The sequence below is a fragment of the Carcharhinus amblyrhynchos genome, chromosome 5, assembly GCF_965287045.1.
Source record: "Carcharhinus amblyrhynchos chromosome 5, sCarAmb.v2.hapA, whole genome shotgun sequence".
NCBI lineage: Eukaryota > Metazoa > Chordata > Chondrichthyes > Carcharhiniformes > Carcharhinidae > Carcharhinus > Carcharhinus amblyrhynchos.
Genome location: NC_137328.1, coordinates 59,869,655 through 59,941,743, shown reverse-complemented (window position 1 = coordinate 59,941,743; position 72,089 = coordinate 59,869,655).

Below are 72,089 nucleotides of genomic sequence, written 5' to 3'. Positions count from 1 at the left end.
CGATGATGAAGAAATTGTGATATATCTCTTCAATGAAGATTTTTTAATATGTGGGCAATAATTAGTGGAAACTCCTTTACCAAAATTACATATGTATGTTTGTATTTATTCATATGCAATTTATACATATTTGAATGCGCACAATGCAGACTTGATAGCACAGAAGGATTTGATTCTCAGTTTGATGTGTAATATCACTGGACTTTGCAACATTCAATATCTATTGTTCTACACCTACATAAAATGCATTATGTATGTCTGTGCTTTTATATAATGATTTATTTACTTTTTAATTCATATGTCTACTATTACATATGTAAAAGTCTTGCAGTTATTTAAGTTGACACTGGAGGGAGACAAAGACTGAACAATAAAACTATAACTGTCAGAATCTTATGCTCCCCTCCCCTGGTGGGTCCTTAAGTGGGGGCATGCATGAAATTGCATGGAGGGGATTCCCTCTGAGACCCCAATCACGCCAACCTGGTACCAATTTTACGGTGGGGAAGGAAGAGAATTGTAAGGGAATCCTACCCTTGCCCCAGTTAAGGTCCTTTAAGTTGCCACCCATGAGAATCCATAATTGAGCAGAGTTGTATCTCAGGTGGGAAGACCCCTTCTGACTGAGGGCAACCTCTCCCAGAGAAGGAGAAAATAATAAAACAGGGAAATATGAATACTGGTCTGAACTGGCCTTGTATATTTTAAAATGGAACACCAGTAAAATGGAAAATGAGAATACTGGTCCAAACTGTTTTTTCCCTTCTGGACCTTAAAGCCCCGTGACCTCTGGACCTCCCTCCCCCACACCAGCCTGTATGCTGAGACACTGATTGCCCCCTTCATAATCCCCCAGGTGTTCCCTACCCTAGGCACCTTTGATCTTTGTAACTTACCTGTCATCTGGTTCTTGGCACTTAGTTCCCACCAACCTCTTGCAATGCCTCTTCCGGCCACTGCAGCACTGTGCCGGAGGGACTAGTGAGCTGCCTGCCAATCTGATTGTCTTGTAACTTTCCAAAGCAGGACTTTGATCCCAAAAGTGAGGTTGAAAGTCCTGCCTTATGCCGATTAATGCTTGTTAGAGCATGAAGTTGCACTGAGGATATGAGATGTGTTGCCCACAGATTCTTTGGATGGTGGGGGACTGAGTCTTGAGAATTCAGGTTCATGTTAATTTCCTATGCCTGAAATGTTTGTTAGAATATTCCTTGTATTTTTGACATGATGCGTGCCATCTTGGTTTTAAAATGGCATTTGTCCAGTATGCCCCTTATGAAAGATGGTCCAGGTGCCAGCTTGGGTAGGAAGCCATTAAAGTGAGTGCAGGGAATGTGTACTGATGGCATCCAGAGCAGATCAGGATGTCAATCAGTCTATAACATCAGTGCTGCCACTGTGGAGCGAAACGAATGTCCTTTCCTAACTTTGTACAGCTGAAGAAGTATTCAACTGCAAGAAAGATCCCCAGCAGTGCCAGTTAAAGAGACCATCAATTATTTTCAAGTTTGTTGTTGATTGAATTCTGCTGGCTATTATTGAGTTTGCAAAGTGTTTGACAACTTGGACAGTTATTTGAAGCTGTTGAAGTTTATAAGGTGGTTTTGCCACATGTGTTGAATGTCTGGGCCTTGACTTCAAGAATTTTGCTCTGACCACGTACTTGTGTGCTGTAGTTTGTGTCTTCCTTGGTTTACAACTGAGGGGCACAGAGAATGAGAAGAGGTGAAACAAAGGTGGGCAAGGTATTCAAACAGAAAAGAAGACAAAGGAATTAAGGTTCTCAAAAGAAAAGGTATCCGTCCAGGGTTTTCAGAGAGCAGTTCCCACCTGCCAAGGAGTGTATCAGAGATCTCTGCTTCACAAAGGAGGTGTTTGTAGAAATCTATCACCTTTTGCAGTCACAACTACAGTTTCAGTGCAGGATGAGGACAGGATTGGAGGTGGATATAGCCAGTATATCTTATATGTTGGGCTTCTTCAGGCTGGATTAGGCAATATCTACAGCCCCCACCTGTTAGCTATTCAGTGTTGCCTAAGGAATTCACTGGGGCTTCATATGCAAAGATACTGAATTCATTTCATTCTCTCTTGTCAGAGAGAAAATGGCAGAATGGGCATTGCAGGCTTGCCCATGGTGGAGGGTGCCAGTGGCTGCACACATGTTGCTCTGTAGGTTCTGCACATTGATTCTGAGATGTATTGCGATTGGAAAGGATTCCACTCCCTCAGTGAGTGTATGACAGTACTCACCCCTGGTGTCCAGATAGCAAACATGGTGCCTTCATTCTTTGGCAGTTCATGTGCCATCTATATTTGAACCAGCCCAGCAAACTAGAGTGGTGACTGGGCTATCTGTTGATCACCTGACTCTGGAATGCACCACCCAACCCTTTCCCCTGACAAATAGATGTGAGAACCATGCCTACTCATGCAATGCGATTGACAGATCATTGGTGTGCATAAACCATACTTCTGATGCCTGGATTACTCTGCTGGCGCCCTGTCATACTCAGCAGCTCAGGTCAAAATTTGTGATGTCTCTGCACAAATCAGATATCATTACCAGGGGTACAGTGAGCAACTGCGAAGGAGGAGGAGAAAGAGGAGGGGGAGGTGGAACAGCCAACACAGCCCCTCCTCTGGCCAGGATATCTGTTGCCATGTCTTCTAACTGTGATACCAATGAAGTCAATCCCAGTTCCCCATTCACCAACACCTTCCCTTCCCTCGCTTGCTGACCATGATAGCATCCACTTGGCTACAATGCTAAAATAAAGGCTGCATCAAATCAGCCTGGTGTACTCCCTTTGTAGCTGTTTTGCATGTGTCTCAGCCTGTCTTAATGTTCCTGCACAATACCTCACCAGTAACTGCAGCATAGATGGTGGAAGGCTGCTGACATTTAATGGGGAAGACTGCAGAAGACCTTGCAGAATGACATTGAAAAGTTCTGGGTCTTGAAGGACCTGTGTTAGACTGCTCCACCTTGGCATATCCCAAGCATTAGGATTTTCTCTTCAGCAGTGATGGACCCTGTTATATAATCCTAAATTTATCACATGAAATTACAGCCTAGCGACAGTTTAGGGACATTTATTCAATCCTCTATAGCTCAAAGAGGCGGACTTTCAGGAGTTCTTTGGGGTACTGAATCTCTCCATGGTGGACAGAGGAGAGGCTATGGCACTGGAAAAGTTAACCAACGTTGAAGAAGTTGTTAGGGTGACCAGAACTATGCCGAGTGGGAAATGTCTGGGACTAGACAGTATCCCATTGAATTCGACAAAACATTTATGGATAGGTTGGCTCCCCTGCTACTGCACATGATCAATGAATCATATGAGAACTGCTCTGTCCCACACACTTTAAGGCAAGCAACAATTTTGTTAATCTTTAAAAAGAATAAGGACCACAAATATGCAGCTCTTATAGACTGATCTCATTGTTGAATGTGGATCTCAAACTGATCTCTAAGATTCTGGCTATTTGCTTGGAGGACATTCTGCCGTTTATCACCTTGCCTGACCAAACTGGGTTCATTAAAAATAAACATATGTACTTGAATATTCGGCAGTTGTTTAACATAACGTACGTGCCTGCCACCTCCAAGCTACCAGAGATTTAATCTCACTGGACGCTGAAAAAGCATTTGATCAGGTGGAATGGGATTATTTATTTTATGCTTTTGGGAGGTTTGGATTCGGCCCAAATTTCATCTCCTGGATCAAAATATAGTACTCCACCTCTCCAGCTTCGGTCCGGACAATTGATGTGTATTCAGCTTTTTCCTCTTTGTCCTGGGGCATGAGGCAAGGATGATTTCCAAACCCCCCCCCCCCCCCCCGTTATTTGCCTTTGATATTGACCCTCTTGCTGCAGCTTTTCACAACAGCACATGAGTGGTAGGGACTGCTCGGCAGGGAATCGAGCGGAGAGTATTGCTGTATGCAGACGACCTACTATTGTATGCCAGCAACCCATCCAACCTGCTTTCTGAAGCCTTATCTATACTAGAAAGGTTTGGTCATATTTTGGGGTACAAGCTTAACTTAAATAAGAATGAGCTCACTCCTTTGAATGCAGTGGCTTGTAGCCTCCAGCTCCACACCCTGCCTTTCAAGATTGTCACTAGACCGTTTACTTCCCTGGTAGTGCAAGTGACTCACAAATTTAGTGGGCTCTTTGGAGCTGACTTTGCTACACTCATAGGGCGGATGGAACAGGGCCTCAAACAATGGTCCATCCTCTGTTATTGCTGGCGGGCCATATCAATTTGGTGAAGAGGAACATACTGCCTAAGTTTTTATATCTCTTTCAGTGCATCCCAGTGTTCATCCCCAAATTCTTTTTTCACAGACTTGATTGGCTCATTTCAAGCTTTGTCTGGAATAGGAAAAATCCAAGAATACAGAGGGCAGTCTTGCAAAGCCCTAAACAGGAAGGGGGCATGGGATTGCCCAATTTTCTATATTGTTGGGCAGCCAATGAGTGCGGTAGTGGGTTGGGTGCAGAGAGAGAGGCAACAGGAGGTTACTCATTGGTTGCAGTTAGAATCCTCCTCCTCTGCTCCATCTTCTGTGGCTGCCTTGATATATTCCCTGGTAAATTTTCCCTCCTCTCAGTATACTAAGAGTGCACTTGTCAAGTCAAGTCTTGGAATTTGGACACAATTTAGCCGCCACTTTGGGTTTCAGGCCAAATGCTGGTCTCCCCAGTATTGGCTAACCATTTTATTCCTCCGTCTGTTTTGGATGGTGCCTTCAACAAATGGATCAAGTGTGGGGTCAGAACATTCTGGAACTTGTATGTGGATGTCATGTTTGCGTCATTTCAGCAGGTGGTGGATAAGTTTGCTTTATATGCAATGCACGTTTTCAGATATTTCCAAATTCGAGACTTTGTGCATAGGGCCAATCCACAATTTCTGACACTCCCACCTTGTGCCTCCAATGACATCTTCTTAGTGCCTTCTATCACTATGCATGGTATTATTCCTATTCTTTATCCTCAAATTCTGTCCCAACAAAACCTTCCATCAGTCATTAAATCTTTATGGGAACAAGATCTGAGGAAGGAGTTCTCAGAGGAGGATTGGGACATAGTGCTGCATCGAGTACACTCCTCCTCAATATGTGCCAAGCTGGGTGTGATACGATACAAACTGCTTCACAGAGCATATCTAACTTGGGTTAGACTCTGTAGAATGTACCCAGGCACAAGCCCCATTTGTGAATGGTGCTGGCAAGCTCCCTCTTGCATATGTTCTGGGTTTGCCCATCACTATATAACTACTGACATTAATATTTGAGACAATTGCGGCAAAGCTAGATCAGGACATAAGTGTATCCTTCCAGGCTGCCCTGTTTGGGGTCGTGCCTTTAAATCTGCTGCTGCCAAAAGTCTAAGTGGATTTTGTAGCCTCCACTACACTCTTGGCAAGACGACTAATCCTGTTTAGGTAGAAATCAGTTGCACCCCTGATGCACTCACTGTGGGTGAAGGAGGTGATAGATACCATTAAGCTGGAGAAGATGAGGTGCACACTACATGGGTCCACTGCTAGGTTCTATAAGAGCTGACAACCATTTACAGTGCATGTTGGGATGCTGTAGTTGGAGCTGCGTGAATAGATACCCAATGGTCCCAGGACCATGGTTACTCCCACAGAACTCCCCCTTCCCCAAGTGGTGGACGTGCCCTGGCCTTTTCCTGAATACACCTGCCCACTCTCCCGAGGTGTAGGGAGCAACACTAGAACTTTTGTCTTTTCCTCCTCACTCTCTTACTTCTCTCTCCTTCGCTGTCTCTCTTTCTTTTCTCTGCTCGCTAGTTTATAGCCTGGGCTGTTTAGGCGCTCAGTTGGTTCTCCAGCAGCATTCCTCTGCCTGTTTGCTTTTATATTATTACCGTCATTACCGGTGCAATTGGACAGGATTTGGGCGGGGTGAGTGCCAGGAATACCAGGGACTTGTCCCCTGATATCCCTGTGCCCAGTCACATTGGAATGTACATGTGAGCGCTGTGTGGACCTGTATCTGTGTTTGTTTGCTATGTAAAATATAAGAAAATTTTCAATAAACATATCAAAAAAAAATTACAACACAGTGGAAGACCATTCAGTCCAATATGCCTGTCCAGGCTCCTGAAAGAGCTACCCAATAGTCCCACTTCCCTATAATTTTCCTTAGTTATGTGTGTCTTTCCTTTTCCGTATTTTAAATATTCCTTTTGAAATGGAATATGAATGTTTACTGGGTAGTTGACAAATTCTCAAAATGTTATGCTATCATTACACAAAAAAGGTTAGAACATGTAATGATAATAGCAAATTACTGCAGACGCTAGAATCTGAAACCAAAAGAGAAAATGCTGGAAAATCTCAGCAGGTCTGGCAGCATCTGTAGGGAGAGAGAACTTTTCTCTCCTTACAGATGCTGCTAGAATGGTTAGTGTCCTGTTGATTATTCCATGCAATATTTATTATTTCACATGTCAAGATATATGTGAGGTTGTTGGTTGCAGGAGTACCGTCAGGAACACTCCTTGTATACTAAATGACTCCCAACCAAGGAAAATTCTTTGAGATCATGGTCAAAGAGTTGGTCAATAGTCCAGGTTTGCTGCTGTGACTCTAGCAGGAGGCGGAGCTAGCTCTATGATTTTGCTTCCTAAAATTTGACCAATCTGTTATTGCGTCGTTCATTTGTTAGAACATTCACTAGTGTAGTGGGCGTTGAAGTGCTTAAGACTTCTATTCCTGCAAAAGATGCTTTGAAGCCACCAATGTAAGTTTATAATTTACTAAGTAATTAGAAGGTTTGATTTTTATAGTTAGTTTGTGTGTCTTTGTGTGTTGGTGTAAAATTGCTTTGCCTAGTTAATAGCTGTAAAAAGCTTATTTCAATATTTTGGATAATTGCATGTCAGTTTCAGTTCAGATTTGCAAATTGAAACTCAATAAAACTTTGATCATGATTTGGTTCACATACCTTACTGATAGTAAATTAGTGATACAATGATAAAAATGTACATCTTTTGGATTGTCAATATTTTTCTGTCAATTTTCACCATCCTGTCCTTCATATGGTCACCAGCTTGCTGGCCATACTTTCATAATCACGAGGCATTATTTGATATTTTGCTAAGCTAGTCATTATTAAACACAATTGAGCCTGACCCTGTCCTCAGTTAATGTTCACATAAGTATTCCCAGCAGTAGTCGTTGGTTGGTGCCCAAGACCAGGAACTCTGTTCAATTTTTGTGTTCTTAACTGTTGCTCAGTGGAGATCAAGTTGGAGATCACTTAGTTCTGTACAGATCTTGGACTTCACTGAACAATAACCAATTGACAGAGCTGGTGTCATCTCTGTTTCTATTATTCTCCATGTTTCCCTTTTCTTATCAGCTGAGATGTTATTGTCCATCTGGATTAAGGGTTTTGCAAGGCTGGAACCAGTGCCACACTAATATTGAGGGGAGTTGGGAGATGTAACTTAGGACTTCTATCTGTCATCTTCTATTTTTGAACAAACATTTCATGTAATCATTTGATTTGGTTTGATTCATTATTGACACATGTATTAACATACAGAGAAAAGTATTGTTTCTTGCATTGGATTTCTATTCTATTGGATTTCTATGAGGATGTGACTAGTGCGGTAGACAGAGGAGAACTGGTGGATGTGGTGTTTTTATATTTCCAAAAGGCGTTTGATAAGGTGCTTCATAAAAGGTTGCTACAGAAGGTGAGGGTGCACAGAGTTGGGGGTAAGGTGTTAGCATGGATAGAGGACTGGTTGTCTAATAGGAAGCAGAGAGTTGGTATCAATGGGTGCTATTCTGGTTGGCGGTTGGTGACTAGTGGAGTGCCGCAGGGCTCGGTGCTGGGGCCTCAACTGTTTACTATTTATATAGATGATCTGGAGGAAGGGGCTGAATGTAGGGTGACGAAATTTGCTGATGACACGAAGATGAGTGGAAAAGCAAATTGCGTGGAGGGTGTGGAAAGTCTGCAGAGAGATCTGGATAGGCTGAGCTAGTGGGCGAGGACCTGGCAGATGGAGTATAACATTAGCAAGTGTCAGGTTATCTACTTTGGCAGAAATAATAGTAGGAGGGATTATTATTTAAAGGGCAAAAAGCTGCAGCATGCTACGGTGCAGAGGGACCTGGGGGTCCTTGTGCATGAGTCGCAAAAACCCAGTCTGCAGGTGCAGCAGGTGATCAAGAAGGCAAATGGAATGTTGGCCTTTATAGTGAGGGGGATAGAATATAAAAGTAGCGAGGTCTTGCTGCAACTGTACAGGGTACTGGTGAGGCCGCAGCTGGAGTACTGTGTGCAGTTTTGGTCACCGCTCTTGCAGAAGGATATATTGGCCTTGGAGGGAGTGCAGAGGAGGCTCATTAGGCTGACATCAGAGATGAGGGGGTTGGACTATGAAGAGAGACTAAATAGGCTAGTTCTATACTCGTTGGAGTTTAGAAGGATGAGAGGGGATCTTATAGAGAAGTATAAGATAATGAAGGGGATGGATAGGGTAGAGGTAGAGAGATTCTTCCCGCTTAGAAAGGATAGCAGGACTAGAGGACACAGCCTCAAGAAAAGGGGGGTGCAGTTTAGATCGGAGTTGAGGAGGAACTTCTTCACTCAAAGGGTGGTGAATCTCTGGAACTTTCTGCCCGTTGAAGTGGTGGAGGCTACCTCACTGAATATATTTAAGTCGTGGGTAGATAGGTTTTTGATAGACAGGGGAATTAAGGGTTATGGGGAGAAAGCGGGAAAGTGGATCTTATTGAATGGTGGGGCAGGCTCGAAGGGATAGATGGCCTAGTCCTGCTCCTATTTCTTATGTTCTTATGTTGCATGCCATACAGACAAAACTTACTGTCCATAAGAAGGAAACGAGAGAGTGCAGAATGTAGTAAGAACATAAGAACATAAGAACATAAGAAATAGGAGCAGAAGTAGGCCATCTGGCCCTTCGAGCCTGCCCCGCCATTCAATAAGATCATGGCTGATCTGTCGTGGCTCAGTTCCACTTTCCCGCCCTCTCCCCATAACCCTTAATCCCTTCTCTTATCAAAAACCCATCAACCCGCTTCTTAAAAATATTTAGCGAGGCAGCCTCCACCACTTCAACGGGCAGAGAATTCCAGAGATTCACCACCCTTTGAGTGAAGAAGTTCCTCCTCAACTCCGTTCTGAACCGCCCCCCCTTTATCTTGAGGCTGTGCCCCCTAGTCCTACTGTCTTTTTTGAGCGGGAAGAGTCTTTCCACCTCTATCCTATCCATCCCATTCATCATCTTATACGTCTCAATGAGATCTCCCCTCATTCTTCTAAACTCTAACGAGTACAAGCCTAGTTTATTCAGCCTCTCCTCATAGCTCAACCCCCTCAACTCCGGTATCAGCCTAGTAAACCTCCTCTGCACTCCCTCCAAGGCCAAAATATCCTTGCGCAGGTGCGGCGCCCAAAACTGCACACAGTACTCCAGCTGCGGCCTCACCAATGCCCTATACAGCTGCAGCAAGACCTCCCTACTTTTATATTCAATCCCCCTCGCTATGAAGGCCAGCATCCCATTCGCCTTCCTGACCACCTGCTGCACCTGCAGGCTGGGTTTTTGCGACTCATGCACAAGGACCCCGAGGTCCCTCTGCACCGTCGCCTGCTGCAGTTTTTCGCCACGTAAGTAATAGTCCTTCCTACCATTCTTCCTACCAAAGTGGACCACCTCACACTTGCCAACATTAAATTCCATTTGCCATTTCCTGGCCCATTCGCCCAGCCTATCTAGATCCTTCTGCAGACTCTCCACACCCTCCGCACAATTTGCCTTTCCCCCAATCTTGGTGTCATCAGCAAATTTCGACACCCTACACTCGGTTCCCTCCTCCAGATCATCTATATAAATGGTAAATAGCTGAGGCCCCAGTGTTACAGTCATAGCTAGGGTGCAGAGAAAAATTAACTTAATGAAAGGTAAGTCCATTCAAAAGTCTGACAACAGCAGGGAAGAAGCTGTTTTTGAGTTGGTTGGTATGTGACCTCAGACTTTTATATCTATTTCCCGAAGGAAGAAGGTGGAAGAGAGAATGTCCAGGGTGCATGGGATCCTTAATTATGCTGGCTGCTTTGCCGAAGCAGTGGGAAGTGTAGAAAGAGTCAATAGATGGGAGGCTGGTTTGCATGATGGATTGAGCTACATTCACAACCTTTTTAGTTCCTTGTGGTTTTCGACAGAGCAGGAGCCATACCAAGTTGTGAACAACCAGAAGAAATGCTTTCTATGGTGCATCTGTAAAAGTTAGTAAGAGTCATAGTTGACATGCCAAATTTCCTTAGTCTTCTGAGAAAGTAGAGGCGTTGGTATGCTTTCTTAACTATAGTATTGGCACGGGGGGATCAGGAGAGGTTGTTGGTGATCCGGTCACCAAAAAACTTGAAGCTCTCGACCCTTTCTACTTCATCCCAGTTGATGTAGACAGGGGTGTGTTCTCCTTTACGCTCCCTGAAGTCGATGACAATCTCCTTCGTTTTGTTGACATTGAGGGAGAGATTATTGTTGCCGCACCAGTTCACCAGATTTTCTACCTCATTCCTGTGCTGTGTCTCATCATTTATTGTGATCTGATCCCCTACAGTGATGTTATCAGCAAACTTGAAAATCAAGTTGGAGGGGAATTCGGCCACATAATCATAGGTGTATAAGGAGTATAGTGGGGGGCTGAGAACACAGCCTTGTGGGCACCAGTGTTGAGGATGATCGTGGAGGAGGTGTTAGAACATAGAACATAGAACATAGAACACTACAGCACAAACAGGCCCTTCGGCCCACGAGTTGCGCCGATCACATCAACACCTACCAATCTATAGACCTATCTATAACCCCCAAACCCATTAAACCCCATATACTCATCCAGAAGTCTTTTAAAAGACCCCAGCGAGTTCGCCTCCACCACCACTGACGGCAGCCGATTCCATTCACTCACCACCCTCTGAGTGAAAAACTTACCCCTAACATCACTTCTGTACTTTCCTCCCCACACCTTAAATCTGTGTCCTCTCGTAGCAACCATTTCAACCCGGGGAAATAGCCTCTGAGAATCCACCCTATCTATTCCTCTCAACATTTTATAAACTTCTATCAGGTCGCCTCTCAACCTTCGTCTCTCCAGGGAAAAGAGTCCCAGCTCCCTCAACCTAACTTCATAAGGCATGCCTCTCAGTCCAGGCAACATCCTTGTAAATCTCCTCTGTACCCTTTCAATAGCTTCTACGTCTTTCCTATAGTGAGGCGACCAGAACTGCGCACAGTACTCCAAATGAGGCCTGACAAGGGTCTTATAAAGTTGCAGCATTACCTCCCGACTCCTAAACTCAATCCCTTGATTAATGAAGGCCAGTACACCATACGCCTTCTTGACCACCTCCTCCACCTGCGAGGCCGATTTAAGAGTCCTGTGGACCCGGACCCCAGGATCCTTTTGCTCTTCAACACTACTAAGACTCCTGCCCTTGATAGTGTACTCGTTCATCCCGTTGGTTCTGCCAAAATGGACGACTACGCATTTATCCGCGTTGAAGTCCATCTGCCACTTCTCCGCCCAGTCCTGCATCCTATTTATGTCCTGCTGCAACTTTTGACACCCTTCCAGGCAATCCACAACACCACCGACCTTCGTGTCATCAGCAAACTTACTTACCCATCCCTCCACTTCCTCACCCAGGTCATTTATGAAAATGACAAACAGCAAGGGTCCTAGAACAGATCCCTGGGGCACTCCACTGGTGACTGACCTCCATTCAGAAAAAGACCCATCCACAACCACTCTCTGCCTTCTGCAGACAAGCCAGTTCTGGATCCACAAGGCCAAAGGCCCTTGGATCCCATGCCCTCTCACCTTGTCAAGAAGTCTTGCATGGGGGACCTTATCAAACGCCTTGCTGAAGTCCATGTACACCACGTCCACGGCACTTCCTTCGTCAATGTGTTCTGTCACATTATCGAAGAACTCAACTAGGCTCGTAAGGCACGACCTGCCCTTGACAAATCCATGTTGACTATTCCTGATCATGTCAAACCTCTCCAAATGCTCATAAATCTTGTCCCTTGTGTTGTTGCCTATCCTTACTGATTGTGGTCTGTGAATTAGGAAGTTCAGGATCCAGTCGCAGAGGGAGGAGTCAAGGCCCAGGACACGTAGTTTGGAGATGAGGTTGGTGAGAATAATAGTGTTAAAGTTATAGTGTCAATAAATAGGAGTCTGACATTGGTGCCCTTGTTATCTAGGTGTTCCAGGGTTGAGTGCTGGGCCAGGGAAATGGTGTCTGCCGTGGACCTATTTTGGTGGTAGGCAAACTGTTGTGGATCCAGGTAGTCCGGGAGGCTGGAATTGATATTTGCCATGACTAACCTTTTGAAGTACTTCATAATAATGGATGTCAGAGCCACCAGCTGATAGGAGTGGAAGATGTATAACTTAAAAATAAAATGTCCTTCCCCATTTTTGCATCATTTGACTGAAGGGTAAAATAGTCTGTCCTATTCGCTGGGTTTAAAGTGTTTCCTTTATGTTATGAAAGGCTTCCTAATTGGCTTTTCCTTCTCTGGATGGTGCTGTCTGTAACCCCTCTGTGAAGCAACTTGGAAAAGAGAAAATAAAAAAATTCTCATTTGAGAGGGACATAGGTGAAGCTGAGAGTCCTTCTCCTGGTAAAAGTTTATTTATTAGTCACAAGTAAGGCTTACATTAACACTGCAATGAAGTTACTGTGAGATTCCCCTAGTCACCACCTTCCGGCGCCTGTTCAGGTCAATGCACCTAACAAGCACGTCCTTCAGACTGTGGGAAGAAACTGGAGCACCTGGAGAAAATCTACACAGACATGGGGAGAACATGCAAACTCCACACAGACAGTGACCCAAGCTGGGAATTGAACGCGGGCTCCTGGTGCTGTGAGGCAGCAGTGCTAACCACTGTGCCACTGAACTGCCCAGAGACCTATAATAATAGAATCTGAAAATGCTGGAGTCTGGCAGCATTTGTGGAGAGAGAAACAGAGTTAACATTTCTGGTCAATGGCCTTTCATCAGACCACCAGATTCACTGGTGATCCACTATTTAGCTATCAGCCTTCCAGTTAAAAACACCTCCAATATAATAGTACATCAATATTTTCTTTTGCATGAATATGTAACAAAAGTTCAACAGGGGTGTGTAGATAAAAATGAAATCACTTTTGAAATTGGCAGTAAAGAGGTTAGTAGAAATTGAATGCAACAGCCTTTGTGGGTGTTGCATTGTGATATTTCAGAGTGCACAGCAAAACAAGTGGGTAATTAACACTTGGTGGTAGCTGAGCCTTGAGATCGACCGATAATGAGTAAAATTGAAGAAGAGAACAACATTTGGATAGTTTATAATAAAACTTATTTGTAAACATTGGATATGTAGAGCAACAAAGATTGCAACAATTAATTGTAGCCTGATTCAATTAAAATTAAAAAGGGAAAATGTTAAAAATAATAAGCCAAACTAATGGAAGTAAAAACTGAAATTACCTGGCATATCATGCATGCTGGAGTCTAACTTAACATGAATGAGGAGTTCTCTCTATAGTTGCTTATCACTGCATTAACTGAGATCTAATTGTGGCTGTTCTTTAGGTTGGCAGATGTGGCTACTACAGAACAGCTCAGAGAGAGAATTCCTTGATTAATGCCTCCAGCTGTCCTATGTCCCATTATCTGCACATTTGCATAACTTAATGGCTTAGGACACGGCAGAGTGGATGCTTAATTTAATGTTTAGCAGAGTCTTGATAGCCGAATAATTCAAAACTGTCGTGGGAGGTCAGTAATACAATAATATGGGAAGACAGTTATGATTTCTGAATATCATTAAAGTTCTAATACAGAATAAATAAAGAAAAGACAGACTGATACTTAAACTTTAATGCTTCATAAATATATAGGGTTGATCAGAATTATTTTATGCTCAAAATAGTGGATTCAATAAATCTCCAAATGATGCTGCAATGCACTCAGGTGAACTAACACCTAAAAGAAAAGGGTTGGTTATTATTTTAGGTGGGGACTTTCAAAAGCAATCCATTGAACTACAGTTTCATTATACTCACAACGATGTTTCCATTGTTTCTGCTTGTTTCCATTTCAGGTTTTCATAATTTATATGTTACTTCTCCTGAGAGTGTATCCACTCCCTCTCCTTTCCTGAAGGGAACCATTTCTTGTTGACATACAACAATTTAAGTACTGGGGCTTCCTATGAGGTCTCATTCCTGTGGAAATTATTCATGTGTGAATCTTGACAGTGAATATTAGCAGGTTAATCAACTCCAGGGGCCATGGTAGTTGAACACAATCCTCAGCATTCATGTATGCATGGGTACTTCCAGTTGTGGGCGAGCAGGGTCACTGAATGGTGATGAGGAATGGATTATTCTCTCTCTAACCCAGGCATGCTCAGGTTAGTTACAGAAACCCCAGTTGAAATTAACTTAATTAACACAGATTAGGACTCCAATGTGTGACCTTCCTAATCACTGGTTGGACACATTAAGCAAATGGGGGTTATTTATTTAAAATTGTCATTGAACCCACTGCTGTCCTCAATACAATATTTTTTAGCTTTTGTGTAAACTCTTCAATGGATCTTGTCTCTTATCCTGCTCTTTTTACATTCATCATTACAGTATTATTTGTTTGCAAGCTAATTAAAATTGTTTCTTACGCTGCACTTCTGTGTACATTAAACACAATGAACTGTATAACTACGATAACCACAATTGCCCAAAAAAGGCCTCTAAACATTGAAGTGGAATAAAAAAATTTCAAAATAATGTATTCACTAATAAATATTATTGGGGAAAGTTTGGTCTGCTGGCCTCACTTTTCAAGCTTTTTAAAATACTTCCCATCCAAAACCATTTCCCTGGAGGAATTGCAAAAACAAAACATGCTGAGACTGCAACAATTCCAGTCCCCATTGCGATAGATAAAATCTCTTGTAAAGCAACTGGGGGCAGGGTTTTTGCTCTGCCACCAACAAAATATTGGTGTGCTCACTAAACTGGTGCTTGATGGGGTCTTCATTACTGTAATTGCCGACCCATCTTAGTTCATTGAGCAAGTGAGTAATATAACACTTTTGGGTAGCAAGCTCCACTCTCAACTTCCTCGGCATTCTGCACAGCATTGTCTCAGGGTAAGATACCCTGCAGATCCATTCATTCCTCCCTCCAGGCACCTCCTTGCATCATCACCTGATCTGGCATTACTCAACTCACCCTCATTCTATTGCCTTCTCGACCACATTCCTCACAGTCACCTTCCATGAATGTTGTCCTCCTCCTATTCATACAAATTCTTAGAGCCACTCATAACTCTGCTTTCTCACCTTGCAGGAGGAGCAAGCACATAACCTTGTGAGATTGGATGTGGCATCAAGAAGGTGGATCTCCAGTAACAGAAACCTTGTTGACCATTATGAATGCATGCCCACCTGGCCCACAGGAAAGGATATCTTGTTCCAGGACACTGCATATGTCAATGATGTCCTGCTGTAAAAATCAGAACCAGGCACTGATGTTCAGATATGTTGAGTGAGTTGTTTGTAGACCCTGTATTGGGTTCTCATCTTCTTGAAACTTGAGTTCCACATCCATCCCTTCTACCCTGTAGAGTGGCAAGTGACTGAGGAGAAGGCTCAGGTGCTGTGGGTGTTGCTGCTCCTCCTGCTCTCCATCAGAGGTGCAAGGTTCCTGGGCTGTTCCCATGCCATTGTGAAAGTTGACACCTTAAGGGAGTGTAAGACAGGTTAAGTATAAGACAAGTACCAACTACCCCTTAATGATCTCATCCTCTCCACCAGAGTAATTCTCTCTCAGTTTTCTTCAATATCAAACTGTCAGCGTGGCATCATGTTCTGAAGTGGCTATTCTCTTTATGGATCTCACACATTCAGTTGACGGGGACACATATCAGCACTTTTTCTCTCAACAAGATTTTCATAACACCATCATCCCATCTGTCTTGTTGTTGACATTCCAACCTCTATGGCTTCTGTGTAGGGTACACCACATGCAGGGGACATGCATTTCACCAATCTCTGCTGCATCCTCTCAGATCATGTCTCCTGTTTCCATGCAGGCCAAACTCGTGCACAACAAGCACAAGCGAGCCCAGGCAAGGGGAGGGATGACAGAGAACATCAGCTATTCTTCCTTGCTGGACTTTAGTTTGACAGAGTGAATACATTACCAGGACACCAATGACCACAGTTAAGATCTGACCTGAGTGAGTCATGAGTAATTGAGGCCCAAATATGAATGTAGGGCCCGTCCTCTTGGAAAAGATTCAGCTATTCCCTCAGAAGTCACAAAATGGTTAGGAAGCCCAGAGGAGATGTTTCCTAATGACCAGACAAGGGGTAGAATCTTTCCAAAATATGACAAAGTGTCAGAGTCTATTTCTCCAGAGAAATATGTTGGCCTTTTCACCAGATCTTACGGCACTTTGTCAGAAAAAAAGTGGGGGGCATATTTCATGCTGTCATTTGGGTGCGGGGCCTTAAAATCCAGCTGTCTATACTGGCTTGTTAATAGATTTTAATGAGATTTCTTTCTTAATGACTGCGCTGAACAGACCAAGAAATAACTTCCCCCCACCCCACCATGGAGTTCTCAAGGGTGTTCACAATCTCCCACATCAATGCCAGCATCTCTCCCCCTTGTGCAGCACAGGTTGGCAAAGGCAAATTGGCACTGCCAAGTTGGCATGGTGCCAGCCTGGCCACACATTGTCAGATAGCAATGCCAAGTGGACATTACCAGGGCACTGTCTGGACATGTTCCTCTCCCCCACGCTAAACTCACCTTTGCGGCCCTGGGGATATCCCCACAACAGGGACACACCTGGGTGAACCTGTTGTAAACTGACTGATGTGACATTGCATTGGCGATGTTTGAAGATGTGATGAAGGGGAAAAATCTGGTGCAGGGATGTTAATGATATTCAAATTTACTAAAATATATTAAAATCCAGTTCACACCCACCGTGGATATGAAGCTGTTGCAGGGCAGTGAAAATCAGAAATTGCAATCTCACTAGATCTTGAGCCCCGTCACTGACCTCGCAGACAGTGCAGACTGAAGAATGTCCCCTCAGTTTTATGATTCTTAGAACGTTTAGTCTATGCGGTTATCATGGACACGCCTCCCATATCTCCTTCTTCCATGTTATCAGTGCTCTCATGTTGTCCCTCAGCAACTCATGGGCTTCCTGCACCTCTTCATCTTCATCTTCCAAGAAGGGCTCCTCCTCTTCCAGTATATCCTCTGCAGGGCCTCACTTCTCTGCATAGCCAGATTGTGAAAGGGACAGCTGTTGATTTGATTTGATTTATTATTGTCACATGTATTAACATACAGTGAAAAGTATTGTTTCTTGCGCACTTTACAGACAAAACATACTGCTCATAGAGAAAGAAATGAATGGGTGAAGAATGTAGCATTACAGTCATAGGCTAGAAAAATCAACTTAATGCAAGGTAAGTCCATTCAAAAGTCTGACAGCAGCAGGGAAGAAACTGTTCTTGGGTCGGTTGGTCTGTGACCTCAGACTTTTTATATCTTTTCCCCGAAGGAAGAAGATGGAAGAGAGAATGTCCGGGTGCGTAGGGTCTTTAATTATGCTGGCTGCTTTGCCGAGGCAGCAGGAAGTATAGACAGAATCAATGGATGGGAAGTTGGTTTGCGCGATGGATTGGGTGACACTCACGACCTTTTGTAGTTCGTTGTAGTCTTGCAATAATACAATAATGCATTAATAATTACATTATTGCTATTGCAATGTCACATTATTGTAATAATGTGACAAACCCTCTCTGCTGTGTATTACAGAAGGCCTCCTGAGTGGTTCAGGCATCTGAATCGCATCTTCAACAACACATGTGGGAGCATGCGGTGGTGTGAGCAGCATTGTACCTTTCCTCAACTGGAGTCTGAGGGCAACACACTGGAGTCACAAGTCCGTGTTTAAATGGGTAGCCATAATTGCCCAGCAACCATCCCTTCAGACGTTTTGGCCCTTGAAGATGCCAGGCATCTGGAAGTAACTAAAGATGTAGGAGTCATGGAAACTCCCAAGGAGCTGTGCACAAATGTGCAAGATGTGCTTCCCATGTTGCACACCAACTGCACATTGACAGAATGGAAGTCCTTACATCTAGTACTTCTGCCAGGTAACCCATGTAGCCACATGACTGCCGTGTATAGCTCCCTATATCTTGGAAAATCAGTGATAGCTGCAAAGCCCATGAATCTCTGAGGCTGGCTATGTTCAACTAGAGCAAAGTTCACATAATGATGTGCTGTCCTGTAGGGGCAGTGATCACCTCCTAAATGCACCAATGTGTTGCTGAAATGCTGCACAGGCCCGCAGTTGCTCCCTGGAAAGACTTAGAGGCAAAGATGTTGGGGTATGTGTAACTTCTGGTCCGAAATGCTGGGGTACGTTGAATAAACACCAGTCAAGGTTCAGAAAGCTGCTGATCCTGAAGCACTAAGCTGCAATTGTGCCAAAACCTCCAGCACTTGCACTGTTGTCAGGTGAGTTTTTGCTCTTATTTATTTGCACTTTTACTTTTTGGACCACTTGCAGCGTGTAGAGGCAGCAGACATTCTTTGGGTTGTACGTGTATTAAAAAGTTATTTAACATATAAGTAAAGCATGGAAAGTGAAATAGATGATTTAATTTTTGTTTACAACTTTGTCATGACAACTAATTGCATTAAAAATGTTCATTTATAACAAAGTGGATGTTCATATCTGGAATAAATTTCAGCATTTGGATTTTGCGATATATTTTAAGCCGTTTTTAACCTTATTTTAAGAGTTTCCCTATGTAAAGTTGATCCTTGTGTAACTTGGCTAGTTCAAGTGCTTCAGGAAAGTGTATCCCTTAAGATGACATATGCAAGTCTCCTGTCACATTTATCCCAATTTTAAGAGCCTTCTTCATGTAACGTTGCTCCGTGTGTAACTTGGCTAGTTCAAAAGCTTTAGGAAAGCATATCAATTAAGATGACAAGTCTCCTGTATGCTGATGTGAACTTGGTATTATAGAATCCAGTGTGGCTTGTAAGTTTGGAGTCATGTTCTTCTATCACTGGAACATCGCACTTTTTCACTTGATTCTTAACTGAAGCTCTTTTTGAGACTTTGATGTCGGCATGGAAGGGTCACACTAATGTAAAATCCAAAACCTTCCCTTTTCTTCCTCTCACTCTCCCTCCTTGCCCCATCCTTTTCCCCTCCTCTCCTTTCCCCTCTCCTCCTTTCCCCTCCCACCCATCCCTTACCTCCTTGTTCAGTGCCAACAGAATTGTTGTGTTAACACATAGATAGTTTATTGATTGTTGTTAGAGATATATATTTTGTAAGAACCTTGAAAAGACGATGCAATAAAACATGTCAGGACAGCTGCTGAAGTGAAATATTAACATGGTATCAAAGTTTTGTATTTATAACATTATTTTTGTTAATGAAATATTTTCTATTAAACCACAAAATTCTACTAATGCTTTGTTGAAACAAAACAAGCAATTAAATATGAAATTATATAAATGCTTCATTTAAACATACAGAACAGTTAAATATGAGAATTATAAATTAAGTAAGCAAGGCAGAGGAATATTAATGATAAACACATCCAAGTTTTCCATAGCCCAAACCAGGACTCTCCTTTGACCAATCTCATGCAGGCATCCAAATCATAGTTCAAGAAGTTCCGACCATGTTTTAAATTAAAATACTCAAACACTTATAAGCATATTAAAAGTTACAACATAATACAAAGCAAATTTAGAGTACATGGTGGCACAGTGGATAGCACTCCTGTCTCACAGATCCAGGGACCCAGTTTCCATTCTGGCCTTGGATACCTGCATGGAGTTTGTACATTCTCCCCATGTCGATGTGGGTTTCCTCTGGGTGCTAGGTTTTCGCCTACAGTCCAAAGATGTGCATGTTAGGTTGATTGGCCATGCTAAACTGGGCCTTAGCGTCAGGGGTATTAGCAATTCAGGGAGTTATGGGGATAGGGCCTGGGTAGAACTATTGTCAGTGCAGGCTCAATGGGCTGAATGGCTGCCTTCAGCACTATAGGGTTTCTATGGGCGGGATTTTTGAAAATTGGAAAATCCTGCCGAGGTTAACAGACCTTCCCATCGTCTGCTCCTCACCTGCTATGATTCCCACTCAGGCGGAACAGGAAAATTCACCCCTATGATTCTATGACTTTAAATAGTATCTCCACAAATTTGAAACAAATAAAACATTTATTTATACATATTAAATAATACTCATTTTCAATAACTAAAATAAATCAAAATAAATCAGTTTCAGTGAGCCAATAACAGTAGTATTAACTATTAAAAGGAATAGCAAAATAAAAAGAAATACAAATACATACTGTCATAAGATCAATGGACCCTGTTTCCAATGCACAACTGCCTTTTGGAACCTAGACCTCAATGGGTGTACCCAGGCTTACCATGTCATAAGGGGGTGTGGTTAGCAATCTGTTTCAATGTGCTGGGACCTGGTGAGATGGTTTGCTGACTGTCTGAAGCTGCTGCACCCATCGGTAGTTTTGGTGGAGCAGTTCTGGAAACACATGTATGCAATTTCTTTTCTACTTTTGGTGGACCAACATTTCTGTCGGCGATTGGAATTTACAGGCCATTGTGTGCTGTCATGGCCACTGACAGGGGAAAGCCTCTAAACCCATATGGAGTCAGGACTTCTTGCAACATGTGGCATATGTGGCAGATCAGATCGCTGGATAATTACAGCCTTGCCTTGCACTGCCTTTCACTTACTTGTAGAAAGGAGGCTCGCGGACAATATACCTGTCATCTCCACTGTCTGGGCCTCTGCTTCTCAGCATCCTGTTGATGTTCATGTTCCCCTGGCCTTGTCCCCCATGCAGTGCCTCCTGCTGGAACTGTGGAAGTTAATGTCTTTCCCTTCTTTGCCTCTTGTCTCAAATGAGGATTTGTATAAAAGTTCCCTGGACCACTTGATCCACTCTCACTTTTTCCTCCTCTCTAAAAAATGATATTGAAGACCAGAATGGTTAAAGTGTGCAGAGTACAAAGGTGTGAGCAAGAAATCTATAGGAAAAGTTGGGCAGCTAAACTTTGGCACCTCGCACATAGTGGTACACAAGACACACTGCCATCTGATTCCATAGCAAGTTTTACATGGAGCAAGTTGCTAGCCTGTCACCAGAGGCTTATAGCTCGGGAGCACCAGTCCAAACCAAGTATGGCTGACCAGGAGTCTCTCCCATTCTTACCATCTGCCTTTGGCATGTATTGGAGGGATTTTGCAGGTTGATACTCAATAGGTCGACCATTTTGTGAATGTACTTTTTTGCTTATCACGTCTTGCGGTAGGAGTGAAACCCAGAGCCTCTGGCTCAGAGGTAAGGGTGTTATCCACTGCTCCACATAATAAGCTATAATAGGAGACAAATATGGAGATTGTCCTCACAGTAGCCAGATTGTTATATTCATTCAAACACATTCATAATCAAATCATAGCAGTGTTTAATACTGTATTTCTATATCTATTATAAACTCTATAATGGATCTCATCTACTTTGTCCATTCTTTTTATATTTATCTGTTTCCTAATTTGTTTAAAATTGTTGCTTATGCTCCATCTTTGTGTACTTCACTTGCAATATCCATCTTCTGCAATCCTTTGCCTGAAGGTAGGTCTTCGGTGAGTATTTGAAAATCACTGTAATTTTATTTTACTATGGATAGAGCAAGGTGGCAAGTCCCAAGTCTGCCTCAGCTGGAGTAAGAATTAAACCAACTTGCTAGCTGTCTAGCCAGCTGAGCTAACTGGACCCCCAGGCTAGCCGTAAGAGGCCTTTAATCACTGAAGTGGAATCAAGAAATTCAAAGCACTGTTGTGACATTGTTCAGTGGCCTTCATCAAGCTCACTTCCCCTTCAAATGAACTTGGAATTCTCCCAGCAACCTATTTGACATCAACATTCAAAAGAGATATGATTTAGCTTCAGTTCTAAACTGCTAGAACAGGTAGCCTGTGGCAGTAATGCAAGTTTGTAGATGGTTCATTGACTGGTCAGCTTGAAGATATAGCAGAACTATATTGTTAAATGCTTTTCAAAAACATTACTCTGTGTGTATGATGGTTGTCAACACAACTGAGAGACCTACACCTTAAAATGTACACCAACACAAAATCTTTCTGACAAGAAATTTCATTCAAATATAACCTGCAAAAATAAAAGTTCATGAGAAGGACAATCTGTTTCATTTGAATTTATTCAGTACTCAGTTCTCTTTGCTAATTTTCTGCATTTGTATAATTTGGAAATTAGGTTGATAAAAATTCCTTGTGCATTTACAAAAGCAATACAGAATTATTTTGTTATTGTTTTTCAGGTACATTTACAGTTTTGACTTTATGAACTTGTCTAGTGTAAATTAGGTAGTTAGTACAGTTCAAACTTGATTCTAGTGAAAGAAGACTCTCTTATCTAGTGGGCCTTGTTCCCCTTTGTTCTACATTCCACAAACAAAGAGTACCAATTAAGTTGATTTTTGTTGAATAAACAATATTGGTAAAGATATCTCACTACTCCTTTTCAAATAGACTTTTTATAGAATTGTGGAATGGTTATAGCTCAGACAGTGACTATTTGACGCGCCATCTTCATGCTGGCTGTCTGCAAGAGCATCTCAGTACCATCGCCCTCCACCTAGTACCACTCCCCTCCTTTTCCCCAAAGCCCTGTATTTTTTTCTCTTCAAGTTCTTACCCTATTCTCTTTTGAAAATCATGATTGGATCTGCCTGTTCATACTCTTATGGTGATGCATTTTCGATCCTAACATAAAAATGTTTTTCCTCGTGTTGCCATTGCTTCTTTTGGCAGTTACCTTAAATGGGTGTTCTCTGGTTCTTGACCCTGCAACCAATAGAAGGTTTTTCTCTATCTACCCTGTCCAAACCCCTCATAATTTTGAACACTTCAATTAAGTTTCTCTTTTCCATGGAGAACAGCCCCAGCTTCTCCAATCTATCAATGTAACTGAAGTCCTTTTCCCCTGGAAGTATTTGTATGAATCCTTACTGCTCTCTCCCTAATGCCTTCATAGTCTTCCTAAAGTGTGAACAGAATGCAATACTCAACATGAACCCAAACTAACTATTTTTTTATACAGATTTATCATAATATCCTTGCTTTTGCACTTTAAGCCCCTGTTTATAAAGCACAAGATCCCAAATGCTTTATTAACCACTCTCTTGACATGCCCTGCTACCTTCAATGATTTGTACACATATACCTCAATGTCCCTCTGCTCCTGCACCTCATTTAGAATGTCTTCTTTAGTTCATATTATCTCTCCTTGTGTTTCCTACTAAAATGAATCACCTCTTACCTCTCTGCTGTGTGTTTGCCCATTAAACCCAGTCTGTCTATGTCCTATTGAAGCCTATCACTATTTTCCTCACAATTCACAGTGTTTTCAAATTTTGTATCACCCACAAGTCTTGTACCTATGCGCGTTTCACCCAAAACAAGTCATTAATGTAGATCAGGATAAGTAGTTCTAATACTGAACCCTTGAAAACTTGAGCATAAACTTTCTTTCAGTTAGGTGAACAACTATTCACCACTCATCTCTGTTTCCTCTTGCTCAGACAATTTTATATCTATGCTGTTACTGATCCTTTTATTCCATGGGCACCTGGACAGGGATTGTCGCTCTTGATTTAATGTTTCAAGTGAAGTACTGTGTTAGAATAGGACATGTGATGGATATATGCCACACTCTCTCAGAGTGTCAGCTTACATTGTGAAATCACTGCAAAGGAAAAATGAGTGGAGTATGAAATGGGCAGCTGATTTGTTGTAGCCCACTTTGAGCAGTTATTAAGGTTGAACTTTACCCATTATATGCGTAGTTCTTCAAAAGATGTTTGAATCAAAAATCTTCTGCTGCATAGATGAAACGCAAGCAATGGAACTGAGATGATACATGAATATTCACTAATATTCCCATGTATAATGTTGACCCAAATTATATCACAATCATGCAAAAATTCAATATTGAAAGATTGGGTTGTCATGACATAACCTGGTTAAAACAATGCATGGAATGATAAATTACATCAAGTACCAATCTAAATTATCCACTGCAGAATAAATTAATGTTAAATATTGCTGAAAAGGGACGCATGTTTCCAAAGCTTTTCATTTTACACTCATCAGGACAAATGTAAGAATGCAAAATTTCAAACAATCACAATGATTTCTACTGCAGAAGAAACTGGTGTTGATTGGTTGGCAAATCAAATTTGATTGGTGGAGGCATTGCCATGGAGACATTAGTGAGAAATTATAGACTCCCCATGCTTCTGGGTAATTCAAAAAAATGCACAAGGCTTGAACATGCTCCTTTGCTATGTGGAGAATAGGTCTCTGAGTATGAATGTATGTTTCTTCTAAGAGCCCAAATGAGGCATGTTTTAAGCCCAAGTGATTGTCTTAATAGCTATTAGCACACTCAGAATTGTTCAGCAACTGTTGCCAAAATACTGAATCACATCCAATGATAGATATTTTGTTTTAGGTTTTGAAAACATGGGCTAGTTATGTAGGGTCCGTACTCTGCCTTTAATAAACAACCAGAGGAACATGCTGTTGAATAATAAGCTAAACTTTACTAACTTAACATTTTGCTCACCAGAAATATACTTTAACTTCAATTATTATATATAGTTTATGATATCTGAGAAATGCTTCCATTTCTTTCCATGCATTAGTCACTATGTCGATGCATTACCTGTGAGCAAGATTGGGTGTCATCTTTATGGCTGTGTGGACTGTGGTGGTGTTCACAACTATCTGAGAGGCATCATGACTCATACTTCCTAATCAGCAAGTGGCTACCAATGCATAGGATCTTAAGGTGTTTAAAATGAAAACATCATGGGAAATCTGAACCTGCTTTGTATAATCTTGTGCTGATGACCACAAGTGTGTTGTACACTATAAATGATAGCCATTGTATTTCATGGTTGCATAAAAATTGTGTGCAGGAACCTGTAAGGGTGCCATCTGTAGCTCTGTCCTTGTGCTTTCTATATGTAACACAAATGAGCTACGTGGGTTCCGTTTACTTGAGGATCTCGATAGGGTTTTTTTATAACTATATCTGTACAAGCAGTAGAGCAATTTCTCGACACATCCTGTTGTCTGGGGTACTACAGTGTAGAGATAGACAGCAGCTCCTACTCACACAATGACACCCAGGTGCCTTACTCAACAGCATTTTGAACTTCTTAAAGGCACATTACTCTTAAAGTGATATTACAACATGTCCTTTTTCCAAAGATAAATCTTGTGTGTTACAAATGAGACATTTAGACATGAGTAATAGCAAACTTAGCTACATGGATATAGGAATTGTATGACTGATGAGTACGGAAGTATGATTGCAACATTCAGGAGTCTGGGAGTCTAGTTGTTGATATAATTCTTCCAGATCTTGTTACAATGTAACCTTCTGGAGATCTGGGTTTCACCCTTGGCTGTTCTTGTTGTTGCTGTGCTGGTGTTTGATCACATTCACATTGTCTGGGTATGTTCTTCGGTGTTGGCTTTGTACAGTTGTGTGTTCTGCATTCCGCTGAGCTTTCTTCTGGTCCTCCTCAATGATGTTCCACTGGATGTTGTGACTATAAGACCTGGGGTCACTGCACACTTTGGATATCTCTGCAGGTAACCATATTCCCACTGTGGGGTATGTGATCATGACCTTTCGTCCTATGGGGTTAGCTTATGAAGAGGATTGAGTAGACTGGGCCTGTATTCATTGGCGTTTAGAAGGTTAAGGGGAGACCCTATAGAGACATTTAAGATAATGAAGGGGCTAGACAGGGTAGAAACAGCAAGATTATTTCCACTTAGAATGAAAACAAGAACTAGAGGGCACAGCCTCAAAATAAGGGGGAGTCAATTTAGAACAGACTTGAGGAGGAACTTCTTCTCCCAGAGGGTAGTGAATCTTTGGAATTGTCTGCCCATTGAAGCAGTGGAGGCTACCTCGCTAAATGTGTTTAAGTCACAGGTAGATAGATTTTTGACCAATAAGGGAATTAAGGGTTATGGGGAGCAGGCGGGTAAGTGGAACTGAACCATTATCAGATCAGCCATGATCTTATTGAATGGTGGGGCAGGCTCGAGGGGCTGGATGGCCTACTCCTGTTCCTATTTCTTATGTTCTTATGTTCTTATGTCCTATGTGTAGCTGACGTAGTTCCACATCAACATACCAGTCTTGCATCATCTTCATCCTCCATTAGTTTTTAAGAGGTGTGTCCTTCATTTTGGAAAAGATGCAACATCTGTCCTTTTACCTCCTCCGTTCCCAGGGCCACAAACATTCCTTCTAAGGCATCAACCATTTTTTTATATTACTTTCAATTTAGTCTATTGTGTTGGCTGCTTATAGTATTATCTCCTACATATGGGGGATACCATGTACAGACTAGGTGATCACACGGCAGAACACTATCATTCAGTTCGCATGTTTACCTTTAGCTTCCAGTTCCCTGCCATTTTAATTCTCCACCTCATTCCCAATTTGACCTTGGCCTCTAATAAAATCCAATTCATATAAGCTCGAGGCACAGCGCCTCATCTTTCAATTAGGCAATTTACACCCTTCTGGACTCCATAATAAGTCCACTTCTAAGTTTATAAATCTCAAAGTATGATCCCTGCACCTATTTTTTTTGAATGAGGGCTGTTGATGATGATTTGTTCTTTTCCCCTCTTTCCTATTGTCTCTGCACTTTTAAAACCTGGTACATCTTTAACTTTTCCCATTTGTCAGAAAAAGTCACTAGACTGAAACATTGGCTGGATTTTTTGAACAATGGCTGAGGTCCTGTCATTGATGGTGGAAGTGTGAGGAGGCTCTGCTTTGCCTAGTAGTGGGGATGCGGGGAGGCATGTTCCTGGTGGTGAACAATTATGGCTGATGCCAAGCTACCATCCCAATTAAAAATGATGGCCCGATCAGAAGGCTTGCAGCTCAGCAATCTCAGCAGCACCACCATTGTTGGTGGCTATTGCTGAGGCTGCAACTACATGGAATTACATTGCAATGCCCAAGAGCCTTGAAGAGGAGTAAATGGGGTTGGGTGTTACTGGGGCAAGGCAAGATCTAGTGATATGGGATTGAAGGATATGTTGTGAGACAGAGAAGAAGGGCCATTGCCATTGGGGAAGGAGTCGGGGGGCGGGGGCACAGTGGCCCATGGAGTGCCCAAAAAAGAGAGTTCCCCAAAGCATGCTGGAAAGTGGCCATGTTCCATTGGGTGGTCTCCCCATGGTGTGGATGGCCTGCCCAATGTGGGCCACAGAAGTGGTTTGTGATACTTAATTGGCTACTTATGGGATTCAACTGGGCTCCATGCAGATGGCAAGCCTGTTAACTTTTCCATTATTGGCTAAATGACATGGTGGTGAGAAGACTTTGAGCAACTCCTGACGCCTTACACCATTTTATCAGCCTTCCTCACTCCAGGTCCATCACGCAAGGTCTGGTAAAATTTCAGTTATTGTTTCTGTCTTTACTGATGTTGCCTGATCTCTTGAATATTACTAGCTTTGCTTTTTTATTTCAGGTTTCAGCATCTGAAGCATTTACCTTTTGTAAACCCTTTCAAAGTATTGCTCCTACTTATCCTGCCTCTTTTTAAATTATGAATGTTTTTAAGTCTGAATCTAGTGATATTGTGCAGTCAGGAACCTCTTGTACCTGTCTGGAAAGGCATAAACAATAACAGCTTGCATTTATGTAGCATGGTTAAAGTAGTAAATCATCCCAAAGCATTTCACAGAAAGATCATCAGAGAATAATTGACAACAAGTCACATAAGAAACATCTTAAAAGGAGATAGAGAGGTGAAGAGAGAAAAGTATGTGGAGGGAATTCCAAATTTTAGGGACTAGCCTGTTAATGACACTATGAAATAAATTATAATCCTAGTCCCTTTTTGACAATGTCCCAGATCATACATATGCTCTGATCATTACTCTCACTTAATGTTGAGACAGACCAGACGAACATTTAAATGGATCTGACAAATTGATCTAATTCTTCCTGAAGGAAAGAAGCAACAAGACAATATTACCCTCCTTCAGATAGCCTCTTTAACAAGTTTTAATTAGATTATAACTATCTGGATATTTTAAGGGTCTGGGCATCTCTCTTCAACAATATACCTCTATAATGAAGAAAGTACGAAGATGGGTTTTCGAGTTTGGACATAGAAAAAATATATTTTCTAAATTATATGAGTTTCTTAAAGAACCGATCATGCAATTCACTTTTGATGGTAATTCAATCGCAATATTGACAGTTCTAGGAAAGGTAAACATAATCTTGTTTCTAATAGAGAATCCATGTCTTATTAATATTACAGAGAAATATTTAAATATTGATTAATATTCAAAGTGTCTTTACCTTAAATCCCTAAATAGAAAGCTACTGATTCTAGCAAGAATACCTCCACCCCAATTTAGGGGATAACTAACATTACTATATTACAGCAGCAAACCTTTACTGAGAGATGCTGGGATGAATCCAACAAATCTCAAAATCGTACAGTGTAGTTCCAATATTTATACTATAAAATAATTAAACCCACAGAAAGCATGTTGAGCACTCATGTTAGACAAAATCCTTTGTTTCTTGTCAACTCTAATCAAACAGGATACTAAGAGGTGCAGATGGTGGTCACTCACTTTCCAGGATTCAGTTCCACATGTTATTTAGGATCATCATTAGGGTTATCTATTGATAACTGTAGTATCAATAGATATCAATGCCTGGGTGAGGTGATATGAAGGCCAGTTTTTTAACATAACTGCCTTGTGTTAGAAGATATGCCACAGGATATTGCTGTGCAATTAGACCCAGCATGTTTATAAACCTTTTGAATCTTTGTCCTGCAGATGAACTCTGCTTTTACATTTTCATCCCTACTTCACATCTGGCATTTCTAATTGAAATTGTCTATTTACTGTTTAGTTTTAACAACTTCTGAACTGCTCAGGATCATCAGCATAAATATTTTATTGATGAGACTGAAAAATAAACAAGTGCAATAATGACTATCCAACAGGCGGAACCTTATTGAAGGCAATGGGGGTCTTGGCCATTGGCTGGAGAGATGGTGATATCCCAGCATGCCTCTTTTTGAGAATGCCTGTTGCATCTTATGTTGCATCAGCTAGAAATCCGGCTATCAGAGACACATGGAGGCTGTGCAGTGAGCCCAGGAAACGGCCTTGGTTAGAGTGTCCCAGCTGGGAGTGCAGTGCAGAGGCATGGGAGAATCGCTCTCTATTTTCTTGATGTGACTATTTAACTTGCAATGCTGAATTGCTGGGTGTGTGCCATTATTATTACGAGAGGGCTGACACTTCATTACCAAGCCTTGACTTTAGCTGGAATCACATATTCAGACTCTAGTCTTTTTGTTATCTTTATGGCTCAAGTGTCCACTTGTAAAATGGTGGCTCAGATAGGCTAGCTGGAGTACTACTCCAATTCTAATTGGCGTGAGATTAGCATTTATATTACACATATACCATTGGTTTTCAGTCTGTTAATGCTACAAATTACAATACTTACAGTGATGCCATCAGGTACTCTAATTGTCGGTATATCACTCCTTTAAATAATATCACTCCTAAATAATATCAATCCTTTAAACAGGCCAGCAATCTAATGCTCACTTCACATTGATAAAATCTTACTTTGAATAATGTGGCAAATTGAGAACTATAATGTAGATAATTGGCATGGTTTCAAAACAGGAGCTTCAGCAAAAACAATTAGATAATACATATTTAAAATTTAAGCAAAAACATTTGGGCAGGGAGGTGAGTAAATAGGTGATATTGATAATGCAATTACCTTACAGAAAGTGAAACAAGTTTCTGACTTAATTATGATAAAGAATATATTTGTATTTATTTTCATAAATATAAAGCAAATCTATTATTGAAGCTGTATCAAGTGCGGGATGAAGATGATTTGAATCAGTTCTTGTGTAATAAACACAGAAAAATAAAAGGGAAAAAGTTATTCATACAAAAGAGACCAGGTGAAATTGGGCTCAGCGCTTTTTGTCAGCACTATGAGGTCCTTATGTTTCCAAAACTGGCTTTGTTGGTGAGTACACAGACATCTGATGCAAAATGTAGCCAATTAATATTGGTAAGGAGGTTGGTGTGTGCTCTTACTATAGTCCACTGGAAATGCCCTCACTTAACTTTGCACATTGAACATAATGTTAAACAGCATGGAGGATCTTCCAGCAACACTATTTGTTGTTTAGTTGCTGGCCTATTTTCTCAGGCTGTTTTTATAATTCACCACATTTGTGGGGCTTTGCATCAATGTTTCAAGGTCCAAATGTTTACAATGGGCAGTGTGGAAAATGCTGAAGTTTTTTTTTGACTTCAACACTTCTGTGCAAATTGGTTGCCCCCAAACATGGCTGCAGTAGTAGGTGTTGATCATGACTAGGAGAATGAAGAGAGACCAGACAGGGTAGGACTAGCTGCTACAGGAGGAGGAGGAGGGTGAGAAGGGCTGTTAGCAGGAGACCATATCCAGCCAGAGTGTTCAGAAAGCAATCTTTTTCACAAACCTCAGCAACAAGCAATATTTAAGATATCTGTGCTTTATTAAACAGGTAATCACAGAAATCTGCCAACTGCTGCAACCACAGCTGCAAACACCAAGCATGGCAAAGATTATGTTGCTACTGGCTGTGAAAGTGACTATCACTATGAGCTTATAGAATCCCTATAATGTGGAAGGAGGCCATTTGGCCCTTTGAACCTGCACAGACAACAGTCCCACTCAGACCCTATCCCCGTAACCCCTCATATTTACTCCACTAATCCCCATGACACTAATGGGCAATTTAGCATGTACAATCCAACTAACCTGCTCATTTTTGGCCTGCTGGTGGGTTTTCAAGGAGGGAGGACCGTGAAATTGAAGGAATGGACTCCCTCCAGGTTTCCACCCATCCCGACTGGGTAGTGATTTTACGCTGCGGTAATAGGTGTTGATCATGAAAACTGCCTATGCTCTCAAGTGGTCAATTATTGAGCACTTAAAGGCCATTTTTTTGCCCAGCCTCAATCTTTAGGCAGGTGGGAGGATTTACCTGGAATTGGTAAGCCTGAAAAGGAACAGGTTTAGATCGTGGGCAAGAACTTGGGCAGGAATTTGGACTGTGGACACCCCATTTAAGGTCTAGTAGCCACTGCAACACCCACCCTCCCTCCCTGTTTCTGTCCTATTCCCTGACACGCCAATTGTTCCCTTTGAGTCCAGCAGACCTCCTTACCCTCTCTGTCTTGGAAGCCCTTAAACATACCTTGTCCTCCAGTCCTGGCCCCTAGGCTCAGGTATGTTGGTGCACTTCCCTGAAGCCTTGTCACAGCTGGAATTGGAGAGCTGCTGGCCAATGCAATTGTCTGGCAGTCTTTAAGTTGGGATTTCCTCGTGAGTGAGGGGCAGAAGTTCCACCTGCTGCCACTTAATGCTCATTCCAGTGTGAAATAGCTGTGGAGAACCTGCCATCCAAAAAAATTAGGCTTTTATTCCCAATGACGTCAATGATTCTCTTTAGGCAGTACAGCTTTAAGCAGTGCTAGATAGTAATGATATATGGCCCTCTGCTGACATGTGCAATCTCTGAATAGTTTGTCCCGGTGCATGCAGGAATTATTATAATGAACATGTCTGCTGCCAGTACAACTATAGAATTCGTACACTGTGCAGAAAGAGGCCATTCAGCCCATCTAGTATGAACCGTTCTTCTGAAAGAGCATTCTACCCAGGCCCTATTCGCCACCCTATCCCCATAAACCATTTATCATGGCTAATCCATCTAATTTACATGTCATTGGACACTAAGGGGCAATTCAGCCCGGCCAATCACCTAACCTGTGCATCTTTGGACTGTGGGACAAAACTGGAGCACCTGGAGGAGACCCACACAATAACAGGGAGAACATACAAAATCCACACAGACAGTCATCCAGGGCCAGAATCAAACCTGAGTCCCTGACACTGTGAGGTAATATGCCACACAGAAAACAATACCCAAATGGGGATTTGAACACAGGACTCTCAGTTTAAAAGTCTGATGCTGTATCAACTGGGCTATCGAGACCCACTTTACACTAAACTGGCAGGCGTTAATTGCGTATTGCAAACACAGGCCCTGTTTTTGGAAACATTCCAATTTAATCCACAAAGCCTCATTGTGACCATAAAATTTCATGGTGTTTGTTAAAGTGATATAATTTGTAAGAGAAATGCAGGATTAGTTTTACACATGTATCTTCCAATACTGTGAAACGTAAACTAGATTGTTAAACCCTGCTTAAGTCTTATCGAATCTAAGGAAGAATGGAACTATGTTCAGCCATTTTGATGCTTTCAAAACCGAATATTTTTATCCTGACCCAGCTGACAGAAACCAGGCAGTTGGGTTGGGTAAAATTGGCAGATCACTTACCCATCTGTAGCTGGTGGGAAATAAAAGCTCCACAATTTTAATGTGCTCTCCTGAGTAGATGAGAAGGAGACCCTCACAGCATATATTTTCACACATGAATATTAGCACCTGACAACATAATCAGAATCAAACTGCAGTTTTCATGAAGCAAAGTGATTATGAAGTGGCAATTAGTTTCTCACCAGGAAAACTCAGCAATGAAGCAGATTAGAGCCTAATGAGGACCAAAAGGTACATTGTTTTTGCTAACTTTCCTTGGGGTAGGAGGAGTATTAGAGCACTTGCAAACCTCACAAGGTAAGCCGAGGTTTTCATTGTCATGTTTCACTTCATTTGCCTCTCATTCCAGTCACAAGGGCCATTCTGGGGATGGCTCTGCAACAACAATCATCATTTATATGATATTGGTAGGTGGTCTCTTAGATGCCTGAACTTACCACCTGGAACAAGTCCGGAGTTGGCTCCTGGTATTTAAAATAGAGCCAGGAACTTAAAAGCCCAGTGCCTTTTTTTGAACTGATGCCAGATCACCGTTAAAAACTGCCCTGCAGTTAAATTCAGGACCAAATTGTTTCCAAACTGTTATTTTCACTTCCTGTGCAGGATTTGAGAATTGTGCCAAACCAAGGAAGCAAGATTGTATTTGGTGGGATTAAGCATTGTCAGCAGATTTTTCCCAACTGCTGCTCAAAGCATCATGGGTTTGGAGCTTTTTGTAAATCCAGTCAACCCACTGCATTCTGAGTAAAAGAGGATGCTACAAGATTAGCCCAATTTTCTGCAAGATAAATTGCAAAAGGGCTCCTTGCCCTGAAGATTATAAATTAGAAACTTAATTATACTACATAAGCTCATGTGTTTAACTTAGCTTATGCTCTTAAGTTTTTAATTATGTTGTGATTCTCAATTTGGTACATTACAGAATGTCATGTGAATTTTCTTTGCATATTAAAAATATATTCAAAAGAAGGCCAAATAACATCTCCTTCTACTCATTTATCAGAAAATATACAAACCTGTAAACCTTGTGCTTTCAAGTGAGATGTGTTATGAGTGAACGAATTATATTTTAAAATATAAAATTAAAAAATTAAATCACTTGCGTGCAATCTATTGAAATATATAATATAACATTTATTTGACACTTATTATGGCCTTTCAGTTGGTAAAGATGAGAATATTTATTTTCCATCCTACACTTTGAATGTATAGAACAATTAGCGGAAAAAAAGATGCATATTAGTCTCTGCTGAGCTGCCTCTTCAACATGTTAGTCTACATTGACCCAAACCTGCTCAACTAATTATTTTGAAGTTTATGGCTTTAAATAATCCCTCTTCAGTAAAGGTCTAGCTACTCTAAATCCCCTTTCATAATATACTTTGTAGTTTTTTTAAGCCAGGACTTCTTTAAACAACCATAATCCCTCCAGTGTTGGAAACTTGAAAGACCTTGAACAAATCAAGGTTTTCCATGGAGAATTTTGCTAATCCTGTGCTTAGCTTCGAACAAGGAAATCCACTTCTTCACCAAGCACCCATTACTACAACTAATTTCTGTCTTGAATTATGAGCAAATTACTCCGCATTAATTGCAACACACTCTATCTCAAGCACAGCTGCTGTAGAAGGTGACAGATTCCTTTCATTTTGAAATGCTGCCCTTCTTATGCAGAAAAGCACTCCAGGTCAAAGGGTCAGCTTGATTATGCTACATGCAGTGGTGTTGGCCAAAAGTGTTCATTGTGGGTGCCATGTAAAACAGAGTGCACTTATTCATTAGGAGTGCTAAATAGTGCGTTGTGCACAAAGTAACACTGCTTTAGTAATTACTCACTCCATCAGCATTGAACCTTAGGAAACTTGATAATTTTTGAAAAGTCTACAGGTGTAATACAGTACCAACATGTAAAAAAATCTTAAATTGAAAATATATATCTGAACAGAATGCTTCTACATTGTTGATAGTTAATTCCAGAATCCAACCAGTTGATTGAAAAATATTTTAAAAATAGTGACAAATAAATGGACACTTCAATAGCTTTTGACATTTCCAGGATCATGGACATATGCAGGTTTGAGTCCTATTGCCCACTTAATTCATGGCCTGCACCTTGTCAAGAAAGGAGATGCTGATCAAACACTACTGGACTGTGCAGCTGAGACAGGGCAGGATGAGTTAACAGGAGACTTGGAAGGGAGAGAAATACCCTTTATTGCTTCCTGCAGCCTGAAATAAGCTCTACACCTGCTCCTCAGTTGTCAGGCATTGGACCAGGCAGAAAAACTAAAGTGGAAGTGCTAAAATCAAAGACCCTGAATTTGTGATCAGTGAGGAAGGAAGAGTACTTGCTGTCACAAAGCTGCCCACAAAGTAACCCTGGGTTTTAGAGTGGAGACCTGCTGTAATCCAGTATCTGACCCAGTGCAGCACCACCTACAGGGGATCTGTGGCATCAATGAGCAGGACAAGAAACAGGGTGGGTCTTCATTCAATCAAACTGAAGAATCCTCAATGAAGTGTGCAGGATTAAAACTGACTTGCACCATTATTTGGGTATAAGTGGTGGCGATTTGTTTGTTGTCTACATTGGTTCAGTAGGAGGTAAGCAACCTGCAAATTTGGTGCTGCCATGTCATTTACTGATACTAGCATTGGATCAAACATCTTCCAGATGCCACAGTATTATGTGTCACTGATACATAGTCCAGGTCTCACAGGTGGAAAGGATAACTGCTCTGTACATTAGGACTTTTACTTGGTTTGTGGAGGTTTTTGTTGTCAAACACCTGCTGCCACAATTTGTCAAAGGCTGTGCTGGTGCAGCTAATCTGTTGTTGGATCTTCTCATCAAAGGTGGCCGCTGAGAGAGGTATCAGAAATGCTGAGCTTATTCCAGAGTTTCTCCTTCAACATATATGGGAGGTTAACTTTAGCTGATCAGGTGTGGATTGAAATACAAGTTTTGTTTTGGCAGCATTCAAAACAGACAGTTTCTTTAATGCAGACTTGAAGAGATTGAATGTGGTTTTCTGATCAGGTAGAATGGGCAATGACACTGGGTGGGATTCTCCTATCTTGTCTATACCTGTCCTGCTGCAAGCAAGAGTGGAGTATTTGACATTTCAGCCTAAACTCCACTCACTTTCAGCAGCACGGGAGAATCTCAGCTGTGAATAAGGATGGAGGTTTTTGTCCGCTATCATCTGCCAACTGTAGATCCTATAAATCTATGACAGTCAGTTTAGTTTTGGCATGTAGATAACTGAGGTCAAGGAATTTTCCATCAAGACAACACTTAATGTTGACAATGAGGGAAACTGATGTTTGATTAGGTGAATAGTCACCATCAGTTAGATTAAAAATAGAATAGGGACTCTCACATCAGCATCCTTGATCCCGGTTTGGATTTGAAGGCACCTGTTTTAAATCTCCCCCACTCAAGATATTTGCTCTTATAACAGCATGAAGCAATTGCAGAATTGTTTCTTGGACATCTGAATGTTTAGATCCTTAGATCCTCATGATTTACAGAGCTAGTTTGGTGAAGACAATGGTGTTGTTATCTATATTTTTCTTGGATTTTTCTAGCAACAGAGACCATATCAAAAGCTCCTCTGGAAGGTCTAAAGCCAAACCATGTCTCTGAGAGAATTTCCTCAGCCAATAGAAGTAGACAATTTAGGAGAATGTGTGAGTGGATTTTCCCTGCTACGGACAAGAGAAAAATGTCTCTGTAACTTCCACAGATGGATTGATCTGCCTTCTGGTTACAATTGTTGCATTCCTAGGAGTGTTTTTCCCTCTCAAATTCCTAAAATTTTGATGCAAGCGTAAGCTCTCCAGCTTTGAAAATCTCTGCTGGAAAACAATGAGGACCATAGACTTTGTTGTTTTCCATTTGTTTAATTGTCTGTTCCAGCTCTCCCATTGATGGTGATTTGTCTATGGATTCTACCATAAGCTACTGGAGGATAGCTGGAGAACATTAGCTGCCACTTTGGATTAACGGCTGAGGAGTTGTTCTAAATGATCTTTCCAATGTTGATGGATGGCCGTGTCATCCTTAAGAAGAGAAAGCCCATCCTATGGCCAAAGAGGATTTTGTCCAATTGATCGTGGTCTATGGCCTTGTCCTGGTGGCTTTGCGCCTCATGATGGTCAGCATATTGTTGGAATTCTTGAGGTTTCTTTTCCCATCACATGTTGTTTATCTTTCAGGTTTATCTTTGGCATTAGCCTGAGTGGTTGAAATGCTACCTTCTTGGACATGCAACCTTGGGCTGTTCTGCCAGGTAGTGAAGACTGCTCATTTTTATTCTAGGGTGTCACATAATTCAATAGCATTTTTGTCAAAGCAGTCCTGGTAATGACGATGCTCAAAAATCATACTAAGTCTAATCTAGCTGACTTTATTTAATCCCAATTGCCTGGAATTGATTTGGATGTGTGAAATTTTCCAGACTGGATGTGAGTTGGAATTCCTCTTTTCAGTCAGGTTGCTTTAGGGCTGAGATATTTATCTTCTTCCTCACGGACCTTTGGGCCTTGAAATGTCCTGGTGCCGAGTGGATGACTATCATTGATTGAACGAGTCAATAGTCTGTCCTACAGACATCAGTCCCTCACTTGGATTGAATGATACAGTTATCACTAAGATTGTTGACCTGAGCAGTAACATAATCCAGGAGGTGCCAACCCAGGATGCCTACACATGATTTTTTAATTGTCTGTCTGGAGAAGAGGGTGTTTTTTAATTAGGTCATACTGAACACATTTTGTCAGCAGAAGGACGCGATTTGCAATGACTTTTCCCATCCTGTTTTTTCCCAGTTCTTCAATTCCAGAAATCAGAATCATGGCCAACCCTGACGTTAAAGTCCCACAGAAGGATGTTCCTTTCTTCTTTTGTGATGGCAGTGAAGATTTCATCAACGTTAGAATAGAACTTTTCCGTAACACCTTTATCAGAGGCAAGGGTCTGATTGTGTTGTATTGGTAATGGTTCCCTAATTCAATTGGGGAGTTCTGGCAGTGCATCCAAGATCCTATTGCAAATAGCAAAACCATATCCATGGACATTAGAGTTACTGTCAGCCTTTGGTGTATCCCCCTGTTTGTTCCTTCAGCTGCCCCTCCCGAGGAAGGCAGGGTAGACATGATGAACTTGAGCTCGTTGTGCATGTTGTAAATGAAGAAAACTGGAGGGGAGGGGGAAAAGTTGAATGCATTAAAAAGCAGTGGGCAATTCTCCTATTCCACTGTGTTAATTTTTTAGCACAGCAGGCCGGGAGATTCAAGCAGTGCGTGATCTATGCGATCCATACTGGGATCCAGCCCCGATAGTATCTCCCAGCACTGTATTTCTGGCAGAGTCACATTCATGCCGGAAATGGGTGGGGACCCGCATAAATTATTTAAATAAGTATTACCATGCAATTTAAATGGAATTAGCGGGCCCGGGAACGAAGTCTCTGGGCCCTCTAACCTCGCCCCTGCTCCTGCCAGCAGTATTCCACTCCAGTAGTTCCCCACTCTTGGGGAGATGATGGCCCGACCCCACAGGAATGAAGGGGGGGCAATCGGGATCCCCCCAGAGGATCGGGTGCTGGGGTTGCCCTCTGACAGGATCAGCCTGTGACCATTGGCACTACCTAAGGCGCAAAGTGCCAATGCTCAGGGAGCACCTTGGAACTGCCTATTGGACATAGGGCAGTGCCAAGGGGGTGGCCCCTAATGGGGTTTGGCCTGACGGAGAGGCGGGGTCACTTGGGGAGATCTGTGGTTGTGGGGAGTCCCACTGCCACTTTGCACTCGGACTGAGTGACAGAGGGAGCGAGGCCAGCCATCGGGGTTGACCATCAGAGTGGGGGTGGGGGACAGCCTGTGGAGGGTCAGAACTGTGGTACTGTGGTGGGGGGGGGGGGTGCGATTCTACACTGTTGGGGAGTGTGGGAGATCGGGACTGCCGGTGGTGGGGGATATTGAGGAAGGGGGGTGGAGATTGGTGCTGAAAGGGTGGGGTCGAGACAGGGCCCAAGCATGCATGGGGGCCAGTGATCGGGCCATGGGGTGGGTGGCTATGCAGGGCCAGCGATGCAGGGGTTGCTGTGCTGGCCAGCGATTGAGCGCTTACAATATCTCCAAATATTACTGTGGACAAGTGATCGTAAATGATGGAGGCGCCACTCCTTTAGAACCAGAATCTTCATCGCCACCAGTACGGAGGAACCTTATCGCACATTCCCTTGCCAAGGATCAAACCGAGTTTGTAAGTATAAAACCAAGAAAGCAGTGTTTAAGATTAGTGATGTCTCATTACTTACAATTTACACTCAGGTTAAATACAAGTGAGCAGTGCAGGAAAAAGTCAGCGAGGGATAACAAAATAGTAACACATAAAGTTGTTTATTGTAATCATGTGAAAGAAAAACTGACTGGACAGCCTAACGCAATCCCAGATGCACAGCACTGCTGCAGAGACAATGGTTTCACCTGGCATGGCGATGCAAGGTCAGATTCTGATATTAAAATGTTGCTCCCGGCACACAGTGTGTAACACACTGAACATGTGTCAAGGTTACAGGAGTTTCAGACACCAACCAGCATGTTAACAGTGTCTAAAACCAGAAGGAAAACAAATGTGCATTTATATAGCACCATTCATAACCTGAAGACATCTTACAGTCAATTAAGTATTTTTTAAAAGTCTTGTCACTGATAATAAACCGGGTAATTTTCATGCAGTGACCAATGAACAGCAGTAAGGTAAATAAAATTACCTTAAAGGTAATTTAGTAAGGAAGATGAAGGCAAATATTGGTCAGTCACTGGCGAGAACCACCCCTCCCCCACCCACCCATTGCTTTTCGTTGGATAGTGCCGTAGGTTTTTTTACATTAAGAGGCAGATTGGGCCTTATTTCAGCATTTTACCTGAAAGAGGAAAGGTTCTCTGCTGAGGAATGGGTCTAAGCAAAATGCCCCAGAATAATCAGGAGTCGTATGATAAAAGAGCAGGTAAGCTATGTTAATTAATGTTCAGTGACCAGTGCATTGCTGCAGGCACATTGTGGAACTTAAACCCCAGTTCCCCCTGAGGATACAGGACACATCAGGACCATTGTAGGGTTCAATTCACTGGTCCCAACCAATAGGGGAACCTGGCATCTGAGGACTTCCAATTCATGGACATGACCATCTCATCATTAGCCTCTAACTGCTGCAGTTTTATGATGCCCTTTGAAAAGTTACTTTTCTGTAAACCTCTTTACATTTTAGAATATTTCAGGCATTTTAAAGTACCTTTTTTTTAGGATTTAGAATTAGGGCTAGCATTTATTATCCCTAATCGTCCTTGAATTGAATGGCTTGCTAGGCCATTGCAGAGGACATTTAAAAGCCAATCACATTGCTGTGGGTCTGGAGTCGCATGTAGGCAGACCAGAAAAGAACGGCAGATTTCCTTCTCTACAGGTCATTAGTGAACCAGATGGGGTTTTTTTAAAACGACAATCAACAATGGTTTCATGATCATCATTTAACTTTTAATTCCAGGTTTTAATTGAATTCAAATTTCATTATTTGCCATGGTGGCATTTAAACTCAGGTCCCCAGAGCATTAACCTGGGTCTCTGGATTATTAAACCATTGACAGAACCATTACACCACCACCTCCTCTAAGGTAGTAACATGAGGAAATAATAAATATAAACACTGCATTTGTGTGGCCTCCTTCACAACCTCAAATCCCAAAGTATGAAGCTAGCAGCATTTGTACAGCATTAATAGTTGGCTGTTTCTCAGAAGTCAGATCATTGGAATAATTCCAATAGTTAATTAAGAAATAATGGAATCCAACAGTGTGCAAATAATTGGCTGGTACTCTATCCCATGATTAGTTATAGTGAAAGACTAAATCAGCCGCAAATTGCCTTTAAACGTTATCATTCAATATGGTTAAAAATATGTCTGTGGTGATCAAATTTTCTCAGGTTTTCCTTTGGACTCCTACCATAATTGTGGCAGGAATTTGTGTGGAAAAATTGGAAAACTGCAAGGATCTTAGACTTCCCTGTCAGCCGTGTACGTGGTGGAACCTCTGTTCATTCTTATTAAAACTAATGATATCCATATATGGTAAGTGGCGGGGACCATTGAGGATCATTTCTTTTTAAAAGAACAAATCCAATGAAAAAGATAATTAACTTGTTGGTGGGGGTGGTGGGGCAGGGAGGGGGCGTGGCGGAAGTGCGGATTTGCTGATGAGATTGATGTATCACTCAAGGCTTGGTCATAAAGGTAAGTTTTAGTTAATACCTGAAAGCAGAAGTTAGGCAGAGTGTATTAAGAAGAGAACTACACAGCTTAGGCCCCAGCAGCAGAAGGCATGGCCAACAACATGAGGCAAAGCGAGAGGTGCGAGCACGGGAGAAAAATTAGAGAAAAGCAGAGTAGTAAGTTTGGAGAAGGCTAAAGACACAGAGAGGGGCGAGGTCATAGAAGTTTAATCTATACCTGATAATTTTTAAATTGTTGGTAGATCAGACTTCAATAGATGTTTGTGGGCACAGGAGTGTTTGGAGAACAGGACTTGGTGCTGATCAGGATGTGGGCAGCAGAGTTCTGGATGTGCTCAGGCTTTTGGAGGGTGGGTCAGGGTTTTTTTTGATTTGATTTGATTTATTATTGTCACATGTATTAGTATACAGTGAAAAGTATTGTTTTTTGTGTGCTATACAGACAAAACATACCATACATAGAGAAGGAAAGGAGACGGTGTAGAATGTTGTGTTACAATCATAGCTAGGGTGTAGAAAAAGACCAACTTGATATGAGGTAGGTCCATTCGAAAGTCTGATGGCAGCAGGGAAGATGCCTGGGAAAGAGAGGCCAGGGAAGCAGGGAAGAAGAGGCCAGACATGAGAACAGTGAAGGTAATGATGTGACGGATGATAGTTTCTACAGCAGACGGACTGAGGCAGGGCAGAGAGTTGTTGGTTGAAAAGATTTTTTTTGATGGGGTTGATGTAGGATCAGAAACTCAGCTCAGTTTCAAATAGGAAATTGCAAAGAGTCTGGTTCAAGCTGTCAGGGAGGACTTAAAATTGGTAGAAAGAGAATTTGTCATGATAACCCAAGCATGATAGACTGTTCTTCGCAAAGTTTAAGTGGAGAAAATTGCATCTCATCTGTAGTGTAAGGGTCTGGCATATATCCAGTTAATGTGGGACTAAGTACAGCACTGCTCACACAGTGAGGTAAAGGACATGACCCTACCCAGGGTCAGTTTGCTGCTGAGCAGGGACGTGTGTACGCCTATGCATGGATACAGCTCTATTCTTTATTGTACATGTGTAAATAGTTGTAGCAGTTGTTAAAGACTTATAGTTAATCTACAGGGGACTATGGAGACTTCTTTAATACATATTGATCTGCGATCAACATCCTACAACATCAACCAGGACTGAATGGAAGTCAGTCAGTCTGGGATTTCGGAAGGGTAGATGAATCGAGAGAGGTATTAGTGAGATAGAGTTGAGTGTTACTGGTGTGCATGTAGATTAGGATGCCATGGCTGGAATTTTACTACCCTACTTGCCTCAGGAATTGCAGCGGGCAAGGGGCGGACCATGGAAGGAACCGTTGGCCTCAGGTGGGATTTTATGATTTTGGGACAAGCAAGGCCATAAAAACCCACTCCAAAACTTCCGATGAAGTCACACGTATGTAGAGAAATAGGAGGGAGAATTCTTGGGAGAGTTCAGAAGTAATGGTGTGGGGACAGGAAGACAAGCTGTTGCAGGAGATCAAAGTAAAGAAAAACATGTTGCTGGAATGCAGCAAAGCATGTGAACTGTGGATTGCACTTTTCAGAGGGAAAGCAATAGATTGCTGATTTGTTACATGTTCTCTAACAACAGTAAAGTCAGAATGGCAGAAATAATTGTAGTTTTGAAATTAATGCAGCAGATGGCGCCAATGATCTTTCAAAGCAGATTCATTTCTGTTCCTAAACTCCACAAGTACGGATCAGTATAAATGTACCATTATTACGTTCCAGTTGAACTACCAGTTGTCATTTGATTAAACCAAAAAATATCCATGCAATTTTTTATGTTCCATTGTATCATGTTTTTGTTTAAATCTTATCCCATTTCTTCTAACCTCACACCCCCACTCCTTCTCCTCACCCAAGCACAACAGCTTCACAAGGCTGATCACATCAGAAGCATCCCACCACTGCCATCTCTTTATTGCTAATAGCTGGAGGAGCATATTAAATATCGATTCCCCCCCCTCCAAAAAAGATGAATGATCCACATTCTCAAGACACTCAAGTTTGTAGCTTGATAAAATAAGAGAGCAATACTACCATGATGGCTAATTTGTGTGTCAGGCAGTCTTAGAGTGAGAAGCTTGTCCTTTCTAAGCTACCTTCACTTCTATTATTAAATGTTCACACATGGCTCTTGGGCAATGGGGTTTGGTTGGGGTAACGTGACTGACCCTCGGGTCATACGACAGACATTGGGGGTAATGGGGGTCAGTCAGATTTAATGTAATTAGTGAATCAACCAAATTCATTGATGAATTATCTGATGGTTTGGGATGTCTGCCACTTTTATTCGTGCCACTGCTCCAATATTTGTTATTTATTTTAATCATCCCATTTGTTTTCCGCCTTCGAATTCTTCTAGCATTGTTTCTGTATTTGTCAGTTTACACAGCAACAACAACATCATTATGTGTGAAGTAACTTTGAAAATGGTCGAATGTTAAAAATGGTGAGAAAGAACAGTTGTAACTGTCCTCTAAGGGAGCTTCTCAGTGTCTATTTTTAGTGCAACAAAAAAGAAAAGGTCAAAGATGAAAAAACCAGACCAACGAAGCCGGTGAATAAGGAAGTTAGTAACATTGCTATAACATACACTGATACTAACAAAAAAACACACTGATTGTCCGTAAATCCTAAGTGTCACATCCAGAGTTAGTCCTATATTCACTGGCATTAATTTGTTCATAGTTAAGCACTATTTCAATTTTAAAGGCCCAAATCTTCTGTTCTCCAAATTGTGGGAGGTGAGACATTTGGTATGTATTTCTCTGCTGCCCAGGACCCTGTATCTTTGTTTCTGACTGTGAGCTAAGAGACTTCGGCTGTATCTGCGTGAAATACCCACATTGTTACCCAGTTACTGTTAGACATTTAAAACCTGGCCCAACGCCACAACTGACTCCTACCAATCTCCCCCCACTCCACATCCAACTGTCCTCAAACCCTTCTAAAACCTGACCAGCGCTCTCTGGCCACCCGACGTTCCCCAACCAAACCTGATTACTCCGCGACTGACACCTCCAACTCCTCAACTACCTACCTGACCCGACCCAACTACCATCCGACTCTCATCTGGCCAACTATGCCCCAACCAATACTGACTGCCACATGACCATCTGACTGCCACGTAATCTGATCCAATGACCTCTGGACCAACCCCAAATAGATTCCCACTGGCCCACCCACCTCACCCACTAACTCACCAACTCAGCAACTCACTCATCCACTGACCCATGTCACCCACCAATCCAGCAAGTTGTTCACTCATTGACCCACCTATTGATGTTACCCACCTATCCACATACCCACCTCATTCACTCACCTATTTGCTCACCTCATCTATCTACCGACTCACTCAACTAGACCCTCACCCGTCCCATTCACCCACCAACTTACCTGAACCACCTACCCATTAACTCATTCAACCTCTCAACTATTCATTTACCCATTTAATTATCCATTCACTAACCCACTCATTTATTAACAGATTATATCAGCTAGTGCCATCAAAATAAAGTGTGTCCTTTACCCCGACTCAACTGTACCTGAAGGAATTCCCCAGGAGATGCTGCATCCTGCATTTCTCCTTCAGCCAGGACCGGGGGATGCCAGGATGTAAGAGGGAATTTAGAATAACTTGGGATTAAAAGACTAGATTAGATCAAAATAAATAGAGTATAGAGACGTTACAAAATGCCTGAAAAATACTATTTCCATAGGGGCACGTATAACCACAGTTAGAGAATTTAGAATTTTTGAAAACATATTCTGCATTAAAAGTATATAACTTGGCTAATAACACAATGTTATAAAGCATGATAGGACATAGTTAAGTAAAAAGAACCACCTTCCTCTGAACAATGTAACTACTAAGTGAAGGAAAAGCAACTCTTCTCAGTGCCTCTAGACAGTCCTAATAAATAGGATATTCAATAACCAAGGACACACCAGGTGTCCGAGATAGTACTAATGAAGGGGATATACATTATACCAGATAAGGAGGGCTGGAGAGAGTGTCAGATGACTGATAAAGACTTTCAAAGTCTACAAACTCCCGTAGTCCCATGGTGTCAGAGGGTAAATGCAAAAGAGGTCAAGGTAAGTAATCTATACTAATAACTATTGGCTTATATGCAGCTGGGGTGAGAAAGGGGTGGGCAAATGACTTTTGAAATTTGCATAATTGCATTCGGAGAATGATGTAATTTCAGAGTGATTTGGAACTGCTCCGAATCTCTCTCCCTCGTACATTGACCAAGCTTGGAAAAATTAAGGAATGTCTTTAACCAGAATACTGTCTCCACATGTCTTTGTGTTAGCTGAGCTGTAATTAAGAGAGAAAATCCTCCACGATAAAGCCAGCTTAATAATGAGTCTCTGAAAAATGCTCCTACATGGAAATGCTGCAAGAAACGTGCAGTTTTGGAAACACTTTGTGGGTGATTGCAATGCATTGCCACTGACTGGGAGATTCAGACCAATATTCCCATCTTTGTTTACAAACCCATCCATGGCTGCACCCCTCCATTTCTCTGTAATTTTCTCCAGCCCTACAACCCTTCGAGACATCTGTATTGCACCAAGACTGTCCTCTTGAGCATCCTTGATTTTAGTTGTCCCATCATTGGCGGCCATGCTTTCATTAGTTGCCTGGCCACTAAACTCCAGAATTATCTCTCTAAATCTCTCTGCCTCTCTACCCCACTTGTATTGATGGCCTCTCCTTCGCAAGTGGAAACATTCTCTCTGTAAGCATTTTATCAAAGGGGTAAATTCTATTTATAGGAATCATGATTATTGCCATCCCACACATGCATAAATTTCAGTATGATGTCATCACTCAACCCTGCAATAGTGCAGCAATACCTCCATTTTAAAAAAAGCTAGGTTCCGCTATTTAAGAAGGGTTGTGGAGAAATACCAGGGAACTACAGACCAGTGAGTCTCATGTCAGTGGTGGGGAAACTATTGGAGAAAATTCTGAAGGAATTTATCTCCACTTGGAGAAGGAAGGTTTGATCAGAGATAGTCAACATGGCTTTGTCAGAGGGAGGTCATGCCTAACAAATTTGATTTCATTTATTGAGGAGGTGACCAGGTGTGTAGATGAGGGTAATGGAGTAGATGTCGTCACTATGGATTTCAGCAAAATCTTTGGCAAGGTCCCACATGGGAGACTTGTAAAGAAAGCAAATGCACATGGGATACAGGGTAATTTGATAAGGTGGATTCAAAATTGACTTAGTTGTAGCAGACAAAGGATAATAACACAAGGCCCCTTTAATGACTGGAAGACAATGTCCAGTGGCATACCACAGGGATCTGTGCTGAGTCCCCTATTATTCATCATTTTTAAAATTCAGAGGGGTGGGATTCGTAAGTTTGTGGATGTCACAAAGGCAAGCTGGGTGGTTAACAGTGATCAGTAAGGATAGACAACAAAACCTCGTCCATAATCATCCTCAACACCGGTGCCCCATTAGGCTGTGTTCTCAGCCCTCTACTATACTCCTTATACACCTATGACTGTGTGGCCAAATTCCCCTCCAACTCGATTTTCAAGTTTGCTGATGACACCACCATAGTAGGTCAGATCTCAAACAATGACAAGACAGAATACAGGAATGAGGTAAAGAATCTGGTGAACAGATGCGGCAACAGTAATCTCTCCTTCAATGTCAACAAAACAAAGGAGATTGTCATCGACTTCAGAAAACATAAAGGAGAACCTGCCCCTATCTACATCAATGGGGATGAAGTAGAAAGAGTTGCAAGCTTCAGGGTTTTAGATGTCCAGGTCACCAACAACCTCTCCTGGTACCCCCATGCCAACACTATAGTTAAAAAAAGCCCACCAACGCCTCTACTTTCTCAGAAGGCTAAGGAAATTTTGCATGTCAGCTATGACTTTCATCAACTTTTACAGATGCACATAGAAAGCATTCTTTCTTACTGTATCACAGCCTGATAGGGCTCCTGCTCTGCCCAAGACCGCAAGGAACTGCAAAAGATCAATCCATCATGCAAACTAGCCTTCCATCCATTGACTCTACCTACATTTCTCACTGCCTCAGCAAAGCAGCCAGCATAATTAAGGGATCCTGCATATTCTCTCTTCTACCTTCTTCCATCAGGAAAAAGATACAAAAGTCTGAAGTCCAACTGGCTCAAGAACAGTTTCTTCCCTGCTGTTGTTAGACTTTTGAATGGACTTACTTTAAGTTGATCTTTCTCTACACCCTAGCTATGACAGTAACACTACATTCTGCACCTCCTTTCCTTCTATGAACGATATGCCCTGTCTATATAGCATTCAAGAAACAATACTTTTTACTGTTTACTAATACATGTGACAATAATAAATCAAATCAAATCAAATCAGTGAGGTTGAGAGTCTTGGGCTACAAGAAGATATAGATGGAGTGGTCAAATGGGCAGATAAGTGGCAGATGGAATTTAAAGTGTAAGGTGATACACTTTGGAAGGTGTGATTTGACAAGGAAGCATTCAATAAATGGCATGACACTATGAAGTTCTGAGGAACAAAGAGACCTTGGCTTGTTCTGAAGATAGAAGGGCGTGTTAGGGTGATAAAAAAGGCATATGGGATACTTGCTTTTATCAATCGAGGCATAGGTTATAAAAGCAGGGAGGTTCGAAGGGCTAGATGGCCTACTCCTGCTCCTATTTCTTATGTTCTTATTTCTTATGTTATGTTGGAGTTGTACAGAACTTTGGTGAGGCTGCAGCTAGAATATTGTGCACAGTTCTGGCCACCCCATTATAGGAAGGATGTGATTCCACTGAGAGGGTGCCTGGGATGGAACATTTACGAATTGTTTTAGTTGGAGCAGAGAAGACTGAAGGGCAACCTTATTCAGGTGTACAAAATTATGAGGGACGTGGGCAGGGTGGGTAGGGAGCAACTGTTCCCCTTATTTGAAAGGTCAGTCACAAGGGGACACAAGTTCATGGTGAGGGGTTTAGGGGGATGTGAGGAAAAACCTTTTTGCCCAGAGGGTGGATGGTGATGGCCTGGAATGTGCTGCCTGGAAGGATGGTAGAGGTGAGTTGTCTCACATCCTTTAAAAAGTATCTGGCTGAGCACTTGGCACATTATAACATTCAAGGTTATGGGCCAAGTGTTGCTAAATCAGACTGGATGGGTTGGTCAGGTGTTTTTCATGATTTGGTGCAGACTCAGTGAGCTGAAGAGCCTTTTCTGCATTGTGTGATTCTAGGAATTAACTTGGTTTAGAAGGCAATAGACCTGCATTTTTCATTCCCTACACCATTTCTTTGGTGGATGCAGAAGAAAAGCATTTGGAGGAAGTCATGCCAGGTATCAGAATGTGTTGCAAAGGTAGATTTGAAGGCTGAAAGTGAGACTGTAATTGCATGTATTTGGAAGAGTTTCATAGTCATGTAACTTTGACTTTTCATAGATTTTGGTCTGCATTAGGGCATTTTTTCAGGGAAGGGGGCACAAAGAAAGTGCTAGTATCAAGTTTGTGCATTCTGGCATTGGGTCTTTAAATTGTTGTATCCCTGGAAATTGTTCATCCTGCAGGAGGCCCCCCTCCAGTGAGGGAGAGAAGAAGAGAAGGAGAAAGAGAGGGAAAGCCAGGCAGGGACAGGTGCCCCCTCTTGCCCAGCATCCTTCTGCTGTGCAACGGGCTGTGGAGGGGAGACAGCAACCATAGACAGACAGAGAGTTGCTACAGGCCAACAATGTCATCAAGGTGAGGATGACATACCTGCAGGAGTCTGCATGACAGTGCCTAAGAAGACCTGGTCTCTCAAGGGAGACAGTCACATGCCTGTGCGACTATGCTGTCTGGGGAGATACCCTCCAATACCTGATGTCTATGGCATTAAATATGATTGTGGCCTTGAATTTCTTCCAGTGAGGGGAATCACTCGCAGTGGAGGATCGGATTGGAGAGATCTGTAGATGATTCTGATGAGGAAGTGGGTGGGCCATACCAGTCAGCTATACATGCTGGCACTCAGGATGCTTTTGATGCCTGAGAGATATGAGATTCCTTAATACTGCAAAGATTTCGCTAGCTCTGTATCATCTGAATTATGCCACCTTGGTATTATTCACGTTTTTCTCACACACATGAACATTACAGCTGCTTGTACTTGTACCAAAGAAGAGATAACAAATATGGCTGATCGAAAGGATCCGCATGAACACAAACTCCTTTAACACTATGCAGTCAAAACCATCACATTACACATATGATGCACAAAGCAATCAGAGCATGAAGTAAAAAGAACAATTATGAAACAACAAATGAATCAACAATTTTCATAAATCTCACTAATGCAAATTCACTCTCATGAACCTATACGTGACTAATATTAATCTTAAATTGTTGATGAGTGCTACAGTGTGGTGGTCCTCCCTCACTGCCAGCTATGCTGGAGACATGCTACTGACTCTTAAGCCCTTTATCTGGGAAAGCTTGCTGGCTGTCTTCTAGTCACCTGAAGCTGTGAGAGCTCTGGCGTGATAGAGGTCTCTTGTGCAGTAGCTAGAGGCTCATCTGTCGCCATGGCACTCAGGCATTTGTACCAGGGGCAGAGAGGCGGAGAGGAGGTAGTGCCCTGAGAGGCACCCCCTGATGGTGACTAGCAGCTCCTCATCCTCCACTAGGAGGTCCATTTGATCATCCCCAATTTCCTGATAGGAACAGGACCTCGCCTGGCTCTAGGCATCAGATCTCAGAGATATAGTGATGGAATACAGGTCAGAATGTATCCCACCTGTAAGCTTTGCTCTCTACTGCAGTTGCCAGTCTCTCAGTGCAGGAAGCCATGTGATCAGAAGAGTGGGTGATTGCAGAGCACATGGACTGGGTGAACACTTCCATTATCACATCTCCATGTAGCTCACATTACACATCCAGCAGCTGTCACCTTACGGTTATCCTGAGGCTTGTCATCAACCTGGAGTTCAGCATCTATGTTAACTCCAGCATTCCTCTGAGTGCTACACCTCATTCTCCAGTAGCTGGTCTGGGGATTTGATGTATTTGGGCCAGTGTGTGTGGATCCCTTCAGCCAATTCACACATACCCACCAAGGTACATGTATCTGTGCTGGTGCTAGGTCCAGACATAGGATGCGACACTGCACTCTCTAAGGCCTTCATCCCCTCAGGGGTTATTATTGGCCCCTCACGAGTAGTGGTTGCAACTGCCGAGGTTTCACCTGTGGGTTGAAACATGAGAAAAGTCAGAGCGGCAATAAGGTGGAAGATCGGGGCCGATGGAAGGACTAAATTCAATGCATAAGAGAACAAGTAAAACAAAAGGTGATTGATAAAAGGTAGATTTGTTTTGCATTTAAAGTTTTTTCAAAAAAAAATTATCTGTGTTCCCCTGATGACAGTCATCATAATTGCCTCCCACTTCCATGGCTACTGCCTGCATCATTCCTTGCCTTTGCTTCAATAGTTGCAGCTGAGGCAAGTGGTTAAATATTCAGCACCTGCAATGTGTGAGCTGTCTGTGGTGGTACATTAAATTGGGATTATTCCATGGGGCCCATGCTGCCTGTCTACCTTTGAGTCAACAGATCTCAGCCCCTATGTTACCTTTTCCCCCAGCTCAATTTTCTGACATAGGGATGAGTCTTGTGTGTACCATTTTCCAGGACTGCCTGTTTTCTTTGTGTTTCCATGTTCATGAACTAGATACCGTCCACACAGTAAGGCTGGATCTTGTAATCCCGTTTCGGGACTGCACAGCATTGGGACTAGAAAATAAATGGCTGCTGAGTGGTGAAGGCAGAACTCTTGCCTCCCTTTATGTCTCCAACTATTTTCAGTGGAGCAGGAAAGGGGATAGCTCAGGAACCCTGCACACCAATCTGGTAGTGGGCGTTTCGGAACTTCTGTGACTTTCAGCTTGTTTTTGAGTCCTTCTTAAAGCATGCCTTTAGAGTGGAGAAGTGAACCATGAAGTTGAGATGGGAAGAGTATAAAATGTGAGTAAAAGCCTAATTTATGGCACATTATGAAATGCTGTAGCCTGAGCTATATCAATGTTTATTAAAGTGAGTGATGACAGTGCTATCATTGACATTGATTATCTACAGGATTTAAAGTGCTGTTCTACTTTATACAATATTTAAAAAGTAATCCTGTGTGAGATCCAGAGAAAATTGTTTAAACTTTCACCCCTTGCTGTGAATCATTCTATACAGAACAGCTCAACCATCTGTTTGGCTCGTTGAAAGCTTTGACAGATATCTGAGCTTCTGGTTGCTTTCAAAGTCAATGAATACAGTACTATCCAGCTTATTTGTACAGCTATGCTGGAAAATGTGAATATGATGGTTTGACAGATTTGTGAGCTTCTGAAGAGAATAAAATTAAGTGCTTCACAAATAATGTTTGTTTATTTTGATATTTTCACTAAGAGGGAGATGAATCTGTGGAATTCTCTACCACAGTAGGCTGTGGAGGTCAAGTTACTGAATATACTTAAGAAGGAAACAAGTAGATTTTTAGAATCTAAAGGCATCAAGGAGAGAGTACTGGATATGGTGTTGAGGTAGATGATCAGGTATGATCCACATTAATGGAGCAGGCTCAAAGGACTAATTGATCTCCTATTATCTATGTTTTTGAGTTTGTTTCAATTTTCCAAAATTCCCTAGATTCGGGATTGGATCCCTTAGATTGAAAAATAAATAATGTAACTCCTTTATTAAAAAATGGGGGTGGGTAGACAAAATGCAGGAAACTAAAGGCCAGTTAGCTTATTATCTACCTTAGGGAAAACATTAGAGGCTATTGTTAAAGATGTTATAGCAGGGTACTTGAAAAAGTTCAAGGTAATCAGGCAGAGTCAACATGGTTTTGTGAAAAGGAAATTATATTTGACAAATTTATTGGAGTTCTTTGAAGAACTGTGGATAAAGGGGACATACTATACATAGATTTTCAGAAAGCATTTGCTGGGAATAAAGATCAAAGAACAGTACAGCACAAGAACAGGCCCTTTGGCCCTCCAAGCCTTCGCTGATCACGTTTACCTATCTAAACCAACCGCTTATACCCCTCTATTGCCCATTTGTTCATATGCCTGACAAGATAAGTCTTAAATATGGCTAACGTAACTGCCTCAACCACCTCACTTGGCAGTGCATTCTTGGCCCACACCATGATCTGTGTAAAAATCTTCCCCCCTGTATACCTCCACTGAACCTTCCCCCTTATCTTGAACTCATGCTCCCTTGTAATTGACGTTTCAGCCCTGGGAAAAAGCTTCCAACTGTTCACGCCATCTATACTTCTCATAATTTTATAAACTTCTATCAGGTCGCCTCCTCAGCCTCTGTCTTTCCAGGAGAACCACACCAATTTATTCAATGTCTCCTCATAGCTAATACCATCCATACCTAGCAAGATCCTGGTAAACTTTTCTGTACTCTCTCCAAAGCCTCCACGTCCTTCTGGTGGTGTGGTGACCAGAATTGGATGCGGTATTCTAAATGTAGCTGAACCAACGTTTTATACAACTGTAACGTAATTTGCCAACTTTTATACTCGATGCTCTATCCAATGAAGGCAAGCATGCCATATGCTTTCTTCACTAATGTTTCCACCTGTGCTGCCACATCAAATATTATTGAGGAAATGAAAGCTCATGGTGTTGGGGTAACATACTTGCATGGATAGATGATTGGCTAACAGAAACAGAGAGTTGCCATAAATGGGTCTTTTTCTGGTTGGCAGGATGTGATGAGTGGTGAGCCACAGGGATCAGTGCTGGTTCCTGCACTTCTGACAATTTGTACAAATGACTATAATGAATGGACTGAAAATATGGTTGTTAAATTTTGTTGGTGACACAAAGATATGTAAGAAAGTAAATTGTGAAAAAGATATATGGAGGGTAAAGTGGATATAGGTAGGTTAAGTGAATGGGTAAAGATCTGCAATATAATGTGGGAAAATGTGAAATTGTCCATTTTAACAGGAAGAATTAAAAAGATGATAATATTCTTGTGCGTGGGTCATGAAAGGATGGTATATATGCACAGCAAGTAATTAAGAAAGTTAATAAAATATTATCATTTATCTCAAGGGAAATAGAATACAAAAGTAGGGAAGTTGTGCTTCAGTTATACAGGGCATTGATGAAATCACATCTGGAGTACTTTGTACAGTTTTTGTCTCCTTATTTAACAAAGGATGTAAATGCATTGGGAGCTGTTCAGAGAAGATTTACTAAACTTATACCTGGATTGGATGTTTGTCATTTGAGGAAATATTTAACAGGTTAGGCTTGTATCTGTTGGAATTTAGAACAGTAAATGACCACTTGATTGAAGCATTTTAGATCCTGAGGGATAATGACAGGTTGGATATGGAAAGAATGTTTCCTCTGGTGGGAGAATCTAGAACGAGAAATTGTTTCTCTCAGAGGGTCGTATGCCTTTGGAACTCTCTTCTACAAAAGGCAGAATCTTCAAATATTTTAAGACAGGGTAGATAGATTCTTGATTAGCAACAGGGTGAAAGTTTAGGCAGGAGGCTGAAGCTGAGGTTACAATGAGTGATCTTATTGAATGATGGCACAAGCTTGAGGGTCCAAATATATGAGTTCATATATATGCTCATATTATAGGAAAAGCAGGAGGGCCATGTTCTGCACAGCCAGCTCATGCTGCACCATTTCAAAAGCTATCAAAAGAGAGTCAAATGCTGGGCTGCAATGTCATTGCCTGAAAACTCAGGCTTTTATCTTGGATTTCCTCTCACTTCACTTTTGTCTATTAATTCTTAATTACCTCTCCTTTAAGCCTTGGCAGATTATGCTTTCTAAGCCTTTCAAAAGGTTGCAAGGATTACTATTCACCTATTCTGACAATTGGCTTTAATTGCCTGTATGTTATGAACTTCATTTACATATAATTTATCTCTCCCAGAATGATTCCAAATTTCTAGTAAATTTGAATCAATATGATGATGCACTGGCCATGGAGTGAAAAAACACATGATGCCTTGGGCCAACATGGGGCGAATTCTCCCAAAAAATTTTGAAGTGTCATACTGGTGAAGAATAATGGAGTGATCCACGCTGATGTCTTCAGTGCACTCTGAACTGTAATCCACTGACACTTAGTGCACAAGACCCGTCATGTGAAACGGGTCATGGAAGCTCCAGGTGCGGGACTCGCCCAAACTGGCCACAACTGTGTGCTGTTAACAAGGGGAAGCTGCCTTTAAACATTAATGATGCACTCACAGACGGTTAGGCCAGGAGGATGACCCCATGCAGACCAGCCCCACCTTCAAGGTAGAACTCAGATGGCTGCTGGATGCTATGGAGGAGAGGTCTTTATCTCCAGGAGGGAAGGCGATCCAGGCGCAGGGACTCCAATAAGCCCTGGAAAGTGTTGGCTGCAGCAGTCAGTGCCTGTGGCTTGACACGCAGGACCAGAGGCCAATGCAGGAAGATGAATGATCTCATTCGAGCTGCAAGGGTGAATATCCGTCCGTCATGTCCTGGCATCTGTCCCAACCATCACACCTGGAATGTCCACCTCAACACATTCCCTGATGCCCATCCAGTACCTGAGCTCCCCAGCATCCTCCATCAATCCCTTGGGCATCCCTGTGCAGACCTCTGCCTGGCGAGGCATAGTGCCAAGCTACACCTTGATCCATTCAGTCTTTTCTCAAGTGAGTGTAATTTGCCCAGATGTCTGTTGTCCTCTAGCACTTATCCATATGTCTTCCATTGCAAGAGCAATGCTGGATGTGACCGGGCTCTCTGGAGTCATCTGAAAGTCAAATAGGGCTCCCCAGCTCATGGTTTCCAGGGGACACTCATCAAAGCCATCAAAGAACACAGAGGCAGAACACAGCTTGACCTCTTCCCCCTCTAATCTGCACCTTGGGATGTCGCTTAGATGTAGCAGAAGGCCCTGTAAGATGAAGAAGTTATAGGGTTACCAAGTGGGCATGGGTGAAAATGGACACTGTAGTTAGGGATCTAATTCACTGTAAATAACAAAAATTAAAGATTATTGCCCTCCACAGCCGTGGTGACTCTGTCTGTGACCCTTCTCCCACAGGGAGCCTTTAAACCCCACCTGTACCCATAGAGGCATTGAGTATTGTACAGCATTGGAGTGGCCCTTCAGCCCACTGAGTCTGCACCAACAATAACTACCACTGAAATCACATGAGTCCCATTTTCCAGCGCCTGTGCCATATCCCTGGATGCTGTACTCCGACTGCTCAGCCGAGGACTTTGTAAGGTAACTGACTCCCACTGCCATCACGGGCAGTATGTTCCAGACTCCAGTCACCCACTTGGTGCAGACTGATGCTCCTGAGACCCCTGTCCCATGCCCTCAAACTGTGCCTCTTCATCATAGCTCCCCAACCAAGGTGAATAGTCACTGCTGCATACCCTACTATACCCCTCACTAACACATGCACCCTGACCATATCCCCCTTCAGCCCCCTCTGCTACAGGAAATATTTTAATTCCCTGCTCCACCCCTCCCCCCCATCCAGCCCTGGAACATTGGACCGCATAGTGGTACCCCTGACCCTCACTTGGGCAAGGGCCTGGGTGTCTGTGTGTAGTCAGAGGACATGCAGGAGTCAGGATTCAGCAGCACCAAGGAAGCATCATAGCTTGCCTCATCAGTATAGCCTCACCCTCACCCTCATCATCATCACCCTCCTGTCTGGATCACCTAGATATAACCCCCTGACCCTGTCACTTACTGGTGATGACAGTGATGCCTTCAGCCCAGGGTGTGAGCTGGATCTGGCTCAGGTCAAAATGTATTTAGTGTCTTTCCCGGTTGTACAGGGAATCTGTCACCTCCCGGATGCACCTGTGGGCTGATGACTGTGATGTACACACAGGTGCCTGCTTGAGACTTCATGATCTGGTGGCATAGAGGTTAAGGGCAGCCCTCCACCTTAACTGCCAGCATGAGTGGTAGAACGTAGAACAGTACAGCACAGTACAGGCCCTTCGGCCCTTGATGTTGTGCTGAGCTATGTCTGAATCCAAGATCAAGCTATCACATTCTCTGTCACTCTGGTGTGCTCCATGTGCCTATCCATTAATTGCTTGAAGGTTCCTAAAGTGTCCAACTCCACTATCACAGCAGGCAGTGTATTCCACACCCCAACCATTTTCTGAGTAAAGAATCTACCTTGGACATCCCTCCTATATCTCCCACTATGAACCTTAAAGTTATGCCTCCTGGTAAGATCTATATCCACCCGAGGAAATAGTCTCTGCACATCCACTCTATCTATCCCCCTCATCATCTTGTAAATCTCTGTTAAGTCACCTCTCATCCTCCTCCACTCTAAAGAGAAAAGCCCCAGCTCCCTCAACCTTTCCTCATAAGACCTACCCACCAAACCAGGCAGCATCCTGGTAAATCTCCTCTGCCCTCTCTCCAATACCTCCACATCCTTATAGTGAGGTGACCAGGACTACACACAATATTCCAAATGTGGTCTCACCAAGGTCCTGTATAGTTGCAGCACAACCCCACAGCTCTTAAACTCAAACCCTCTGTTAATAAATGCTAACACACTATAAGCCTTCTTCATGGCTCTATCCACTTGAGTGGTAACCTTCAGAGATCTGTGGATATGAACCCCAAGATCTCTCTGTTCCTCCACATTCTTCACAACCCTGCCGTTGACCCTGTAATCTGCATTCAAGTTTGTCCTACCAAAATGAATCACCTCACACTTATCAGGGTTAAACTGCCCAGCTCTGCATCCTATCAATGTCTTTTTGCAGCCTACAAGAGCCCTCCACCTCATCCACTACTCCACCAATCTTGGTATCATCAGCAAATTATCTAATCCATCCTTCAGTCCCCTCTTCGAATTTTTATCATTGATAAAAGTCACAAATAGCAGAGGACCCAGCACTGATCCCTGTGGTACACCGCTGGTAACTGGCCTCCAGTCTGAAAATTTTCCAACCACCACCACCCTCTGCTTTCTATGAGATAGCCAGTGGCTTATCCAATCAGCCAAATTTCCTTCTATCCCACACTTCCTTACTTTCTTCATGAGCCTACCCTGGGGAACCATATCAAATGCCTTACTAAAATCAATGTATACGACATCAACTACTCTACCTTCGTCTATACACTTAGTTACCTCTTCAAAGAATTCGATCAAATTTGTGAGGCAGGACTTACCCCTCATGAAACTGTGCTGACTATCCCAGATTAAGCTGCATCTTTCCAAATGGTCATAAATCCTACCTCTCAGGACCCTTTCCATTAACTTACTGACTACCAATGTAAGAATAACTGGCCTATAATTATCAGGGTCATTCCTATTTCCTTTCTTGAAGAGAGGAACAATGTTACCCACTCTCCTGTCCTCTGGCACAATCCCTGTGGACAGTGAGGACCCAAAGATCAAAACTAAAGGCTCCGCAATCTCATCTCTTGCCGCCCAAAGTATCCTAGGATGTATCCCATCTGGCCCAGGGGACTTATTGCCCCTAAGTTTTTTCAAAATTGCTAATACATCTTCCCTTAGTGCATCTACCTCCTCTATCCTATCAGCCTGTATCACACTCTCATCCTCAAAAACGTCCTCTCCTTAGTGAACACTGAAGAGAAGTATTCATTCAACGCCTTACCTATCTCTTCTGACTCCATGCACAAGTTCCCAGTACTACCCTTGACTGGCCCTAACCACACCCTGGTCATTCTTTTATTTCTCACATGAGTAAAAAAGCCTTGGGGTTTTCTTTTATCCGACCCACCAAGGACTTCTCATACCCCCTCCTAGTTCTCCTAAACCCTTTCTTTAACTCATTCCTAGCTACCTTGTAACCCTCAAGCGATCCAACTGAATCTTGTCTTTTCATCCTTACGTATGCTTCCTTTTACCTCTTAACAAGACATTCAACCTCCTTTGTGAACCATGGTTCTCTCACTTAGCCATCTCCTCCCCACCTGACAGGGACATGCCTATCAAGGACACACAGTATTTGTTCCTTGAACAAGCTCCACTTTTCATTTGTGCCTTTCCCTGACAGTTTCTGCTCCCATCTTATGCTCCCTAATTCTTGCCGAATCGCATCATAATTACCCCTGCCCCAATTATAAACCTTGCCGTGTGACCCTATCTCTCTCCACTGCAATAATGAAGGACACTGAATTGTAGTTACTATCTCCAAAGTGCTCTCCCACAAACAAATCTAACATTTGGTCCAGTTCATTACCCAGTACCAAGTCCAATGTGACCCCACTTCTTGTCGGCTTATCCACATATTGTGTCAGGAAACTCTCCTGCCCACGCTGTAAAAAAGTGTCCCATCTGAACTATTCGACTTAAAAAGGTTCCAATCAATATTAGGAAAGTTAAATTCACCCATGATAACTGCCCTGTGACCTCCACACTTATTCATAATCCGCTTTGCCATTTCCTCCTCCACATCTCTATTACTATTTGGAGGCCTGTAGAAAACTCCTAACAACATGACCTTTCCCACGAAGCGTTAGGTCCTTGATGACATGGTGCAGGTGTCACACTGTCTCCACACTTAGGTTGAGCCTTTGGCAGCACATGCCACTCGGCAGCCCATGGAAGGACATGCATGTTTTGTACAGCTGGGGTCCCTCCCCCACCATACTCCAGCTCCCTAGGCTGATGTGTGGCAGGATCCTGATCAGTGGCACCCTGTTGGCCTGATACGGCCTCCAGCTGTGTTGGCCATGCCATGGGTGGTGATGTCTGTTGAATGCCACTGCAGTGATGACGATCACTGCCAGCTCTGTTGGCCCCAATCCAAGATCCATTCTTGCTCTGGATGCAGAAAATGGGGGAAAGGAAAGAGTAAGAGACAGTCCGTAAGGTTATCCATCCTTGTCCCCTCAATCCATCCCAGCACCCTGTACCTGTGCATCTGAACCCTGGCAACTCAACACCATCCCCAGTGCCATACGATGAACGCTACCACACTATCACCTCACCGGCCATGGGCACTGCCCGTATCTCTTCACGGTCGCCAATGGCATCCCACACGGCTGCACCTCCTTTCACATGATACAGCACAAGGCCTTCTGTACCCCCAGTGCAGTTGCATGCCTACACTGGTGTGTGGTGCAGAGCTTCCCCCTCCAATGGTCGGTCTCCCTGGATCTGGACCCCTGATACCAAAGGCCATTCGTGGCAGCATGAGGCAGACTGGGCTCAGCACTCTGGTACTCACATTGAGCATAATGGCAGCTGTGGGAAGTTCCTCAATGAGGAAATCTTGCAGTATACATTTATATGTACCCACCTGGATGTTTGGTGCTAAGTGACTTCCAGATACATTATCCAAGTCAGATAGATGGTGGGGAGGCGCCTCTGACTTCCATGCAGTGTGTAGCCATTGTAGGGAGTACCACAGAGTTTATGCAGTGTGCAGAGCTGTGTTAGCACCTGCCGAGGTCCCTTGATTGGAGCGACGGCTGCCAAGTGCTTGTGACTGTTAGTGAAGCATGGGATGGAAAATCCGTGCTAAACCATGGAGCCTTCCCAGCCGAGAGGTGGCAGGGTGGGGCGGTGGGGGTGTGACAGTAGTGTGATTTGAGCTTGAAGTCTGGAAGCCCTCAGTGGTCTTTCAGCAGGCAGAGACTCCACACTGCAGTGACCTCCGACCTGAGGACCCCAAGTCCATGTGGGTCCTCCATTAGATCCTTTCATGATTGCTAAGCACAAATTGTAATTTCAAAGTAATCAAGGACAATCTGAAGCATAAACTTGGAAATATGATACTGATTGGCTTATCCGTAAATGTATAACTACCAGGGAAAGAGGTGTGAAAGATGCCAAGTTTCATAAATAGACCTATTTTGTTTCGACAGAAGGAAATTAAAATAAAAATGCAGAGATACATAAAATGGGCTGTATGATTGTTAACATTATTGCACAAACTCAAAATTGACCCCGGGTGATCTATTTATTCAATTCATTTTGGAGTCCATTCAATAGTGAAAATTATGCCTGTCTGTGTCAATTATATTGAAAGAAGCATGGGATCGGTAGGAAAATGGCATTAACAACATTTCTCTGTGATTTCTGTGATTTTTCATTGACCTTCCAGCAGGCAAGTGGGAGATTTCAATAGAAATTCAACATTTCTAGATAGCAAACTGGCATGTAGAATTGGCAGGGCAATGGGTGATTATGGGCTATTCTAATAATGTTTGATCGATGGTTGATGGGAACACCATTGTATGTACCATGTTTATTGTTACTTAATGCAAAGTATATGGCCCAAGCTGCTGGAAAGTGCATAGGTAGCAATAATGTGCAGGTGAAATTTGAGCAATGAATAATTTTTTGTCTCTGCTCGGTTTCCATTACATTTAGACTGGAGCGTGAAGTTTCAGTTGTAGAAGATGTTGTAGATGGTCTGCTCTCCACATTTCACGTGGTTATGGGCATGTTTGCAAGAACCCCAGGAAATGTATGTCTTTACACTCCCTAAAGGTCTCAGTGAATCCACACTTCAATTTAAAATTACATTGCATCCAAAAACCAAATTCAAATTGAATCCAATTCATAGTCCCTATGAGAGGGAGAAACAAAATCCAAGTTAACAAGCCCCATCCAGGGCTTGATCAAAACAAGAGGCCGAGATAACCTTGTTAAATCTCATTGTCTATTCTGATCATTGACTCTATTGTAGCCAGGGAGATCAACCTGTCTGATCGTTGACTCTCAGTGAATCTATACCAAGTAGTAGCCTGGTATTAATCCTTTTGAGACCTTTGCGAGTAAAGTAATTGATCACAGAGGGGATTGATTACCTTCTCTCATCAGAGTGGCTATAATGGGAGTTGAGAAATTGAAACGAAATCTTGAGTCTTGGCTTCCCCTTTAAAGGCAGATCAGCTCAGGTTGGACGACCTGTACGAATGAACTTTTGCCGGTATCAGTGACCTCCTCTTGCTATGCAAATGATTTCTTTTTGGCGTTTGGGTGCAAATCATATCCAATATTATGTGAAGGTGGGAAGAACCCATGAAATTTGAGGCAAATGATCAGCCATGATCATATTGAATGATGGTGCAGGCATGAAGGGCTGAATGGCCTACTCCTACACCTATTTTCTATGTTTCTATGTAAATCACTCAGAAGTTTTTCTGCAGATGTTACAGTGTACAAATGTTGCCACTAACAACCCCATTTTATTTTTTCACCTGCAGACTTTATGACTTCAGTGTCCCCCTGGTATCCAGTCATCCATTCTTCACAATCTTCAGTCTGTTGTTGACAATATTCTAACTGGCACCAAGTCCCATTCATTCTCCTTGTTATATGATGTCTGGTCTATCACTTTAAAATGTTCACCCAATATATCATTCTTCCCTTCCCATCTTTGTTCCCTCAATTGGCTGTACAACAATGCACTCTGAACTCATTCCTCCAATTTATCCCTCATCTTTGCTCATCAGGCCTTTAGTTGTCAAGGTCCCAAACTCTGAATTTATCTTGAGAAATGCCTACATATCTCTCTCTTTCTTTATTTTCTCTCTGTCTATATATCTCCCTCTCCTCCATTAAGAATCTTGTTTGGGCCAACTGCTTTGACACAGATTACGACATTGACACTTGAAATCAACTATGAAGCATGAGTTCAACTCTAAGAATGGTAGAACCATTCTAGAAACCTAGCAACCATGGACAGCGTAAGTAGGAAGGTAAGTTTTCAGTGACGTATTCACCTGAGGTACCTCATTCAATGAGGTATTCACCTGTTCTCAGCTAAAGTGCTGCTAGGTGCTGCAACTTAGGTTGTAAAAATATGGCAATAGATCTCTGCTCCTCTGATAGCAGCATGTAAGGAGAATGAACTTTTCTTCAAAGGCTGTCATAGATTTGTGTTACCTTGCACAACAAGATTTATAACCAAATGCCACAGCTCAGACAGCGTTGCCTATTGCAGTCACAGTCACTGCAGCCCTCAAATTCAACACCTCAAGCTCCTTCTGGGCTACAAATAGACACTGGAATTTTCCACAGTGCTTTTACATTTTGTCCTTTACGTCATTCCAATCCCTCTAACCGCAGCTCTCTACCTTTGCACTGCATGTAAGAGGTTAGCTGATTGTAGACATAGGTTATTTTCCCAAACTTAGTTGAAGATTTTTCTCAGGCAAGCCAACTGTGCTTTAGTCAGATCCATGATTAACTCACTAAGCAAGCAACTGAAGTATTTAAGCAATGATTTAGCATTTACAAATTGCAAAAACAATGCAGTTAGAGATGCAAATAAGGTTGCGTTGTTTGACCTCTATTTATGTACATTCATGAAGGCACTGCTTCTATCTGTGAGGGTGCTGGCCACCTAAAGCAAGATCCAGTATTAAAATCAGAACATTGAACTTTTAAGATGATTCTATTTTTCAATTTTAATCCAGCTACCACTAAGAATGAAAATGGGGTAACATGAATCAGAAATTGGCCTCATGCATAGATCAATTTAATCAATAATTGCATGTTCTTAAGCATTTTTCTCAAATGTTGTGACACTCATTTTGCATATCTTATGCTAAATAATTTGCAAGACATGTTTGCTTTCATCTACCTGATTTCATCCAAGGCTTCTGATGCTATTTTATACTTGCCTTGTGTTTGGAGTTAACAGAGTGGAATCATACCCACAGTTAGTTTCAACTTCTCTGAAATATCAAGTGTGCCCATTAAATTTCTTGCAATCTTTAAACCTGTTATCTTGTCTTTCCATCAGCATTGTCGCAATACTTGATGAGGCTTGTCCATTTCTTTCCACCCAATGGGTAGCATCGAAACATAGAAAATGGGAGAAGAGAAGATCATTCGCCCCCTTGAGCCAGCTCCGCTATTCAGTGTGGTCATGGTTGACCCTCTATATCGATGCCATGCTCCCGCTCTCTTTCCCCACACCCCTTAATGCCTTCAGTATCTAGCAATCTATCTATTTCTTTCTTAAATATATTCAGTAACTTGGCCACCACAGTCATCTCGATCCTAAATGTCCCTGTATCCTGTGCCTGTGCCATAGGAAACATCATCCCTGCATCTTTTAGTTACTATCTTCTCCCTTCTTTCCTTTTGGACTTGTTTCCTAATGTTTGTCTTTTTGTAAAACTTCGGAATTTCTTTAACACAATAGATCTCCCTCATTAACACTGAATGCTCTTTCCTCCATCTGCTAGTCTGTATGAATTTTCTCAGCTGCAATAATGCATTCTTCCCTCCTGCATGGACAGTGTGATGTGTATTTATAATACCAGCAAGGTAATTTACATCTAATTAATGTACATCTGCCACTTATTTACATATATTTGATTGGCTAATGGAAAGTATGTCCGAGAATGTAAGGACAACACAAGAGAATCTGTTTCAGGGTTCATGCTAATCTCAGTTAAAGGGGAAATCCTGCCCAACACATTTATAATATTTAAATGACCTTGGATGTGAAAAATTTGAAATGAAAACCTGAAATGGTGTAAATGGTACAGGTCAGGCAGCATCTGTGGAGAAACAGAGTTCATTGAGCTTCAGGTTTGCTCTCTCCACAGATATTGTAATATTGTTATTTCAGAAGCTACCTTGTAAAAAGTGCCTAAAAAAATGAAATTGTAGCAATTCCATCTCTCACTGGAAAACATCCTCACTCCATAGGCGCTACAGGCCTAAAAATGTTCCTTCAATTTTGTTCCATTGCATACAAGTCTCAAGCCGTCAAATTTATCTATTCTTGACTCAAGGCAAACCAATGTACCTATGTTGAATAAAGAAAAGTGGAACAAAGTTTAAAAAACTTAAGTAAACCAAGCAGTACTGTACTTTTTCTTTCTGAATTATATCAAGTGAAATAGTACAGGAACATCTGACTGAGTTGCAGTTCGTGGATTCTTTGGTTTGTCCCTGTCAAACAGTTAATATTGCTCTAATACACGAAGAAGCCAGCATAAGGCAGTAATAATGAAAAATGTTGGAAAAGACAATATCAATTGTTATTCAACAGACCCATCAAAGATTACTTTTTTGTCAGCTGCTTTCAGGAAATGTATTTTCCATCAGATATGATTGCATTCCTCTTTTGAAGTGCCCCATTCTCCTGGTAGATTTAATGTGACATTCAGGCACTTTTCAGTCCCTTGGCCTCAGAGGCAGTTCAGAGAGGCACAACAAGCCTTCAGAGATTTATCCTCAAAGGCTGACACTGTCTGCCTGATTTATTGTAACTTTAAGAGACAGCTCTAGCAAAGTATGTGATTTTTACCCTTCATTCTCACCAGACTTACCAATTCATCAGTATGCAACTGGCACATTCTACAGAGACTTTATATCCACTCACAAAAATGCACTAATGTGTGCCAATATGCAACATTTCAAATGAAGAATCTTATGGAAGGACTGCATTTTAAGAATATGTAATGGGTGGGCTTTTCTGCCTATCATCCTCCAATTAAAATGAATGATGGTAAATTGTAAGCTGGTCAATGCATAAGCGGAAGGCTTTGGCAATGGTGTTAATCCTGGAACAGTTGCCAAGCACTTTCAGGGCAAATTATTAAGGTTTAATGCAGTAACGTTGGTATTTGATTTCATTTTCAAATAGAACTTTTGGCCATTATTTAATTGCTATGCTTCATAACATGCAACCGCACATCTTCAGTTGATGAGACTTACCAGTTCATCTTGGAGGTTCCAAACACCAGCACCAATTAGTAGATTTTTAAATGAGTTTATGAATAGTATAGGCTATCAGATCCTTTACAATAAAATTTAAAAGTCACCTATTAGACCAAAATAATGGAAGTCAAAAACATTTCAGGTGTAGCACTTTGCGTCTGCTTGAACTGTTGAGACGGTTTAACATTGATTTTCTTCACATTTGTATTAAATATGAAGAATTTAGGCCGTCATGATTGAAAATTCAGTGTATGTCTGTTGGCCTGTCTGAATTACAGTTCCTGGAGATTATCGCAGAGCAGCAGGAGAGTGATTTTGGAGCAAAAGCGGAGCTCAGAGCATCCTGATCTCTCAGCTGGATATAATGCATGGTGGCAATCAGCTTGCAAAAGGGATAGAAACAACGTTTATGAGGTCTTCACTTGTCAGATAAATGTAGGATAATAGATAGCTGGCTGTTAATTATAAGGCAACAATTCAATCAAGAGCTTCTGAATAAATCATCACACATAAGGACAAAAGGTGTTTGTGAGTATCAGCAGATCCCAGATAGGCAATGATCACATTCAACATTTCTTATTCTTTATGATATATATTTTCTTTGAAAATATATTTTATTTTGTTATAACCTACAGCACATTGAGTGTGTTAGAGACAGAATGACATAGATGCAAGAGTAATAAAGACAACATTGTTAAGGACATTGTATATCTGATAGAAGGGTAATAATAGAATTAGCAAAAAAAATCGTGGCACCAAGGAATTTGAAACATAAGCAGAAGATGTGTGGTAGATCAATTAGAGTCTTGAATATTAACATTTTTTTTCAGATGGCCCAGTATGGATTTGTATTTTCTGCCCTCATTACAGTACTAGTTGTTCTGTGATCTATTACAAGACAATGTACCAAGTCTTTTATATGATAAAACAGGGACATTCATGTGATAGCCCACAGGCCAACAGAGATGTTTGTAAATTGCTGTTGCAGCCTTCTGACTAGGCCTAATTCAGGTCAGTGATTTTTCTCCCTTCACCAGAAGTTAAAATGAAGAACATTCTTTTGCCAATTCATTACACCAGAATCTCTTCACTGAGTCTCTAATGCATTTTTCCAGCTTCTTCCTGAGCTTTACATTTTGCTCCAATGTTATTGAGTCATCAGTGCACTGATTCAGTCTCTCGCTGCCATGTCAGTTATACAATGTAGATGCAGGATGATGGAGTGGAGGGGGTACATTGCTCTGTTTCAGCCGCTCTTTGTATTGTCAACATCATGTTGCCTGCTTATTTCAATGACGTCAGCATCCAGCTAGTATTAAAAGTGCTGCTAATTGTTTGGGCACCTGGCAGTGATCCAAAGCAGCTAGCATCAGATAAAGTTGGCTTGCACTTTTTAAAACTTGTCTGCACCTCTGAAAGGGTGGCTAGAAAGTGAATCTGATCTGCGAAACATTGAGTAATGGCACAACATTGGAAAATGTGGGCTTCAGTTTTTTGGCCGCTGCACTGGCGTATTTGGTGGAGTGGTGGAAATGATGAGAGATGTCCTGTGTCAGCAGAAGGCAAAGGGGTCCTCCAGGCCCATATTCAGAAGCAAGTGAATGTCAGTACCGGTGGAAGACCTGGATGTTGTGACACAGCAATTTAATTGACCTCACATGAATGGGCAAGGTCAGTAAATGCATCTTCAAAGGCTATGTCCTAACACTAGCCTCACACACTGCTCAATTCACTCCATGCTCAACACTCACCTACCAATAATTTCTATCAAGTATAATTCCTACCTAACATTCATAGTTTCCCCTCACCTTCACAAATTTAAACACTGCTGCAAGCCTCACAACCACACTCAGCTTGCATATAATGCCAGCTTTATAATGATGACAGCCATATCAACAAAACAACTGCGCAAAACTCACTGACACACTTCTCTATCTGTTGCTGGACAAGGGGCATTAACAGAAACAGCTGAAGGTAACCAAAGGGAGATAAACAACTGCAAGTTCTAACCACCAGGAAGGAGATGGTGCTTCCCATAATTTGGATCACAATTACTGAGGCTGCAGCCAATATCAGAGGTGAACCCATTGAAAGCGATGGCATTCTCATGTCTAATTCTCTTTCGTGCATTCCAATATTTCTTCTGATTTACAAATTGTAGATGGTATGAGCATATACATCTTGCTCTGCACCACTACCATGCTGCTCCTCCCATCATAACCTTATCCTTGTGCCTTTCTTCTTTCAGGTAGCCAAGAACTGTAACCTGGCTAGACAGTGGAGAAGCAGCAAGAAAACAATGATGATGAAGATGGATTGTGACTTGACTTTACACGCATAGTCATCTCTCATATACTAAGGCCTGAATTTTCTTCACAATAGATGGGCTTTTTGTCATGGCAAAAATCCTGGAATTGGCTGAAAATTCTAAGTCCTGCCCCCTAAGCTGGTATTTCCCACCTTCACAGGGCTGGGACTTGAGATGGGCTGGGGTTCATGTCTACATTGTTCAAGGGAGCAGCTGGCTATTACAATAACCATCGGGTGGCACGGTGGCACAGTGATTAGCACTGCTGCCTCACAGCGCCAAGTATGTGGGATCGATTCCCAGCTTGGGTCACTTTCTGTGCGGAGTCTGCATGCTGCCCCTATATCTGCATGGATTTCCTTCGGTTCCTCCCACAGTCCAAAAGACGTTCTGGTTAGATGTATTGGCCATGTTCAATTCTCCCTCAGTGTACTCAAACCTGGAGTGTGGTGACTAGGGGATCTTCACAGCAACTTCATTGCAGTGTTAATGTAAGTCTACTTACGGCACTAATAAATAAACTTTTAACCAGCTACCTCCACTGAAGTGGGATTTTGGATGTCCAGGAAGATAAAACCTGGAGTGTACTGATTAGAGCAGCTGAATCGAGGCCTAAACTTGATGGATTCATTTGGATAGCCAGGGTATGTACCTCTTTGGAGAGATAAGGTATCCCCTTGAATAAGGTCCTTGGAGCACATTTGATAGAGGTAAAACACCCTTTTGGAAAGATAAGGGACACTTTGAGAGTGGTGTGGCATCATTTCAGATCAATAAAATGGGATTTGATGATAGATTTTTTACACACAATTTCTTGGAATTGTCAAATTATCAAAAAGTTGTTCAGCTTTTAAAGATCCATCCAGCTGTCAGGGAATTGTCCAGCTATCAAAGACATGTCCACCTGTTGCTATGACCCCAGTTGGTGTTATAAATGGATGGGAAGATTCCAGAATGGAAGCTTGGCTCAAAATACTGTGGCTGGAATCTTATTGCCATTCATGCTGGTGGGATTTTTCCATCACGCTGCAGTGAACAGAGATTTGGCTGGCCACCAAATTCTCTGACCTAGCTGCAGTAGGAGCATTGCGTGAACGGCAGGTGAGATCGTGCTTCTTAACTTTTACTTTTTATAAAACGTGGAGGAACAGAATCACAGGACCACTAATTAGTTTTAACAACAGTGATGATGAAATGGATTGGCCAAGAGTTTCAAGTTTCTAGGTATTCAGATCATGAACAATATGTCCTGGTCCCCCCATGCCAACATTATAGTTAAGAAAACCCACCAACACCTTTACTTTTTCAGAAGGCTAAGGAAATCCAGCATGTCCACTACGATTCTCCCTAATTTTTTACAGATGCACCATAGAAAACATTCTTTCTGGATGTATTACAGCTTGGTATGGTTCCTGCTCTGACCAAGACTGCAAGAAACTATGAAGAATTGTGAACATAGCCCAGTCATGCAAACCAGCTTTCATCCATTGACTCTATCTATACTTACCGCTACCTCAGGAAACAGCTAGTATAATCAAAGACTCCACGCACCCAGGACATATTCCCTTCCACCTTGTCCCATCAGGAAAAAGATACAAAAGTCTGAAAACGTGTACCAACAGATGCAAGAATAGCTTATTCCCTGCTGTCATCAGACTTTTGAATGGACCTATCACATAATAAGCTGACCTTCTCCTCTCACTATTGGTAACCGTAGCACAATATTCTGCACTCTATCCTTTCTTCTCCCCTATGTACTCCAAGAAAAGCATGTTTTGTCTGTATAATACACAAGAAACAATACTTTTCATTGTATCTCAATACATATGACAATAATAAATCAATTCAATTCAAGAAAAAATATTTATTAACATGAACAAATTGGCTTATGATATTCCCCCCTTAGCTAACAAATATGCACAGATTTTAAGATTAACATAGATAACCAAGTATATCTTAAACTACAACAGTCTTAGCAATGCAATGTCCCTTCAAACATACAAGATGGCTATGAGCAAATGTACTCTCCTTCCTGAACCTCAGGTAAATGACTATGGATTTTGCTTCAGAATTACTCGAGTTGATTGTCAAATGACAATTTCCAAACTCCACTCCCAAATTCCATTTCCTTTAAAATATTCTTTCACAATATTACTTTCCACCAGCAATTTGCATTCCAAAATCCAGTCCAGATTTTCCAATGACTCTTTTAAATAAAGCTTCCATTTCACTTTTAATAACAAATCCAGTATCCAGATTTGAAACCACCCTCTTTCAGAGTTTTTTGTGTTGACTACTGTACAAACTTTGAACAATAATTGCTTTAACTCTCAATTCTCAGACTATTAAAATGGCAGCAAACTTTTGATTTACACCTGAATTCTGCCTTCCAATTTTAAATCTGGTGACTGAAATTGTCTCTTTAACTCAGAACACTCTGTTTACTCTTCCTTGAATTCTTTTGAAAAATACCTTGACTCCTGTTGTCTTACCTTCAGTCATCATAAGAATTTTTTTCTGTCCCAACTCCTTCGTTATCTGTCTGGAACTGTAAATGGTGCTTTGGGAAACCTGCTTCTTTGCAGCTCCTGTCCTGTCTGGTTGTTCTTCTGGCAGAGTTGAGAGATATTCACTCCCTGATGTTCTCATTCAATTGTAATACATCTAGCCAAAACTAAAGCTTAAAAGCTTTTCTACTTTACAAGGACCCCAGTTGCTACACAACTAGTATTGCTAGTATATTTACTCTTCATGCTGTAGCCCTCTCTAAGCACAATAGAAACACATTTGGAACTGAACCAACTCTACATATACAGACATCTTTGTCCAGCGTGAATCTAACTGTAGGTTTTAGTCTTCCTTCTACAGAGACATTAAATTAAACCCACTTAAAACTATACTTCATTTCTAATGTTAACCAATGCAAATATAAATCCCTTAAAACTATCTTTGGTTTCCCAAAACTGTTAAGGAACTGTCAAAAAACTGTCATGGCATTGTCAAACTTCAAAGAACTGTCTAAACTGTGAAGGAAATGTTCAATTGTCAAGGAATTGCCCAAGAAGTGTCAAAGCGGTCAAGGAAGTACACCTAGTACAGATACTAGATGTATTGGCATGGATGGGTTAATGGCAAAGGATGATGGCTGTGCATCATGGTTTGGCATGGGGATGTGAGTGGTCATTGTAGATGAGTGGGGAGCATGGGGTGGCAATGGTTTGCATAGTTAGGGCTTAGACAGTGTATGTGGGGTGAAGGAGAGGGCTGGAGTAAGTTTTGTAAAAATTATTTAAACGTAGTGCCAGTGCACTGAGGCAGGCCTTCTGCCCAGTGTGCCTTCATACCCAGCAGACTCCTCACTTATCCTGGAGTTACTTGCCTGACTCCTATTCCAGTTTGCTTCCTACCCCAGGATAACATTTTGAGCTGTTTGTGGTTATTTTTAAAGGTTGGCTTCCCTGAGCTGGGAGTTTTGCTGAAGCTGTGCACCCAACCCAGGGACCTAAAGCCTGGGCCTAACATTGTGTGTAATTTAGATGATACTATACACATGGTTTTATATGTGGTGAAACAGTGGGCTCAAATAGACTGCAGACAGGGAAGGGAGCAAGGAAAACTTGTGTTAGCTTGTTGGAGGGTAAGGTCACTCTGGAATTCTGTTGCAAAAAACTCAAATGAGCACTTGGATGGAATAGCCTGCAGAGGAAAGCTGAAACATGACCACAATAAACTGTGTAGCATATTGGGAAGCTTTCTGGAAATCCTGTGGACAAAGTTAAGGAGAATCGAGGAGTGGAACATTACTTGGATTCATGGGTTTGCTCCAAGATTGGTGCCTATCCTTTTCCTGCATGAAAGTGATGGCCATTATATAATTGTGGACCCTTCATGCTGAAGGGCTAATGGGTTTGCATTGCAGCACAAGCAGTAACTACCCAACATCTGGATGCTGCAGTGGAAGCTCAGAGAGCTGTTATGGCTGTGGATTACAATGTGCAATGATTACAGGGTGGCACAGCAGTCCAGCAATCTGCCGTCCAAAAGATTACTCATATGCAGCCTGGGGGAAGAGGAGTGGCTCCACGGAGCACATACCTACTGTCCTCCCTCGGGGTGACAGGATTCTCCTTCCAATCCTTGCCTCTCTCTGCCTATGCCCTTGCTGCCACCCATGTCAACTTGGTACAATCCACTACCAGTCCTTCTAGGCCGAGATCTGTTTGAAGTCACCCTTCAGTGCTTTCTGCAGTCTCGCCCATTGAAAAGCCAGCACTCTTTTAGCAGCCATGCTGTAGTCTCTGGTATAGCATTGTGCATGAACATTAGGAATGGCAAAGTCACACAGAAAACAGGCATTAAGGGAATGCACAAACATCATTTTTGACTTTTGTATTCAATATGGGGTGAATTCATTTACACATTTTGTCTGGAATGCTTTTATGTGATAGTTTAGATCATAGAATCCCTATAGTGCAAACTCCACACAGACAACCATCCAAGGCTGGATTTGAACCCAGATCCCTGGTGTTGTGAGGCAGCAGTGCTAACCATTGTGCCAGCATGCCTTTTATTTCAGCATAGTGGCCAAGCAGACTGTATAATTGTCAATAACACAGGGAAGGTGGGATATTGATGAATGGGAAACTGTGATTGTGGTTACTGTTTGTCATAGTCATACCCTGTAATAAAAGTTATCTTTGCTTTCTCACGGTGTCTCAAATTCAGTTGGCACTATAGACTGCTGCAAAATAACAGCATCATGACTGTGGTCAGAAAATTGGGCATTGGCCTGTGTAATGTTCTACATGAGGTCGCACTCAAGATGGAATTTGAGGAAGTAGAATCCCTTTTAGTTCTGGTTGAGGGCAGAGTTGATACACAAGCATCCACAAGGTGATGTGCAAGCAGTCAAAGGTACCTTATACCATTAGGAAATCTGCAGTTTTAACAAAACTATGTACCTATTCTGGCAAATGAGAAAGAAATGTAGTTAGCTCCAAATGAATAGAGAGTCTTTATC